General features: G+C 55.0%; 2 protein-coding genes, 3 long non-coding RNA genes and 1 pseudogene across 6 annotated transcripts; 4 read left to right on the forward strand and 2 right to left on the reverse strand.

Annotated features, from left to right (window-relative positions):
• The first annotated feature begins 10,946 nt into the window (after positions 1–10,946).
• On the forward strand, positions 10,947–14,778 carry LOC128915000 (uncharacterized). Of its 2 annotated transcripts, XR_008468484.1 has the most exons (4): positions 10,947–11,077; positions 11,556–11,677; positions 12,061–12,497; positions 12,674–14,778. It is a non-coding gene; the product is annotated as an uncharacterized LOC128915000 (long non-coding RNA). The 2 variants fall into 2 exon arrangements; XR_008468483.1 differs by lacking the exon at positions 12,674–14,778 and having other exon boundaries at positions 12,061–12,614.
• Positions 14,779–16,446: 1,668 nt separating this feature from the next.
• On the forward strand, positions 16,447–22,172 carry LOC128915204 (uncharacterized). Its single transcript, XR_008468559.1, has 4 exons — positions 16,447–17,156; positions 17,319–17,492; positions 20,216–20,333; positions 22,014–22,172. It is a non-coding gene; the product is annotated as an uncharacterized LOC128915204 (long non-coding RNA).
• Positions 22,173–27,183: 5,011 nt separating this feature from the next.
• On the forward strand, positions 27,184–37,727 carry LOXL1 (lysyl oxidase like 1). Its single transcript, XM_054215383.1, has 7 exons — positions 27,184–28,327; positions 34,758–34,866; positions 35,885–36,022; positions 36,351–36,507; positions 36,598–36,693; positions 36,891–37,006; positions 37,389–37,727. Exons 1-7 carry the CDS (start codon positions 27,274–27,276, stop codon positions 37,393–37,395), a joined length of 1,677 nt encoding a protein of 558 aa, XP_054071358.1. The 5' UTR covers positions 27,184–27,273; the 3' UTR covers positions 37,396–37,727.
• A 1,306-nt stretch (positions 37,728–39,033) lies between these two features.
• On the forward strand, positions 39,034–40,182 carry LOC128914829 (uncharacterized). Its single transcript, XR_008468445.1, has 3 exons — positions 39,034–39,511; positions 39,687–39,898; positions 40,044–40,182. It is a non-coding gene; the product is annotated as an uncharacterized LOC128914829 (long non-coding RNA).
• A 4,382-nt stretch (positions 40,183–44,564) lies between these two features.
• On the reverse strand, positions 44,565–47,148 carry LOC128914878 (zona pellucida sperm-binding protein 3-like). Its single transcript, XM_054214558.1, has 9 exons — positions 46,798–47,148; positions 46,184–46,302; positions 45,991–46,094; positions 45,603–45,780; positions 45,397–45,517; positions 45,218–45,309; positions 44,930–45,066; positions 44,764–44,853; positions 44,565–44,689 (listed from the first exon to the last, which is right to left on the reverse strand). Exons 1-9 carry the CDS (start codon positions 47,146–47,148, stop codon positions 44,565–44,567), a joined length of 1,317 nt encoding a protein of 438 aa, XP_054070533.1.
• A 4,106-nt stretch (positions 47,149–51,254) lies between these two features.
• On the reverse strand, positions 51,255–54,627 carry LOC128914963 (zona pellucida sperm-binding protein 3-like; annotated as a pseudogene).
• Between the last annotated feature and the right edge of the window lie 13,989 nt (positions 54,628–68,616).

Below are 68,616 nucleotides of genomic sequence, written 5' to 3' on the forward strand. Positions count from 1 at the left end.
AATTTATTGGAGCTATAAAAGGAAGTAATATTGTGAACGAATGGAATGATACCAAAAATGACATCCTTTGTGTCCTCGCAAAAACCCATGTTCCGCAAAGCAGCATCTGTAAATCTTGGTGGGAATTCCCAGCAGCTGCTTAATTTGGCCCCACCAGGTAATCAATATGTGAGGCTGTTACATTAGATGGATTTGTGGGTGTTTGGGGAATGCCTTTTTCTACTGCTGATGGCCTTTCCCACCTGGCTGTGGGTGAAGAATGAGGCTTGGCATTGCTGTCTATTTAGATAGCCTCTCTACGGACCTAGAAATGGGTTTAAGCACCACCTTGGGCACCGTCTGCCTTCAGCAGAGCTCTTGCCTGCCGATAGAAGCAGCTCTTTTGCTGCCAGGAGAGGTGTGTGACTCCATCTCCTGAGATGGAGGTGCTCAGTGCCAGCAGTGGTGCAAGGCTGAGTAAGGATAAAAGCAAAAAATCCTGGTCCCTGCTGCCTCACCACTCCTAAACATCTGCCAGCTGCTTGGGAGGTGGGCATGGGGGCATATGGACCATCTCGTGAATGGTCATGGATGATGCAGGAACTCAGAGCCTGCAGAAAGTGGGGGTGACGGAGGTGTTGGGATGAAATTTTTTTTGATGACGCTGAGCTCAGCGTGGTGTTGTGGTCAGGTGTGGAGGGACCGGCAGCTCCCCACTGACCCTCTCCAGCATTGCTTATCTCCATTGGTCTCAGCCAGGCAGAATGTGCTCAGAGGGCTTGGAAAGGAGCTGGATTGCAATTTCGAGCTTCACAGTCCCAGGATTTTCCATCCTGCATCCCAGAGAAGGTCTTCTCATGCTTAATATACCACTTTTAAAGTCTCTTGTTTCAAGGCTTTTATTGGTTTGTCCTCTTGTCAAACCAAACACGAGCTGCGCGGCCAGAGGTATTTATCAGAGGAGCAGGGCTTTTCTTCCAGGCGGAAAACCCCAAGGTTGGAAACCTTAAGTCAGAAAAAGCACAATTACCTTGGATCGGCCACATTTGTTATGTCATCGTCTGGCTGGAAACGCCGCACTTGTTTACACGTGCATTGGGAAGAGGAAAGAGCGATGCCCTTATTGTCCATTCATCTCGGCTCCGCTCCTCGCCTGGTTTGACGAGCTTTGCGGGTGTTCGTTCACTGATAAATCTTTGATTTCAAGGATCCAAGGTCATGGTCTGCTTCTCGGCTAAGAGTAAAACATCACCCAGGGCACACATACATGAATGCCATCGCTTACATTTCTCAGCTGATATGGCTTAGGAAGGACATTTTTATTTCATTTCTTTATTTTCACAGTTTGAATGAAACCAGTGTTGGAGAAAGTGGTTTTCCCTGGGCAGCAAGTGCTCAGGAAGGGGTGGAAGGACCCTCTCTAGGTTTGTGGAGCTGCCAGAGTGAGGGCATTTCCTTGTGGCTAGCTCAGCAGGCGACCCCGAGAGGAGGCACGGATCACAAGTTATTCTTCTTCCTGCCATGCAATAGCAGCAACATGACTGGGCACCCCGACCTTGGGGTGCAGGGTGCCCCAGGGCAGGGGGAGTCTTGGGCTCTACCTGCCCCCAACCCCTCTTTTTCCACCCAGAGCATCCATACATGGCCCTCTCTTTGTCTTCTGGGACTTTTGCAGAGAGGGTTAAAAGACTCCAAGTTGTCAGCATGCCTTGGAGATGGTTTCACCTTGCTCCATCTTAAACTTGTGTCTTCCTTTGATCCTCAGGAGATGTGACTCTGCCGTGTCCACCTCATTGTGGTGGGGGCCGTTCTCACTCCTTGCAGACTGCAGCATTGTGGTCCATGCTGGAGGTGCAGCTCCTCAACAAGAGCCATCCACTGCAGGCATCTCCTAGAGGATGCTCCTTCATGCTATTGCAACCGGAGACCCGGCACGCTGGGGCAGGTTGTGCATCCAGCTTCACCCTCTTGGTGAGGTGGGCGTCTTGTCCCTTTCTGCCAGATCTTCGGACCTACCTGCTCCTGCTGGTGGGGAATAAGTGAGTCCCGAGCACTGAAGTGGGGAGAAGATGGGATGAGGAGCGAGACCGTGCTGTTTTGCCAAGCTGGGGGACATTAAACGATAATGGAGTCGTGTTTGTGTAGCGGCTGCATATGGGCTTGCTCCCTTCAGCGGTTTCCCATTAATAAGTCTTTGTGAACATTCCCAGGCATATAAACTTTAAATAGATAGCTTGTCAGCTGGGAACGGAGCCTTTCATAGATCTCTTTGATGGAACAGTTTTTAAGAAGAAAACTGGGGACAGGGAGGGAGAGTTTGCGGCCCTCCGTCCATAAAAGATGAATGGGTCACTGAAAGATGCTGTCAGAGAAGCTAAACAGCTATTTGGACAATGGTGGTTTTGATGCCCAAAGGGGCTCCTCCATCCCAACACCCTTTCCGGCCTCACAAGGTATTCCTGCCTTCAATTTATTTTAAGCAAGATCTTGGCTGTGTCAAAGAACTCACCTCCTTTTTTCTCTGCTTTTCTGTGGGTCCAACTTTGGCCCACTCAAGCAGGAGACAAAAGCTCCTTGGAAATCCCTTAGAAATTCTTATTTATGGGTGGGTTTGGGTTTTGGTTTTTTTTTTTCCCCTTAATATTTCATGGTCTCTGTGAACCAGAAGGCAGGAGAGCACAACAGCTGAGCTGAACTCGCCAGGCAGAATAGTCAAGAGTTGCCCAGCGATTGCAGACAAAATTTTAGGACATCAGGCTTCCAGATCATGGGTCTGGATGCTGCCCGAAAGTAGTCTTGGGTGGATGTGAGATGGTTAAAGGTGGAAATAATCACATTTTCACTTTCAGAGGTTTCAGCCAGATGTAGCACGTGGCTCCTAGCTGCTGTGCTGAGAATCAGTGCTCTCTGGGCGACAATTTAGAGAGGTGTTGAGGGAGATGAGAGGGGTGGGAACAGCTTGTGTACGAGGAAAGCTTAAATAACGTGTCTCTCATCAGCATAGGGAAGGGATGATAGATGGGGTTGGTGACAAAGATCTATAAACACCTGAGCGGCAGGGAAGGGCGAGGAGGGAACGATTGCTCTTCTGGAGGCAAGAACCAGAAGACATCAGCTGAAAGAAGTTTGAAAACAAAGACAGGGCTTGTTTGCACAACCCATCATTCAGCTCTGTTGTGTTAGAGGTGCGACATCCCAGGCGGAACCTGGTGGGGATGGGTCTGGCTATTTTGAAGTCGCGTGGGTTGATTCCCTCTCATCTTGAAGCTGGAGTTTTAGAATTTCTCTCCATCTTTTTGAACCAATCGTGGCCGTTTTGCTCCCTGTATCTACGCTCAGTTTTTGCTTTACCTTCCGGGGCGAGCAAAGTTTTTCACAGCATATGGGTCATGAGGGATTACCTCCTCCTCTGGCTCCAGACAGACTGCTCAGAGGGCTTGGAAAGGAGCTGGATTGCAATGCTGAGACCCCATCTGCAGTACCCGGTTGTCCTCTGGGTGAAGGAACGGTTCAGAGAGGGTGGTTAGACCATGAGGGCATGTTGCAGGGAAGTAGAACCCATGTTTTATGATGCCCGTCTCCATGTTGTGCCAGGAGATGACATGGGTGCGGAGGTGAAGTCCACCCTGAGGGTTCCCCCGGATGACGGAGCTGTTTTTTGGGGGTACTAGCTGCTCTTGATTGTGGCACCATCTGCCTTCCTGCAGTCCTGTGCTAGGCAAGGCTTTCTCATTGCTTTCAGAGCCCTGGAGAACAGAGGCTCATCCTTGTGTTAAACAGAAAACTCTACCTCAGCCTCCAACTGGGGCCTCCGTAGCAAGTCTCCTCCGAGGGGTGTCACCACCACTTGATCCTTACGAGCTCCTATCTCCTGCCTTCACTTTAAAGAGCATTTTCTCAGTCCATGTGAGACTGAATTAATTTCTCGTCCCGCCTCCCAAGGTCAGGACCTGTCTGGAAAAGGCTCTAGTTTACCTCTCCGTGTAGTCTTGAGATGCCCAGACACACTAGATATTGGGGGATGGTCTGGCAATCTCCAGAGCTTTTCCTTTCCATGTTAAATAACTGGAAAAGAACATTATTTTTTTCATTAAAAATTCATTTGGAAGTGGTGAGGTTTCTGAGGATGTAATTAGCTGAGTTCTCCTCCTCCGTCAGCTCTCTCCAAAGCTTCTTGGGATCACTCTTTTTCTCTTTTCCTCCTCATTTCACTCTTTCTTAGCCTGTTTGCAACTTGCTTAGGTTTGCCTGGACACTGAGTGGGGCAGATCCTTGCCAGTCTCAGACAGAAGTGAAGACAAAGTAGTTAATGCAGGAGGTGAGGTCTGGCCTAGTTACTCCTCAACAAGACAGTTCTGAAAGAGCATTTCTTTGTATCTAGACCTTTCTTCTTTCATGTGCTGCATCATCTAATGCCATTTCAGCTCTCCAAGTGCAAACCCTGCTCTCTGGGTGGCTTTTCTCCAGTGGTAATGGGGCTAGTGGGGCAACTCATCTGGTCCTAGACAGGAGTGTGCAGGAGGGAGATGAGGACTGTGGGCAGACCTTCCCTTGAGTGGTACTTGTCTGAGCATCTCTCTCATGCCCTCGTGGGTGTGAGCAGCTGTGTATCTCAGATGACCAGCGGTTGGTTTGCAATAATGAGGGCTGACATTGATTTACAGCTTCCTGCAGCCAAACCAGCCAGGCTTTGTAGGTTCCCACCACATACTCAGGCTCCACACTGGGGAAGTGAGACATACTCTTCCTAACTACATCTATCTGCCTTTTTTGTTCTTTATCTTTTCTGTTTTTACCCCACTTACCCTAGTTCCTGTTTGTTTTCTCCACACTTTTTTCATTCAGCCACCCCAGCCATCGTCTGGATGTCTGACCCATCACTTCAGCAGGTACGAGGCCAAGGCACAGGCTTTATTTCCAGGAACAGGATCTCCACGTGGGGCAGCTCATATTCAGTAGGCATCTGCAAAGTCCTTGGGGCAACTTCCTCTCCTTCACAGTGTCCTTAAGTCCTGCCTTAGCTCCTAGCTTCCCCTTCAGCAGTTCTTTCCAGATCCCTACATTGGAAAACACTTCTCTTGGAAAGCCCTTTCTCCTCCTCCTCGGATTCCCTGGGTACCGTCAGCTTGGTGGCCAGATCCTGCCAAAGCTTTATTATCTCTGCCCCACCACTAACACGGCTTCTTGCTTTCCAGGCGGGAGCTGCTTTGCATCCCACTACCTAGTCCCATGGGTCAGGGCATTTCTGCAACCAAAAGGGCTGTGAGTGGGTGGGCGAAAGGAGAACTGGAGATCTCAAAGTCCTGCTGCAAACTTTTGCTGAGAAAAATGAGATGTGGCATTACTCCCTTTGGTTCGAGGACAAGAGAAGGCTGGTCAGCTCCTACCTTCCAGCAGTTGGAGGACAGCAAGCAGCCCTACCTTGTTTTCTGCCTCTGTAAAATGCAGGTAAGAGGATGCCTGGCTGCTTGGAAATGCTCTGTAGTGGGCAGGTGGATGGCTTTGCTCTGCCAAATGATCAGCTTCTGAAGAGTTAAAGTACTGTTTAAAAGAGACCTCAGTTAGACCCCTAATGATGGGGCATGTCACCTCTGAGACCCTTTGCCGGGCTGATTTCCCTACATGTGTTCATGTTCTCTGTACGCCCCAAAGTTTGGCTGTGTGCTGAGGGACCCTCCCCCTGCACCCCCCCAGCTCCGAAATTACAGTTGAGATTGATTAAGGTTTATTCATTTTAATTAAGATTGAGAAGCTGGAACCCCAGGGTGCACCAGCCTCAGGAAGAAGGACGATTATGCAGCAATTACACAGCCTTGTAATCACATTATACATGAGATATAGACTGAGATCTACCAAAGCCATTGTAAATGGGTCATCAGCAAACCCAAGAGATGGTAAATCACTTGGGTACCTTTAGCTCCTTGCCAAGGGGCTCGGATTGGGGTTGGAGAGGAGATGCTGGCTGAGAGCACCGCATGACCTCATATCTCAGTGAACTCCTGTCCCCGGGACCTCACAGCATCCATCAGCACATCTCTGCCCCGCAGGCATGTGATTCTCTCCCTTCTTCTCCTCTTACGAGTGGGTGAAGCATTAGCATCACTGCAGAGCTGGGAGATGGTGAGTACCTCCTCCCAAACCAACATCTCTCAGCTCATCCCTCCTTCTCCTCCCTGTTGGTACCTGGGGCTCCCCAGGTCCGGGCAGCCCTCCTGGTCCCTGCCTTTTTATTATTGGAGAGGAGCAAAAACTGGGCAATACCTCTTCATAACACTCCCCCAAATGCTATTTCCGACCCAGGGGATTTCTTTGGGAGATGAAAGCCCAACTGTATGTACACAGGGTGATTGGAACAAGCCATAAAGGTGTTTTGGAGACACGATCTGAAAGGTCAGACGCCTCTGACTTGTTCCTCAACAAATGGCCACGCTGGCATCGCTCAGGGTCTTGGGCATGTTCTAGTTTAGGGCTCCTGGATTGGGAATACACCTTGACCTGGCTCACCCAGAGCCAGCCCGGGTTTCCTGCACCATGTTTCTCCAGTCTTATAGCCCCAAGGTGGCAGAACTAACACATGGGTGCCAGCAATGGGGACATGGCCTGTTTGCTCCCAGGATGGCCAAACTTCTGTTGAAGCCCACCCCTTTGAGAAGAAGCACAAATTAACTCTTGTTTCCCTTTGGTTTGGTGATGGGTTTTAAAAAAAAAAAAAAGTGATTTGCCTCGCTCACCCTCCCTTCAAAGAGCCAGGCAGCAACATCGGTGGTGTTCCCGTGCCCTGTTGCCTGCACAGCCCTTCAGGAGTTGCGTTACCCTTCAGGTGTTCCTTCTGCTGGATGCAGAAATTTCATATTCTGATACCGTTTCCTCTCCTGGTTTTCATCCCCTTAATTCTTCTTCTCCAGTCATTTCTAATTAGCAATGCTAACCCATGCTGCACTTGCCTTTTATCCCCTGCTAAAAGCAGGCTTGGGCTGGAATTAGATGGAGTGATGTAGGCTCGATGCTGCTTTTTTCCACTGAGGGAGTGGGGGTACGGGGTCAATAGGAGCTGTGTCGAAGCCAAGTAGGTTGCTGATGTGGTTTATGAGCCTTGGGATGGTGTTAACCCAGGGGAGCTTTGGCTATCCTTGCCTGTCCGACCCCGCTCTCCCCTTGCTTGTAGAGAGCCAAGAAAATGCCCTTCAACAGGTGAGGAGGCTCAGCGGCACAGAAGGTGGCTCCAGTGGGTCCCTAGCCTCAGGGGAGGTCCACCTGGGTGGCAAGTGAAGAGGAAACCACCTTCAGAAAGTTTACTTTTTCCTCTCCGTTTTTCTAGAATAGATAAGTCCTTGAGGAACTAGCATCCCTTTGCCTAGTGATGCTCTGTGCTTATCCTCGTCTGGCATTTCTCGCTCGCTCGCTTCTTTTTATTCTTTTCTCGCAGTTTACAAATTAGTCAGCTTTGCCCAGTGAGGGAGAATTGATTCTTATGGCAAAACACTTTTTTTTTTTTATTCCATCCTTTTTATAAGCCTCTAAAAACAGCTTTTCATTTCCCTGAAAGCAGCCAGGAGAGCTCTGAGACGAAGCCAGACACCTTGTCACACTTGCAGAGAGCTGCAAAAACAGTCTGCTTCCCCCTTGCCGGGCTGGTAGTGAGAAATTTTCCTTTCTGGGCTTAAAGGCAGCGTCTGGAAAGCATCTGGGGAGGTCAGGGCTGGCTTGCTAGTGGCATGGAGGCTGGGGACGGTGCTTTTTGGCAGGGTGACTTCTTTGACGCTGGCCAGCTGGTGTACAGAGCCACAGCCCTGGGACCCAGGGGATGGGGAGATGGGGGAGAGGATGCTCCTGCCCCCTTGGAAAAGAAGTTGTGTTGTCCAAGAGGGGCCACAACATGGGGTTGATCTTGCGGAAGTGCTGAGCATCCCCTGCCCCATGAAAGGGGGTGCAGCTGCCGTCCATGCCCCCGCAGCATCCTGGAGCCCCCTCCCTTCTCCTGACATTGGGGACCCCCAGTGCATCTGGGAATGGGAAAATCCAGGCTGAAAAATCCTCTGCTGGGCTGTTTCAGTTTAAACAAACTTATAAATTGGGGCTGCTTTAGCAGGAAACCCTGAAAGCGCTTGTCCAAGTAGTATGGTTTGGGACATTGGCACTTTCATGAGAGTTTGTTGGGCCACAAGAGCAGATGACGGCCCCAAAGCTATCCCTGGGGGCATGGATGGGGTGCCCGAGGTTGTCATCCCCAGGGCATGGCATCCTGCGTGCAGCTGCAGGCTTCCTCATTGAGCTGCTCCCAAGATGAGATGCTCATGGTCAACAGCACTTGGAGGTATGTCTGTCTGCCAGCCCGTCCCCCGCTCCATCCTGCACACCCCTCCGGGTCTGAAGCAGGGGAAAAAAAAAATCAATAAGAATTCCTATTTTGGTCCAAGGCGTGGAGTAGTTTTTCAGCCACGCAGGCAGAATTAGGCTGGGCTGTGCAAGATGTACAACAACGTCCAGCTGCTGATGGAGACACAGCACAGGGGTTTCTCCTATAACTGCAGCGTCACCAGTAAGTGCCAATGGCAGTGAGGAGGGGTTCCCGGTGGGGTTACAGTGACTTGAGTTTCAGTGTCCAGCCGCCTGCAGGGTAACTGACCCTGTAGATGTGCACCGACCTACCTGCAAGCCTGATCTGCTCCCTAATCTGGCTGGCAACTGGTCCTTGCAGGAAGGATGGGGTCATGATGCCACCAAAGACCATACGAAGGTCCTGCATCACCTTAAGCTGCTTTTGAAATGGTGTGCTGGGACTGGGAAGGGTGGCTGCAATGAAATCCTCCCTCCTCTCCATCAGCTGCAGCAGGACTGGGGCTATCAGTGCTGAATTTTTACCCAGTTGAGATACTGGAAGGGGTGTCTTTGCCCCATGGCGGCGGCAGGGTGAGGGATGGCAAGCCACCGGCAGCCACCCTGTCTGGCCCAGCCCCAGCACGTGTCATTATATTTTTGAACACCTTAAAATCCCCACAGCCGCTCCGACTTATGGCATTTTTCTACCTCTTTTTTTCTCACCGCGAGCCGCAGCGTTTGACTGCCAGATCTGGCACCTGCTACAGCATCGCCTGGAGCCATCGGCTTTGCAGCGATGGGTCAAGTGACCCAGAGAGGGGGAATTATATATAGAAAGACAGGAGATAGAGATGTCATTAGAGAGAAGCTGGGAGCCAGGAGAGAACCTCTGGGCCCATTTTTTTTTGTGGATGAAAGGAGCTTACATCAGTGAAGAGGGTTATTATATTCAGATTCCCATTTAGGCTTCTCCGAGTTGTACAACAAAAAGAATATTAAATGATCTTGCAAAATTTATGTTACAAATCAATGTAACCTGCATAAATCAACCCAGACGAAGCAAGAAGGTAAGGTTTGGGTTTTTTTTTTATCAAGTGCCTTGCTGTGACAAAGTCGCTGTTTTAGAAATGAAAGATGCAGCATCCAGCAGGAGAAGACCTTAGAAAAATGTCATGCCTTTAGCCAGATAAATCTCCTTGCTCCCTTTTTTTCCCCTGACTGGGTGAAGAAGGAATCACTCTCCGACTGTCTGCATGAAGTGAACTGCTTAGAGAGCTGGGGGGGTTACACACATTGGTCAGAGCTAAAACTTCTTGTAGACGTAGGTAAGAGCGCAGGCAAAACTTGGGGCAGCAGGGATGGTGGGACTCTTGGGGGAAATCTGTGGTCAAAATTAGAGTAGAAGAGCTGCCTTGGAGCCCCTTTGAGTCCTCCAGGTAAGGAAATCAGCTTGGCCCCATCTCAAACTTGTTTTGCCCATGACGTTTTTTTCCCAAAGCTATTTATGTGTGTAGGATGTGATGGTGCGAAGCAGCCTGGTATTCCAAGCGTCCAATGTGGGTGGATGACTCTCCCTCCAGGCTTGGACCTGCAGAGACAGCACATGAGATGAGACCGAAGAGTGGTGAACAAGAAGAATCTGGAGAAGATCCTTCTGCTGAGCTAGGTGTGCAACGCAGAGGCTGGAGAGCGGGCAGGGGGGCAGCAGGTCCTGCATGGCCCTGAGGGACTTCTCCAGGGAGGGCTTTTCCCATTGGCATCCAGCACTGCTGATCTCATCTCTGCCCTCCGGTATAACAAACAGGTCTGGATGGGTTCTCTCTCTTGGCAGACTACCAGCAAGGCTTTCGTGAGATGCTCTTCCATCTCCTGGTCAAGAGAGAGCATAAGGTCTATTGGCTCTTCCAGTTCTTCCTCCAGAAAACAGTAAGTTTCTGAGTGCTTCTTCCTTGGGTCAAACAGTCCAGGTGGTTAAAGTCCATAATTGTTCCTGGTCTGATGTCCTCCCACCCTGAGGAAAACAGTCACCTGCAGTCTTTGGCTGCCCACTGCCCCACACCAGGCATGGTCCCTTCTCCTGGCCACCTGGGCATGAGCATCAGTTTGGGTGGCCCTCATCCAACTTGCCCAGGCAATGCTGATCCCTGCAGGGGATGGAGTTGTAGTAAAGGGGTTGAATCCTCTATTATCAGGGCTTTGGGCTTTGTGGCTATGGACAAGCTGGGCCATGGGATCTTTCTTGGCCCTGGGTTCCTGCTTTCCTTGTCCCCCAGGAGCGCAGCTGTGTGATGAACATAGGCATGGGGAAAAGCTTCATCATGCTGAAGACCTCAGTTGCATTTATGGATCCCACCTTTGCAAAACACCTGGGTGAGTCCCAAGCCTCCTCAGCACCTCCACAGATCCAGCACAAAGCACCCCCATAGATCCAGCAGCATCATTTTGAGAGGATGCCAGCAAAGGAGAGTAAATATTTGCACAGCGATTGACGTCATCTAAATGTTCTAAATATGTTGAGAACCTGGTCAGGGCCACTGAGCAGAGGTTATGCAACTTGGGTCTCCTGAGGTGGCTCTGTGCCGAGACTCTAGAAGACCTTAGTACTTTGCACTTGCTCTTCTGAATTTATCCCCTTTAGGCTGTGAGTTGCACGAAGAAGGAGCTGAAGCTGCAGCCATTAAGCTCTCCCGAGCTGTCCTTCCATTCTCATGTCCTGCTGATGCTGTTTGGGCAGAAAATATTCCCTCTCCTCCAGATTTAACAGCCTGATTTTCTCTGGGTAGGTTGGCTTTTACCTCCCTTCCCCATGGCTTGCAACTGCTCCTGTTTGCCTTTAAACTACAGCAACTTCTGTGACCTGGGGTTTGCTTTCTTCATCTTTCAGAAGGAAAAGGCCTGCAAGTTATTCACTCACTGGTCCCCCAGTTTTGCTTCTCCTTCCAGATAGTGTTCAAGTCCTTTGACAATGTCTGAAGGCTGTGGGAGGTGAATGCGTGTTAATGTCCCATCCTTCATTGCCCCTACCTATCCTGCATCCCTCTGCCCAGGCACCCCAAGCACCCTGCATCCCTCTGGCCGGGTGCCCCGCTCATCCTGCATCCCTCTGCCCAGCTACCCTAAGCATCCTACATCCCTCCAGCCAGCCCCATCCATCCCAGCTCCTGGTCCACAGGAAGGAGAGACGTCCTCCTCCTTGCAGCTCATCCCTCAACCCTGCTCCCTGATGGCTCTGATTATCTCAATTAATATTTACACAGACTCTCCCCGGCATTCGCCGGTTGCAATGAAGCCCGTGTCGCAAGTGTTTGTTCTCATTATCCTCCAGCTGATGGACGATCACCTCTTCAGAGGCATCTATGACTCAGGAGGTCCCTGAAAGGTAAATTGCCTTTTTTTTGGAAGAAAAGCATCAAAAACAAAATGTGGGGACCCCAAACCTCCATGGTAAAAAAGCTGGGGGTGGGGGGAGGAAGGAAAAGGAAAAACAAAGGAAAAAGCCCTTCTCCATTGAATTGCAAATGGAAGCGAGGACTGAGCTGGAGTCAGAACAGAGGGGAATGGGTTGTCTTTGATTCCTCGCTTTCTTTTTCTCTTCTCCTTTTCCTGTTCCAGCCAGGTCTGCGGGAATCTGGTTGACCTGGATGCGTAGGAGCTGATCTCTGCAGCCTGCGCTGCCCACCAGCTCCCGGCAGACAAAGTGAGCTCTTGGGGGGGGTCAGCGGGAAAGTCCATCCCGTCACCCTTTCTTCTGCTCTCCTCCAGGTGCTGGCCATGCTGATGGATGACTTCACCGTGGCAAAAGCACTAGAAGGCAGCTTGGTGTCTTGCGGTAAAGATACCCACTTGATTTGCCACACTCAGCTGTTGAAGTCTTTTGGTTGGGAGACTGGATCCGACCTCATGGCATGGAGGGATTGGTGCGGACAAGGATGAAATGGGGAGCCCTGATGGACCAACTTTGATCCTGCTCTCCTGGTCCAGCCTCCACCGACCAGAGCATCACATAGTGGGGTGGAGGAAGAGGGTACCGGTTGTCCCCATGGGGAGCAAATGATGGGACTTCATCCAATCTCCAGTCATGGGTGCATTTTGCTTCCATCATCCCAATGCCCCATCTTCCATGGGGCCCATCTCCATGCCACCCCAACATCAGATGTCTCACTGTTCAATGTGAAGGACTCCATGGCCCCTCGTTGGAGGTACCAGCTGTGATGGAGGAGGCACTAAGAGGCACTAATACTAGCCACAGTAGTAGGTTGTGGGTATGGAAATCCCCACCCGGGGGGCTCCTTTGAGCACAGGAGCAGCACCAAGGGTGTGGGGAAGGATAAATAGATCCCGAACTGCTAAGAATTATCACCCTTTTTTTTTTCAGGGCAAGCAGCCACCATGCACCTTTCTGTGGAGCAAGGAAGGGTTGGACTTTGTCATCTTCTCAGAAAGGCACAAGCCATCAAAGGGCCGTAAATCTCCATGAGGGCTGAAGAAGGGGAAGCAAAAGACTCCAGCTAGCAGGAGGAATTCATTCATCCTCAGCCAGGCTGGCAGGTGTAGCAGAAAATCTGCCGATATAGTCAAGGTCCTAATAAGTTTGGGAGCGTCCAGTGGCTGGTCATAAGAAGCCGCCGCCGCTGAACGGCTTTTATCACTCCAGACACTTCTGCTGACACGGAGCGATTTGTTTTGCAAGGGATGCTCCCTGAGCAGGGATCAGGGGAAGGCTGAGCTAATGCTGCCTGACGTACTTCGTTTAGGAGATAAGATGAGGCGGGGAGGAAAAGAGGAACGTTGGGAAAACCTCCAGGGAAGAAAGCCCTCCTGTGCTGGGAAGGGCAGCGCGAAGGCATTGGGATGCTGGTGGTACCCAAAGCCGGTCCAGGGCCGACCAGGATGCTAAAAGTAGCAGTTCCCAGGCTCTGTCAAGGAAAAGCTGGCAGAGCTGAGGGTGTTCCATTATTATTTTGTTGGTCTGGGACATCTTAAAAGGCAGAGCATGATGACAAAGTATAGGCATCCCTCTCCATCCTCATGAGACATGGAAGCAACATTTATCCCTACGCATTTTAAGCCAAGCATTGTTCTCCAACTGAAACAGGAGAGGTTTCTAATGCTTCCTATTTTAGGTGGACGGGACATTCGTTAGCACAAAAAGTGTCTTGTAGAGGGGATTTGTTGCTTGTGGTGAGGGTGAGGGGAGATGGGGAAGGCTGAGCAATGCTGTCACATCAGCGCTGGCTTAGCCTGCAATGGCGCTTCTGCAAAATGAGGGCCAAAAGGCGATCCCTGCAAAAATTCAGAGCAAATCGACCCATATTTACTTACTCAAGGCACGTCACCCTGTTGCTAAAATCTGGGAAGAACTCAGCCTTGTTTTCCTAAAGATCATTGTGGAGGAGGAAGGCTGGCCGTGCCCATCTGAGCATCCCCATCCCGCTCCCCGTCTCAGCTTGGGGGGGAAGTTGGGTACCCAGGAGCCTGTGGGGTCCCAGTCCCCTTTGTCACCTGGCAAAGCCCCTTCTACTTTGCAAGCAGCCGCCTTTTCGGTGGCCACAGCAGCCCCAGCAGCAGCAGAAAGGGGAGGATTCTTCCTGCTTCACTTGCCGTGAGGTACCTGGAGGTACCTGCTAAATCCTCGTGACGATGCCATGAGCACCAGCTCCTGATTTATCCTGAACTGATGGAGGGATTGTTCCGCGATGAATTACTTAGGATTAATTACACTGCGTCCCTGCTGAGATTTTTAACAAGATTATGCTTCCCAAGCCTTGCTGCTTTGCTTTTTCCTCCTCCTCTTTCCTTTCCGTTTCAAAGTATGTGGCGTGCAGCAGGACTTGTTTTGGGGGTTGTTTTTTTTTTTCCCCCTCCTGGGGTGCTGGTGAGAAGGAGCGAGCCGCGGCAGCACCTCCATCATGGGGGAAGTCATCCCAAGCCGGGGCTTGGGGAACGAGTCCCCGGGCGATGCTTCACCTCCTGCACTGGGTTCAAGAGGTTGATTTTCCATGGGCAGCGCTGCCTCTGGTTTCTCTGGGACAGTGGGAAGGTGGAACCCACTGGAGATGGTGGTGGGACCCGGTGCATGGAGGTGGGGCTGGTGTTTGGTGACTCCTTTTCTGCTGCAGAAGCAAATTCCCTCTGTGCTGGGCAGGAGGGGAGGATGCTGCTGGTCCTCTCCCATCTGATCCCTGAGATGGATGCTGATCCTCTCCCCATGGCCCTGGCCCTGAGATGAGACTCTCCAGGGTGGCCCTGGGTTGTTTCTGGTTGCCCCTGTGTCTGTGCTTGCTGTCCCCATCCCCGTGTGGCCTCTCGGCGTTGGCAGACGCAAGGGGAGACATCGTCATGCCTGGAGAGGAGGCAGCAAAGCCTGAGCTGGAGCTGGGGATTCGGGGCAGGGTGGAAGATCAAAAACATCTCAGCAGCAGGTTTTTCTCCAGCCCTGAGAGGCATTTAAGTGTTCATGCGCTGCAAGTGATTGACTGCGTTCGTGCAGCGATGGAGAAATAACTGCCCTGATTTCCCTGGGGACCGCAGCAACGAGGAGGCCACGTGCCATGGCAGTGGTGGGGGGGGGTACCCGGAGCTGGGGCGGGATGGAAGGGAAGGAGAGGGATGGCATGGATGGGCTTCGGGGTTGGAGAAGGTCGTGACGGTGTTTTCCTCCAGCACAAAAAGGGGCAGAAGAGGCTGCTCCAGGAAAGACGGATGACCCGGTGGACCCAGCAGCACGGGTAATGAGACACTAGCCACATTTTGGGGTGATTTGCCATCGTTGAGGGCAGTTCAGCGTCTGTACAAAGCACCAAAGCAGGAGTTTTCAGCTGGTTGAAGCATTATCCCAGGTCTGGGATGCTCACAACCCCTCTCCTTGCCAGACGTTTGCTGCTGAAACACCAGGCTCCGTACCTGAAACCTTATTTTCTTCCTCTGGTTTATATATTTTTCCCCCGTTGTATCAGTTATCCAGCTCTCCCTGCCCCTCTCCCTGCAAAGCTTGCCTTTCTTAACCTGAACAAAGTGCTTTCCGCATCCATCTGGTCCGTGATGGACCCATACTGTCCTGGCTGCCCACAGCATCCCACCCGGCAAACCCTGGTTCATCTTTCCAGCTGTTTCAAACCTCTTTCCGCCAGCCCCATCCTGTGCTTCTTGGGTATTTAGCCCAGTATAAATTGCTTTTATCAAAATGAAGCCGGCTTTGGGCTTGCAGCAGAAATTCCCTGACCTCCTAGGTTGTGGTTTGTTGTTGGGTTTTGGGGTTTTTTTTGGTTGTTTGTTTTTTTGGTTTTTTTTTCCCCTCTCCATAGGATTAACATGGTTAGTCAATGAGCGTGAGCCGATTTGGGGTTGATGCTATTCCGGGCTGGGTTTAGATGCGGCGGCACGGGCGGACGTGTGGCTTCGCAGCGTCAGGCGGCTTTTGCAGGATAAATGAGAGCATATTGATAATCAGCCTTGTACCAGCTGGGGGCTAACCCTGCTCAACGGTTTAAAGGGGACGAGCGTTTTGCTTGCAAAAGGCCTCCTCGTGGGGTGCCGTTGTTTTGAGGGAGGAGGTGGCTTTTTCTCTTCACCTTCCCCCCCCCTCCACCAGGGAACAGGAGCCACAAATTCACGTCTCTCTGCACCTGAGCCTTACCCTTTGCAGTGGTGCCAAAACACCTCGGTCCAGCACTCGCTCGTGCCTGACCTCTGCACCTTCAGGGCTGTGAGGGACGCTGCTGGGGACCAGTTTGCTCCACGCAGCGCTTTGCAGAGCAATGCATCCGCTTAGAAGCCGCCTTCCTCTTGCCATAGGAGATGGGGACAAGCCACCGCTCTTGCAGAAGGACACTGCAATGGGCTGAAACCATCCTTCCTGGCTCCTCATCACCCAAGGTTTTATTTTCCCCTCCTTAATGAGGGGCAGGGCTGTCTTGGAGGGAGCTTAGGGGGCATGGTTCCTTCTCTCCAGGGATGACATCATGTCTATGGTCAGGGCTCAGCCCATCCCCACGCCCAGAATAGGGTCCCTGAGGTGGGATGGGATGGGATAGGATGGGTTAGGAGTGGCTGAGGGTTCTTAGCATCCAGAAAAGGGGATGTGGTCAAAGGGACTTGATGGATGTTACAACCCATTCTCACTGGGCCAGCTCAAGGTGTCCACAAGTCCCCTTTCCCCCCTCCCCGCCTCTTTTCCGCAGAGAGGGAAACTGAGGCACAGCTGGGCCAAGTGCCCTCCAGCTTTCCAGTTCCTTCCTCCAAGACCAATGAGGTAAGCTGGAAAGGCTGGGAGCTGCTGGGCCTGTTTCAAAGGACAACAGGGGATGTCTGGAAGAACTGGGTTTTACTTCTGCTCCCCAGGGATGAACGGCTGAAGGAAAGGTCTTCTCCACAGGGCAAAAACGCGGCAGCTCCCAAGAGGTGCGGGGAGAAGGATTTAGGGTTGCTGCAGAAAAAAAGGTGCTTTTTTTATGGGTGCAAAACCCCATAACTGTTGCGATTTGGGCTTTTCTAGCTCCTGTTTCCCAACTCCTTCTCCACACACACCAGGATCCGGAGCTGCTGCTTCCATTTCCTCGCCAGCAAAAAAGCAAATAAGCAGATTTATATGAAATTTCCACCTCTCCCCAACCCCAAAGCCAATTTCTCTTTTTTTTTTCTTTTTTTTTTTTTTCTTTTCTTTTTTCCCTTTTCCCAGACAGCTCCTGTCGCTTTTTCAATTGCTCCTAATGGAGATGTCCATCACGGAGCGCGTCGGCGAGGACATTAACCCAGATATGATTCCAAGCAGGAAGGGATGCGTTAATGACCATTTAAACCTGTGTACATAGCCGGTCCAGCCGAAGATGATGGGCTGATTTCTCTTGCTTTCTTGACAGGTGAATTTTTTTCCTTCTCTCTTTTAAACCCAGCCGTGTGCAGGGCTGAGGTTTTTCGGGCTGCCCGGGCCAGCTCCAGCCTTGTTTGGGCTGGGGGAGAGGATGAGCATCACGGTGAGATGCACCCAGACCCATAGCGAGACCTCTCACCCCTTCCTCCAGGAGAGATTTCATCCTGCGGATCTTCTGCAGCAAATATTAAGGAAAGAAAAGGGGTTCTTCCCAGACGGGAATGGCAAAAAGGACCTGGATCTGGGGTTTTGCTGGTAAAACCAGGGCTAACCCACACCAAGCATCGCTCCAGCCTTGACCAGAGCAGAAAACCTTCTTTTAAGAGTAAGTGCTGAGGTCCTAATGTTGCATTATATAGCATACAGCAGAGTAATACTCAACCAATTACTCTAATGCTGCTTATTTGCTCTTGTTACAGAGAGTAATTGCTCACCCAGAAGCTATTAAATTAGATAAGAGCAGAACAAACAAAACTATTCATTTTATTCACTGTATATTTATACACCTACCACTCCAGAGCGTAAGCAGCCACTGCTCTCTGGGTGTTAGCGATTCCACTTGTGAGCCAGACAAAGACATTTGTCACGGCTGTGGGTGGTGTTTCTCCTTTTAAAGCGGCTGTGGGAAAGACAGGGGACGTGTTGGGGTTTATTTATCCTCCCTGCCATCAGCTCAGCTTCCCGCTGCTGGTTTCGGAGCCTCTCCCAGGCAAGGTGTGGGGGGGGGGAAACTGAGGCACTGGCGGGGGGGGGAGCATGGCTACAACCCCGCCGTTGACAATGTCTGGTGAACTAAATGAGGGGGTTGGGGGGGGCGCAGTGAAGGCATGTGCCATCTTGGCAAGGCTTGGGGACAATCCTCTGCTGGTGGCAACTGCCACCGCTGTCCCAGCCCACCCAGGAGAGGCAGGAGGGCAGAGATGGGTTAAACCTGGGGTAAATATTAATTACCTGAGACCCAGAGGGAATAAAGGAGGAGGAGGAAAAAGAAGGAGAGAGTGGTGGGAGGAGGTTCATTGCTCCAGGTGTGGGGAGGTGGCTGTAGCATCCCTGCCAGCTGATGCGAGGCTCCCTTGGGGTGAGCAGGGGCTGGGGGGTCTGAGACACGTCCCCCTCCCAGTTCCCAACTGGGCTGGGGCTGGGACAGCTGGGGCCGAGAGACAGCTTTGCCCTGTCTCTACCCTGCTCAGGATACAGCCCTGGCTCCTGCTGCCCGTTTGCAGCAGCCCAGGGCTGGGATGAAGCCGTGAGGAAGCATCTGGTCCAGCTCGCAGTGAGCATCACGTCCTCCTCGGGGTCCCACCGGAGGGATCAGGCATGGAGTGGGGGGGCTGCAGTACCCTAACGAGGGTCTGCTCATTAAACCAGCTCCTTTAACCAGGGTTACTGCTGAGAACGAGATGCTCGGGTTCCTCAAGTTGGTGACTTGCTTCTAACGGCTGCTATGCCCACGGAGGGGCTGGGGTTGCCTGGGGAGCATCAGTGGGGGGGGGGGGGTGGGTGTCTGCACCCCTCCGCGACCCGACCAGCATCACCTCCCCAGAGCAACACGGCAAAATTCGGCTGCTTTATTTGGGTTATAGACACATCCTATAAATAACCCACTCCAGAGAAGTCTGCTGCAAACAACCCGCTTTAAAAAACATGTTATTATCCACTCTGCTTCCCTAATTAATTCCATCTCCTGCCATCCATGAGCGAAGCCCACAGGGCACTCGGCGTGTGTGATGGGCTGGGACCCCCCGGGGGGCACTGGGACCCCTGGGCGGCGGTGGCTGAGCCTCCCAGGAGGTTGCTGAGACCCACGGGGGGATGCTGAGACCACCTGCCGACTCTGCAGGGATGGGTGAGACAGCGGTGGGCGGTTTTTAGGCTGCCGAGGCTGCCATCTACCGATGCTGGGACAGCTGAGCCACCTCGGGTCACCCCTTCCGGGCAGGGAAACCCTTGATGCTTGCATTGATTTAAAAAAAACTATGAATTTGCCCCAGGGAATAGTGGGTTTGTGTTATTTTAGGGTGTTATTTGGTGGTTGGGGGTAATGGGTAGAGCCCAGGAGGGCTGGCGTTCGGGTTGTTCCGTCCCTGGGTGCTGCCACGTTGGATGCAATTGATAATTGCGGTGCCTTGGTGGAGGGGAATGGGTGGGAGGCGGGGGAAATCATAGAATCACAGAACGGTTTGGGTTGGAAGGGACGTCAAAGATCATCCAGTGCCACCCCCCTGCCCTGGGCAGGGACACCTCCCACCAGACCAGGTTGCTCCAAGCCCCATCCAACCTGGCCTTGAACCCCCTCCACAGCTTCTCTGGGCAACCTGGGCCAGGGGCTCACCACCCTCACTGCAAAGAATTTCTTCTTAATATCTCATCTAAATCTCCCCTCTTCCAGTTTAAAATGGTTCCCCCTTGTCCCATGGCGCCCCTCCCTGCTCCAGAGTCCCTCCCCAGCTTTCCTGGAGCCCCTTCAGGGACTGGAAGGGGCTGGAAGGTCTCCCTGGAGCCTTCCCTTCTCCAGGCTGAACCCCCCCAGCTCTCTCCTCGCAGCAGAGGGGCTCCAGCCCTCCCAGCATCTACGGGGCCTCCTCTGGCCCTGCTCCAACAGCTCCGTGTCCTTCTGCTGTTGGTGCCCCAGAGCTGGAGGCAGCACTGCAGGGGGGTCTCCCCCGAGCAGAGCAGAGAGGCAGAATCCCCCCCACCCTGCTCTGCTGCCCAGGCTGCTGGGGATGCAGCCCGGGGTGCGGGGGGCTTTCTGGGCTGTGAGTGCACATTGCCAGGGTTTGGCAATGGGGTGGTTTGTTTTTACCTTGTGGAAATCAACAGAGAGGTGTTGTGGAGGTAGAAAACCCCACCTGGGGCTCAGCTGGGGTTCCCCTGGGCTCCTAGGGCTGTCGTTGGGGTGCTTCCCCTCCACGGCTGGGTGCAGGCAGCCCGGCCAGACCCAGTGGTGCACCCATAGCTGCGTCGGTGCCTCTAGGTGGGAAGGTGCTGGAGAAAAACTCTCCCCTGACTTCCTAACGGAAGCTTTAATGCCTTTTTTTTTTTCAGCAGCAGAGGGATGGTGCTGAGCCTCTGCCCACCTTGTGTAGGGCACGTCTCTCCCTGGGGCTGCTGGTGAAGATGTCCTCTGCCCATGAATCCAACCATGGAAGCATAGGAAGGCTGGAAGGTGAGGAGTCCGGAGCTGCTGAGAGCGACATCCCTTGTGATGTCCACCCCACCTTCCCTGTCTGGGCTAAGCGTTGTCCCCCAGCAAGGGCTGGCTTGCACTTGGGGACCATGATGGTGGCCAGGCTCAGGAGATCAGAGGACGATGCCCTTTGGGAAGGCTTGCATAGGCGAGAAGCTTCATGGGCTTTACTCTCACCTCGAGGAACATGACGGATTTTCCCATCTTAGCTGAGAGCCAGGTTGGGTTGCAAAGCACTAAAGCAATCCAAAGAGGCTGGTGACCCGAGGCAGGAGTTTGGGGGAGATAAGGGAGGGAACATTCCTTATGCAGAACCGCTGAGATTAGGGTGACAACAACTTTATTCAACTTACAAGAGCTAAGAGAAACCTCCAGGGGAACGCAGGCACTCCTGCACATGCGCTGGGAGCAGCCAGACACGCAGCTTAAAAGGATGCTTCTCCTGGTCACCTCTAATGTCCCTGATGGCTGGTCCTACATTGAAGGCTAATTTGAGCTACCAAGGCAGGTCTCAGAGGCTGTATTTCATAGAATCATAGAATGGTTCAGGTTGGAAGGGACCTTAAAGCTCATCTAGTTCCAAGCCCCCTGCCCTGGGCAGGGACACCTCCCACCAGACCAGGTTGCTCCAAGCCCCATCCAACCTGGCCTTGAACACCTCCAGGGATGGGGCAGCCACAGCTTCCCTGGGCAACCCGTCCCAGTGCCTCACCACCCTCACGGTAAAGAATTCTTCCTAATATCCAATCTAAATCTCCCCTCTTTCAGTTTGAAGCCATTACCCTGCGTCCTATTGTTACGCTCCCCGATCAAGAGTCCCTCCCCATCCTTCCTGTAGGCCCCCTTTAGGAACTGGAAGGCAACTATAAGGTCTCCTCAGAGCCTCCTCTTCTCCAGGCTGGTGCTCTCCTCCTCTGCCGGCTTTGGCTAAAACCCTGCTGCTCTGGATGGGATGCTCGGCATGGGCTGGGACCAAGAGTCAGGAATTTGGGTGAAGCTGTGGGTCCTGCCAGCATCATCTGCCTGTGGATGTCCCTGGGGGCTGGGTGCCGAGGGGCAGCGTCTCCTGGGGACACTGGGGTTCTCATCCTTTGGGAAAAGAAACGCCCTGGCTCCACATCCCAAGCTGTGCCTGGCTATAAAAAACCCGGAGGTGACGTTATTGAGGAGCTTTGCTGACGTCGCTGATGCGGCCAGCACGCAAACAGGGATGCGAATCAGAAGCCAGTTAATTATAAGCTCCATTAAGAACACGGGGAGGGGGGGAAAGAAAATCACCTTTAATTGCTAAATGTGATAGGGGAACGTCAGCGTAGAAAGTAAGGAGAGCTGCGAGGGTTCAGAAATACTGGGAAGCCATGAAGCGAGCGAGGGGAGCACGTGTTTGGAGAAGGACCCCCATCCCTTGCAGACCCTCCCGAGCCATCTCTGGGTCAAGCGTGGGGTGGGGAAGGAGCTGATGTCAGAGCTGGGACCTCCCCGCTCCGTCCCATAGGTTTCTCCACGTATTTGCTCTTGAATTTTCCATTATTTGTGGTGTTGCCCAGGTTGGGGAGAAAGGAGGAGGAGGAGCCACCTCACCCCAAACCTGATTTTTAGTTTTGTTACCCCAGATCATATTTATTTTTCCCCCCTTTTTTCTTGCCTTCCTGCCTCAAGACCGGTGCTAGGATGGAAAGAACTTGCACAACCCTCGTTTGACTTCGGAGCTCCTTCCCACGGGATGACAAATTCACAGAGGAAAAAGACTTTTAGGGACAAAATGATCAGAAAAAGTCCCTCTGCCACTAACTTCTGGAGGATATCTAGCATCCCTTCACTCTCCCTTCTCCTATTCCTGCCCTGGGAAACCAGGAATGTAAAGCTTGGGCGGGGGGCGGGTATTTTTGTGGGGCAGCAGGCTTTGGCGGGTTTCGGTGGCTGGGATGACAAATCCGCCTTTCCCTGGCTTAGAAATTACCCCGCGCTTCAAATCGAGAAGCGGATGGTTGAACAGGGGATTCCGAAGGCGTCAATTTGTACCTGCTGAACGCCCCCCCCGCCGCCGTCGGCAGCTGGCAGAGAAGTAGTTCAGGGCTTGTTTACACCCAGCCGGTGAGTATTTCAACGGAGACACGGAGATAAAAGTAATAAAGTGTCTTCCATTTAGGTTAAATGAAGTTTTCAAACACGTTCCCCTGCTGGAAGCACTTACCGGCTCCGGCTGGACAGTAGGGATGAGTTAGGTGGAGGAGGATGCTCAGCAGGTTTCCTTGACCTCCAGCTCCTCCACCTGCTGGATGCCAAAAACGCCGGGTGGGATTTGCTCAGGGATCAGTGGGAACTTTCCCCGCGCCAGCCAGGGGAAAGTCCCCTGTGCCCCAGTTTCCCTTCCCAGCAGCCCAGCGCAGGAGGGAGGTAAATGCGGGGCCAACCCCCACCCCCAGGCACAGGTGGGATGGGACCGAGCAGGGGGACACCCCATCTCCCCTGCACTCTATTCCAAAGGACAGCGGAGACCTGGCACGCTCATAGCACCTAAGCAGGGTCTCTCAGCTGCAGCTTTCCCAACGATCAGACGGAGGCAGAGGACGTTCATTTTGATTATTTCCTTTAAATCTTGATTTTTTTTTTTTTTTTTTTTATTTCTTCGCTGTGTTTTTTTTTTTTTTTGTCTGGGGAGAGCAGAGCCGTTGGATCACGAGGGAAAGAGGTGATTCCTCTTGCAGTGGCGGGGCGAGCACGTTTCCTTGCCTGGTGAGGCCACAGCTTCTCTATGCTTAGCTGATTTTGGGGGGAGAATTAACGGCAAGAGACTGGCTCCGGCAGGGAAATGTGGCTGTCCTTGTCCTCTGTCACTGCGTTGACTGGGAGGCCTTGGTCCCATCCACTCCTCCCCGCAGCACAGCGGTTGAGGCGATGGGGGATGCTGACCTCGCTCCTGGGGCTCGGTACGGTGGGAACTGGAGAAAAGGCGGGGGGGGGCATTTCTGCCATAAACTGTTCAAAATTGCTTGTGGGAAAAGCCTGCCCGTTCCCTGAAACAGCCCGTTTTGGGGCAGGAAAGCGGAGATTCAAGTTCATTTCAATTCCCCCTTTCCTCCCCCGTGTTTTCCCTCAGCTGGCTGACTTAAAAAAATCAAGTCGATCCCGGTAGATCCGTGTTAAAAATGATTGGAAAGGAGGTAGGAAAATCCTGGGAGCGCATTTTTGGGTGAGTTCATTGTGGATGGAGACAGAGGAGCCTTCATGCCACCGTGCCCCATGGTGACCATGTGTCCCCATTGGTTCAGTAGGGTGACATCCAATTACTCACATGGCTGGTTATCCCAAAATGCCTAAAAGTAACAATAATAGAAAACCAGTTTTTAGGTAATTAAGTTGCTAAGTAATTTAATCACTCGGGAATAAACCAAATTCACTGTACTGGTAATTATTTCTGCAAAGGGAAAGCAGAACGGCCAGGTTGAGGGGTTAACCCCAACTTGAAATTTGGGGGTTGAGCCCAAATGGAGGCACCGAATCCAGGGGACCTGCCCCTGGCCAGCGCTGCCTCAGTTTCCCCAGCTTCCCCTCACCCACTTTTTAGGGAGCCGCCCCACGATGTCCCCAGCTCCGGTGCTTGGTATGGGCACCCACATCCACCCCCCCCTTCTAAAAACAGGGGGTAAGAAAATGGGGGGGGGGGGGGGTCCAGCCCCTCTGCCCCCTTGTCCCACCCCACCTGGGGAAGGGATTTCTGTGGGGCTGGGGTGAGAGAAGCCACGGCAGGGGTGGCTGTCCCCGCCGCTGTCACTCCAGGTGCGGTGGCACCGCAAGCGTGGGCTGCTGGCACCATCTAGTGGGGGTGGGACCCCCCCTACAGCGAGACATGCCCCCTCCCCTCCCCTCCCCCCCCCCCCCCCGTGTCACATCTTGGCGGCCCAGGGTCCCGCTTTGGGACAGATGCCACCCCCTTCCTGCGTCCTCCCTGGGGATGCTGAACACGCCTGGGGACCGTGGGGATGTGGGGTGGGACCCTGCGCGTCCTTAACCAACACCCCCCCCCCCCCCCGCCGTTAAGGGTTATGGGGCCGGTAGCCTGTCCCCTCGGCCACCACATCCTGGTGACATCTCATGGCCTGGGGAGCGGCACGGGGTGTGGAGCCACCTGGGACCCCCCCACCCTTGAACCAAACCTATAGGGAGCTCCCCCCCCCCGCCCTCCCCCATCATCATCCCTCCACCCCACAGCGGGGTGGGGGGAACCCCGTCCCTATTGTGTGTGTGCGTCCCCACGTCACGCCAAGCCCTGTGTCGTGTCCCCCCCCCCCAAAAAAAAAATCGTGGCCGGGCGCAGGGCTTGAGGGGGGGCATGCGGAGGGGAGAGACCCACAGCCAGCCCCCCCCTCCGGTGTCCCCGTCCCCACTGCGGACGGGCGGCCGTGGGGCCGTGGGGGGAGGAGGTTAGGCCAGGCTTTCCTTCCCGGCCAACGCCGCGCTGCCTATTACATCAACTCTGGTATTTCCAGTCCCTGCGGGGAGAAGGGAGGAGCGCGGGCAGGAGCAAGGAAAAGCCAAGAAATATTGGGGGATGCAAGGATTTGGGGGGGGGGGGGCGTGTGTCCCACAGAGGGGATTCAGGCCCTCCGGGAAGGTGCGGTGTCAGGATCCCCGCCGTGGTCAGGCTGGCTTTGGGCCCTGGCCTCCATCCTGGCTCCATCCCCCACCCCCCCACCCCCGGCTTCGGGGCTGGGAAGGAAAGCGGCAGGAGTTGGGGGGGGGGGGGGCGGGAAGGGGAAAAAGGAAAAATCTACACGTGGAAAACACACGTCCCTACGGCCAGGACTTAAAGCAACAGGAAAGCGTCGGGGCAGCAAAAGGCAGCTCCAGGGAAAGGGGGGTGGCAGGGATTTGGGGGGAGGTGGGGGGGGTGAGGGGGCGGCACTCCGCCTTTTGGGGTGCTGCCTCAGTTTCCCCAGGGTGGAAGAGGGAGGGAAGGATGCTGCAATTCTTTTTCGCAGACTCATTTCTGCCCCGAATTTTCCCCCTGGGGATGCCAGGCTGGGGTCGTGGGGCTGTAAAAAGGCTGAGGGGGTAGGGGGGGGGTTCAGGGGGTCCCCGGGGAGGACGAGGTGACAAGGCCCAGATGCTCTGTTTGCACAGGTGATGCGAGGAGGAGCAAGCTGGGGCGATGGCTCCGGTGATGGATTTGGGGTTGACAGGGGCCGGCTCCGGCTGGCAGTGGGATTGGGGACCCCCCACAAATTCGCTCCTCAAATCTCCCCTTTTTGTTTAATACTTCCAGCCTTGAGTTAGGAACTGGTCTCTGGTTTTATTCCTCCCTGGAGCTTGTTAAAAACATTTTGTGCAGGGTCTGTCCTCATATGGGAAACAATATCAAGGGAAAGAAACCCACATTGTCACAGAGACATAAATTTGGGGGGGGAAAGCCCCATTTTTTGGCAGTTTCCTCTTTGAGACCTATGAAAAGCTTTTATGAGGGAGTGAAGGAGCTTGTCCAGGCCCTCACCCTGGTGTCAGGCCTCTGCGTGGGGCAGTGACTGGTGTGAATTTGGGTCCCTTTGGGGGAAAAAGGGGTCCTTCCAGCAGTGGCGCGAGGCAGGATTGCAGCGTGTTGCCCCGCCAATGCTTTCCACAAGCCCAGCTCCTATTTTGAGGCCATCGTATAACACCAAAACCCGCAGAATTTGACCCAAATATTGAAGGCGTGCTTCGTGCCAGGGTTAAAAAAAAAAATGTAAAAAGCCAAAATTTCAGGGTTTTTTATCCTGAGTGGATGCACTGTGCGTGCAGCCAGCACCCTGCAGCCCGAGTCCTGACAGGCAGGATGCGTGCCGGAGGTGGTTCCTGGGATCAAAACCTGCAGAATTTGACCCAAATCTTGAAGGTGTGTGTTGTGCCAGGGTTAAAAAAAAATGTAAAAAATCCGAAATTTCAGGGTTTTTTTTATTCTGAGAGCACTCTGAAGCCCTTTCTCCCAGCTCCCGGTGGGCAGGATCTGTGCTGAGGTGGTTCCTAGGACCAAAACCCACAGAATTCCCCCCAAATTTTGAAGGCGTCAATCATTTCAGTGTTAAAAACAAAGTGTAAAAAGCTGATTTTTTTATATTATTTTATTTTTATTTTATTGTGCATGCAGACAGCACCCTGCAGCCCTTCCGCCCTGTTCCCGGTGGGCAGGATCTGTGCTGGAGGCTGCTCCTGGGACCAAAACCCGCAGAATTCCCCCAAATGTTGAAGGTGTGCATTGTGCCAGGGTTAAAAAGTGTAAAAAGGCAAAATTTCAGGTTCTTTTATCCCGAGCGGATGCACTGTGCATGCAGCCAGTACCCTGCAGCCCGAGTCCTGGCAGGCAGGATGCGTGCCGGAGGCCGTTCCTGGGACCCAAACCCGCAGAATTCGACCCAAATATTGAAAGTGTGTGTTGTGCCAGGGTTATAAAAAAGTGTGAAAAAGCCGAAATTTCGGGTTCTTTTAGCCCGAGAGCACCCCGAAGCCCTTCCTCCCGGCTCCCGGTGGGCAGGCTGCGTGCCGGAGGCTGTTCCTGGGACCAAAACCCGCAGAATTCGACCCAAATTTCGAATGCGTGCGTTGCGCCAGGGTTATAAAAAAGTGTAAAAAAGCCGAAAATTCAGGGTTGGGTTTTTTTTTTGTTGTTTCGTTTTGTTTTGTCCCAAGCGGATGCATCGTGCGTGCAGCCAGCACCCTGCAAGCCCTTCCTCCCTGTTCCCGGTGGGCAGGATCCGTGCTGGAGGCGGCTCCTAGGACCCGGCAGCGCTGTTCCCCCCCCCACCCCCCGTCCCCCCCCGCCCCCCCCCGTCCCCCCCTCCCCGGCTCCGCTTCCCTCCCCGCCGCCGCCGCCGCCGCTGCCGCCGGGGGAGCGCGGCCGCTCCGCCCGCCCCGGGAGCCGCTCCGCCGGGGCTGGCGGCTTAGCGGGATGGAGCGGCGGGGAACCTGGGGGCTGTGGGCAGCGCTGGGCTGCGGGCTCTGCCTGCTGGCCGGCGGGCAGGAGCAGGCAGGCGGCGGGCAGCCCTGGAGGCAGCTGATCCAGTGGGAGAACAACGGCCGCGTTTACAGCTTGCTTAATACCGGCGCCGAGTACGTCCCGGCGGGGCAAGAGAGACCCGGAGGCAACCGGTTGTTGTTGGCGGGAGCGGTGACCGGAGGAACGGGCAGCGTCCGGCGACAGGCACCGGCCCTCCCGCCGCGGCCGGGTTCCGAGACGGTGCGGGGACAAACGCGGCATCCCTTCGGTTTCGGGCAGGTGCCCGAAAATTGGCGTGAAGGACCAGTGGGCGATAGTACGGCGTCGCAACGGGTACGGCCCGCCGGCCGCTCCCGCCAACCTTCCTCCTCCGCCTCATCCTCATCCTTCGCCTACGCCTCCGTCGGGCAGCCGGCGTACCCCCAGTTCCCTTTCGCCCCCCAATACGAGCCCTACGAGGCACCCCGGGCGTACGACGAGGCGTTCACCTATTACCGTAGCACCGGCACCGGTGGGGCAGCCGTGGCTTCGGCAGCAGCGGGTGCCAGCGTGGTGTACCCCTTCCAACCCCGGGCACGCTACGAGGACTACGGGGAGGAGCAGAACCCCTATAGAGCCCAGGGTTACTACCCGGCGGCTGAACGCCCCTACGTGCCCGCCGCCCCTCAACCGGTTGATGGGCTGGACCGCCGGTATTCCCATAGCTTGTATCACGATGCCGGGGGTTCACCGGAGCAAGGCGGCCTGGACTCCTACCCCAACCAGCAACCCGCCGGCCACGGTATCGCATCAGCCGATAACCTTCAAGCTCCTGCCGGGACAGGGTATGGGGGCCAGTACCCACCCTATGAGCCGCAGCCACCTTTTCGGGCGCTGGAGCCTTACGGGGTTCCTCGCTCCGAGTCCTACCTGCCCGCCAGGAGCCCCGAAATGCCGCAAGCCGTCCCTGATAACCAAGCCCGGGTCAGCGTGGGCAGTGTCTACAGGCCCAGCCACGGCGGACGGGGTAAGTTTTGGGGGCACCTTGGGACGGGTGGCAGCTCCCTCGGGTGGGATGGTGCCCTGGGTGCTTCATCACCCGGTGAGAAGGCATCCCCGAGGGCGGAGCCCCTCTGGAGAACCAGTCGCTCTCCAAGGATGCTGCCCTGGTGATATGGGGGCAAATGTCTGAGGGACTGGGGCTGCTGGAGACCCTACATGTTTTGGGAATGATTGAAGCAGTGAAAAACGGGGAGGGAAAGGGAAAGGGTGCGCAGGAGCAACTCCCAGCAGGGTCTGGGCTTGGGGTGGGCCCATGGCATGTCCCAGGTCATCCCACGCTCATGGGGTGGGTCTGCGCTGCATCCCTGTCGTCCCATGCTCATGAGGTGGGTCTGTACTGCATCCCAGGTCATCCCACGCTTGTGGGGTGGATCTGTGCCATGTCCCAGGTCATTCCACGCTTGTGGCTTGGGTCTGTGCTGTGAGATGGGGGGGACACTGTGCCGGATGGGGGGTTACGTGCCATAGCCCAGGTCATCTTGCACTCATGGCATGGGTCTGTGCCATGTCCCAGGTCATCCCATGCTTGTGAGGTGGGTCTGTGCTGTAGGATGGGGGCACACAGGCGTGGAGGGGGGTTACGCCCCATGTCCTAGGTCATCCCACATTGGTGGGATGGGTCTGTGCCATGTCCCAGGCTGTCCTGCCTGTGCGGGATGGCTGGATGCCATGTCCCAGGCTGTCCTGCCTGTGCGGGATGGCTGGATGCCACATCCCAGGCCATCCTGCCTGCGTGGGGTGGCTGCGTGCTGTGGGTTGGGGACACACCGTGCTTCTGGGGTAGGACCGTGCTGTGTCCCGGGCCATCCTGGCCATGTGCCCTGTGCCAGGGCAGACTCGATTCACGGGGGGTGAGGGGGCGGGGGGGATCGGTGCTGCCTCACTTGGGCTGATCACCCCCATCGGGGCTGCAGCAGGGGACCAAGGTCACAGCGGAGATGCCATCACTTCACGTCCTACTGACCCCAATCCTGATGAAATCCTGTGGCTTTTGGCTGAGGCTGGCCCAGAGTGTTTTTTGCTCCGTGGTGAAATTGGAAGCAAGGCTGGAGGGCGTGAGGAGGAGCAGCAGCCTGGGGGATGGTGTTCCCTGCCTGTCCCTTGGGAAACCCATCTCAGCTGGAGCCTCTGACCCATCTGACCCCAGAACCCATCCAGCCCCATCCCTGGTTTTCTGAGAAAAGCCCGTCCCAGAGGGTTTGTACTGGGGGAAGCGGTCATCCCAGCCCTGCCCCGTTGCGTGCGAGCGAGTAAACACAGTGCGAGCAGCCGGGCCGGGTCAGCCCGCGGTCCAGCCGGCCCCGCCGACGATGTGTGGGAAAGAGCTTGGGGACAGGGTTTTTTGCGGAGAGGATCTTCCTCCGGATCTCTGCCCGCCTCGCCAGGAGCAGCCGCTCCTGCCGTGTGAGGGATGGGAGGGGTGAGGGATGCAGGGATGAGAGATGCAGGGGCAAGGGATTTAGGGATGAAGGGTGCAGGGATGAGGGATGGAGGGGCAAAGGATGCAGGGATGAAGGATGCTGGTGGTCCCGTGTCTCTGGGGAGGGACGCCTGGGGACGGCTGCCCTGCAGATGACCCAAGGAGGCAGAGGGAAATGGGAAGATGCCTGCCAAGATTATCTCCTCCCTGTTGGCAAAGGCTGTGTCCTTCAAGGATCCCTGGAAGCTGGGCCAGCACGTGGTGGTCCCGCAGTGCTGTGGCTCTGATGGAGGGAACGGGATATTCATTGCGGGGTTGACAATCCCCATTGGCCAACAAGCCCATCAATGAGACACCCACCTCCTGGTGCAGGAGCCCCCAGCCTCTTTCTTCACATTTTTCCTTAATAAATCTAAAGAAGGGAATACAGATCGTCTGACCAGCCCCAGCTCTCTGGGGTCACCACACTGCCTGGCTTTTCCTCTGGGTCACCTCCTGCTCTCTTCAGCCAAGCTTTGTTTGGGCAAAGCTGTCACCTCTTTGGCGGTCACCAAAAAAAAAAAAACCCCAAGCCTGTCACCTGCAGGGCCACCCTCCAGGCAGGTTTCTTAATTGATCAAAACATTTTATAAAGCCGAATCAGACGTTAATTATGTGGCTAAGCTCTTTAAGAGCCTCCTAATCCCACCCGGCTCCGCCAGGAATGTGCGGCATTCCTGGCCCCTCGCTGGGGCACCTGGGGGGTTAATTAAGCAATTAGATCCCACCGTCTTTTACGAGGGGGTTTACTGGGGCTTGCGTGAGCATCCTGGGTTGTCCACCTCCCTCCATCCAAACCAGATGATGTAGATACTTTGGAAGATGAGAGTTGAAATGCTTCCAGCCCTAAATCTATAGGGGGCCAGGCCGTTGGAGAGGAGCATCATGTGTGGCTTGGTCAGGAGAGGGGGATAAATGCAGGAGACCAGGCTTTGGCAAGGACATGGGGAGGAGACACCAAAAGTCTTCAGATCTCCTGCTCGTAACCACTGCAGAGGGCTCAAGTGTCACCCAAGTCTTGCCCAGGGGCCAAATCATCTCGTGCAAAGGAGGCCTTGGCTGGTGAAAGCCAAGCCCACATGGCATCTAAGCCCACCCCTCCTCATGGGGTTTAACCAAGGTACAGGTTCTTACCAGTGCTCCCCACTCTTGGCCGATCCCCAGGAGGCATCTCCAGGGTTTTCCTCACCCTGACCTCTCCCCAGACCCCTCCCCTCAGTTTTCCTCCATCTCCAGCGGGATTTTTCACCTTGCCCTTGTGAGAACGGGTTGTCCGGGGTTGGTTTTTGAATGGGAATGGGTTTTGGAAATCCCATGGGGTGATGAGGGTGTTGATACCCACTAAGCTTGAGTTATGGTGGCTGTGGTGACAGCTGACGATGCTGTCACCCATGGATGGGGCACCTGGGCCAGGAGATGACAATCTTGTTGGGAAAGTCTTCCTTTTGCGGGCTCAGGGGTGGGTTTGGGTTGATGTTGTTGCTGTCTTCAGGTATTTAACAACCAACTGGGGATCCCGAGAAGATTCAGTGGGGCTCGCCTGGGCTGGGCTGGGCTGGGCTGGGATGGGCTGGGATGGGATGGGAGGGTGCACCAGGAGGTGCTGGAGGAGGGATGCTGCAGGGATGGGATGAGATGGGACGGGATGGAGGGGTGCACCAGGAGGTGCTGGAGGAGGGATGCTGCAGGGATGGGATGGGATGGGATGGGATGGGATGGGATGGAGGGGTACACCAGGAGGTGCTGGAGGAGGGATGCTGCAGGGATGGGATGGGATGGGATGGGATGGGATGGGATGGGATGGAGGGGTACACCAGGAGGTGCTGGAGGAGGGACGCTGCAGGGGTGGGATGGGATGGGATGGGATGGGATGGGATGGGATGGGATGGGATGGAGGGGTACACCAGGAGGTGCTGGAGGAGGGACGCTTCAGGGATGGGATGGGGGGATGAAGGGGTCTGTCTCAGTTGCTCGGGGTTGTCCCCACATCCCCATCCCCGCTGCTCACAGCCACCCTCTTCGGTGGTCCCTGCAGGACTGGGCACAGGGAGGCAAAGCAGCCGCCCCCTCGGAAAACTGCTGGAGCCAGGATTTTTCAGCTAAGTCCTGCACACCTGCACAAACAGCGCGGCGGGGAGCGGGCCTGCCTTTTTTTATTATTCTAATTTTCACGGTGAATAAGAAGGAAATCTTCTCTGGCAGCTCCCCGGGGCAGGCCAAGGGGCGGAGGAGGAAAACCAAACATTTTCTTGCTGTGCTTGTCCCTTTTTGGAGGCGATAGAGGGGCAGGGGGGGGACGGGATGGGATGGGGACTGCCAGGCCCCTTGACTCGCAGGAGGTGGAAAAGTGCTGGCTCAGCAAAAAAAAAAAAGAGGGGAAAAAAAAAAAAAAAAAAAAAAAAGAAAAAAAGAGCTGGATTTGGCCAGCCCCGGATGAGGACAGTTCGGTGCCCTGCTGTGATAAGGGGACATTTGGAGCTGGATCCTACCATCCCATTAACCCCAGCGGTGCCGGCGCTTGGTTGCGGTTTGACCCTTCTCTGCTGGGCCGGAGCCGAAAAACCAAGTGCGAGATCCTACAATAACAAAGGGGACCGTCCAGGGTGAGCCTCATCGTGGGGGGAAAATAAAACTCCCCGTTGGTTAAAGGAGTCGGGTTTCTCTCCGGAGCTTCCAAGAATTTATTATAAACAACAGCGGGGAGGAAAAGCTGTTTTCTAAATGATGACAAATGTTCCTCGCGCAAGCGGGACGGGGCCCAGGGGTCCCTCTCCATCGGTATTTTTATTATTAATTTTTTTAAGGGGGGGGGGGGCGGCGGGGAAGTCCTTCCAAGCTTTCCTGATTTTCCCCCTGGCGTGTGCGGCCCCCCCCCTCCCGCCTTCCCCCGGGTATTACATCAGCAGCGATGACCAAGCAAGCGGGGCAGGAAACGAACTCCAATGGAGTGACGTGATCCCTCGAGGGAAGGCAGGCCAAGAAACAAGAAGGCATTGTTCTATTTGCCCGCGGAAAAAAAAAAAAGGGGGGGGGGGAGGAGAAAAAAAAAAATAAATCCGCCAATCAAAACCCCAAAGGAAACGTGCTGGAAACTGTCGGGGTGCAAAGGGAGGAGCTGGCGGCGCCGCCGTGGGGAGGGTCTCGCTGGCTGCCCCTGCGAAAGGATGAGGCTGGAGCCTCCCGGTCCCTCGAAAGGGGATGGGGACCGGGACAGGGACGGGGATGGGGACGGGGATGAAAGTGGGGATGGGGACAGGGACGGGGATGGGGACGGGGATGGGGATGAAAGTGGGGATGGGGACAGGGACGGGGATGTAGATGGGGATGAAGGTGGGGTTGGGGCTGGGGTTGGGGATGAGGATGAGGATGGGGATGAGGATGAGGGGTGAGAATGAGGGGTGAGGGTGAGGATGATGATGGGGATGGGAATGAGGATGAGAATGGGGATGAGGATGAGGATGAGGATGGGGATGGGGATGGGGATAAGGATGAGGATGAGGATGGGGATGAGGGGTGAGGATGAAGATGATGATGGGAATAAGGATGAGAATGGGGATGAGGATGAGGACAGGGATAAGGGTGGGGATGAGGACAGGGAGGGGGATGAGGATGGACATAAGGATGGGGATGAAGGTAGGAATGAACATGGGGATGGGGATGGGGAGGGGAATGGGGACAAGGATCGGGACAGCGTTGCAGATGAAGATGGGATGGGGATGAGGAAGGTGATGGGGATGGGAATGAGGACGAGGATGGGGATGAGGATGAGGACAGGGATAAGGATGGGGATGAGGACAGGGACAGGGATGGGGATGAGAAGAGGGAAGGCGATGGGGACAGGGGTGAGGATGAGGACAGGGATGGGGATGAGGATGGACATAAGGATGGGGATGAAGGTAGGAATGAACATGGGGATGGGGATGGAGAGGGCAATGGGGACAAGGATTGGGACAGCGTTGCAGATGAAGACAGGATGGGGATAAGGATGATGATGGGGATGGGGACAAGTGTGGGGATGAGGATGGGAATGAGGATGGGAATAAGTATGGGGACGAGGATGAGGATGGGGATGACGATGGGGACGGGCTGATGAGCTCACAGGAAGGAGAGACGCTAAGCAGAGGTTGTTGCAGAGCAGGGTTTGGCTTTGCAGAGGGCTATGAAAAGGGAAACTGAGGCACGGAGCACCTGGGGAGCGTCCCCCCCTCCATCCTGATCCTTCTTGAGGGGCAGATGTAAGGATGCTTTCCAGGGTGGTGATCCTGGAGGAGCCTTTTGGAAAGGGAGGTGTGAAAGGGCGTTGCTTCGGAGCGGGGGGGGGAGCGGCAGCTCCAGCTGAGCTCCGTAATGCTGTTGGAAAGCGAGGCAGCCCCCACCCGTCCCTGAGGCTGTCTGTCTGTCCGTCCGTCCGTCGGTCCGTCTGCAGCTCGCTTCGGCTCAGCCCCAAGCATGGGGCAACAGCAGGAATTAAAGGGGAGAATGGATAACGGCATGGGGGGCCTAGGGTTAGCAGAGCCCCCACTTCCACCCTGGTTTTGGGGTGAAAATCAGGAAACAGGGCAGGAGATAGGGACTCCCCTTTTTGGGGGTCGTGTTCCCCGCCCCCTGCCCCATCCCTGCAGGGGGCGGGGAGCTGGGGGGCTCAGGGGGACACCAATAACCCCTCAGAGGGCTGGGTGTAATTGCTTCCAGGAGGACGGGTTGAGTGATCCCGCTGTAGGAAAATGGAGGATTGGGATTTGCCAGCAGGAGCCCGGGGGGAGGAAGGGGAGGGGAAAGGGAGGATTTTTTCCGTCTGCAGCTTAAAATTAAAACAACGTGGTGGTCCCTGAAGTGAACCTTCCCCACGAGGTCGGGGCTGGCTGCGTCCTCAAGCCAAGCCCTGTCCCCAGGCCCTGTCCCCAAGCCCTGAGGGCTGTCCCCATCCTCCTGGCAGGTCTCCCCGACTTGGTGCCAGACCCCAACTATGTGCAAGCGTCCACCTACGTGCAGCGAGCTCACCTGTACTCGCTGCGCTGCGCCGCCGAGGAGAAGTGTCTGGCCAGGTAGGAGCAGCCGTGGGCTGTGGGCTCTGGGCTGTGTCCTGGGGAGAGGGGACAGGGGGACGCGGGGGGACAGAAGGGGGTCTTGGGGCGAGGGGAGATGGGGACGCTGGGGGAGAAGGGAACAGGGTGAGGGAACAGGGGGATATGGAGGAAGAGCGGGGGGTCCTGGGGCAAGGGGAGATGGGGACATGGTGGGGAGAGAGGGCGTTCTTGGGGAGAGGGGACAGGGAGACATTGGGGGAGAGAAAGGGATCCTGGGGCGAGGGGACAGGGGGACTGGAGAGGGGAGAGAGGGGGGATCGGGGGCAAGGGGAGATGGTGGGGGGGTAAAAGGGGGGGGCCTGGGGAGATGATGAGCGGGCATGGAGGGGAGCATGGGCGGGGGGAGAATGGGGATGTGCCAGTGGGGAAGGAGGTTGAGGGGAAAAGGAAGGGAAGAGTAAAGGGAAGAGGGATGGGAGAGGAGGAGAAGGATGAGGAGAAGGATGGAGGAGGGAAGGGAAGGGATAAGGGAAGGAAGGGGAAGGGGAAAAGGAAGGGAAGGGAAGGGAAGGGAAAAGGGAAGGGGAAGGGGGAAGGGAAGGGAAAAGGGAAGGGAAGGGAAGGGAAGGGAAGGGAAGGGAAGGGAAGGGAAGGGAAAAGGGAAGGGAAAAGGGAAGGGAAGGGAAGGGAAGGGAAGGGAAGGGAAGGGAAGGGAAGGGAAGGGAAAAGGGGAAGGGAAGAGGGAAGGGAAGGGAAAGGGAAGGGAAAGGGAAGGGAAAGGGAAGGGAAAACGGCAAAGCAAAGAGCTAAGCAAAGCACCGAGGGAGGTGTCTGGTGGGCGCTGCAGGGCAGGGGACCTTCTCTCCCTCCTTCGTCTTTTTCCATTGTCTCCTTTTCTGCGGAGGAACCTCTCCCAGCAGAGGCACTCGCTGGGGATTTTCCTCCTGGGGGGGTGCCAGGGCTGAGCCGAGGGGAGGCACGGGCCGAGGGCAGGGAAGGGGGGGACATTGACATTGACCCTCCCCGATGTCCCCAGCACTGCCTACACCCCCGAAACCACCGACTACGACGTGCGGGTGCTGCTGCGGTTTCCCCAGCGGGTGAAGAACCAGGGCACAGCCGACTTTCTGCCCAGCCGGCCCCGGCACAGCTGGGAGTGGCACAGCTGCCACCAGTGAGTGTCGTGTGTCGTCCCCTCACCTCCCCTCCATCACCCTTCCTTTTCATGGCGGTTTTAAGGCTTTTTTTAATGGTGCTTCTCCTCTTTGGGGGGGCTTTGCTTTGAGATCTTTGGGGGTGGGCGGGGGTGTCACCTTGCTTCACACCTATGTCCCTAAAGCCACCAAGCAATAAATGTCCCCAAGGAGGGAGCAGGCAAGCTGGTGTGGACCCAGGGTTGATGGGGAGCCCCCCAAATACCACATCTGGGGAGGGGATGACGCCGTTTTGGGGGGGGTGATCATCATGACTGTGTGTGTCATCCCGCCCCTCCCTGTCCCCAGGCACTACCACAGCATGGACGAGTTCAGCCACTACGACCTGCTGGATGCCACCACGGGGAGGAAGGTGGCCGAGGGCCACAAGGCCAGCTTCTGCCTGGAGGACACCACCTGCGATTTCGGCAACCTGAAGCGTTACGCCTGCACGGCCCATACCCAGGTTGGCGGCGGGGGCGGGAGATGCTCAAAGGGCTCCTTGGGGTTCACCACCCACCCCAAGCGCACCCTGACCCCCCTTTTCTCCCTGCAGGGCTTGAGCCCAGGCTGCTACGACACCTACAACGCCGACATCGACTGCCAGTGGATCGATATCACAGACGTGCAGCCGGGGAATTACGTCTTAAAGGTGGCCAGGGTCCTCAGGAGAGATTTTTTAGGGGCAAACATCACCAATTTGGGGGCGGCTTGGGATCTTCTCAACCTTTGGGTTTAGGACCACGCACCTTTTTTTCAGTGTGATCCCATTAACAGCTTTAGGCACTGCTCGTCCCCCCACTTAGTAGTTTTTAAGGGTGTTTTTCCTTCCCTTTCCTCCATTTTTAGGTTCAAGTGAACCCCAAATACATCGTCCTGGAGTCGGACTTCACCAACAACGTGGTGAGGTGCAACATCCATTACACCGGGCGCTACGTGTCCACGACAAACTGCAAGATTTCCCAGTAAGGAGTTGTCCCTCTGTCCTTCCCTTGGCAAAACAAACAAACAAACAAACAAACAAAAAAAACAGAGATGGGGGTCAGACCTGAGCGGTTCAATCCCTTTTCTCCTCCCTTTCATCTGGGTTTTCTGCCCGAGCATCCAAAAACCAGCTGGATTTAGCCAGTGGTGGGGCTGGGGGGTTGACGTCTCGCTCCCTTTGGGGTGTTTATATTGAATTTCTCTGTTATTCTGGGGAAGAACAAAGCAGTTTCAAAAGAAACCCCCACACCACCCCACCCCCATCACACACACACCCCCCCCCGCACCCTCGGCCTTTGAAATAACATTTTTAAATGTCTTCTTAAGCGCATTCCCCAAATCTTTGTGGTTTTTGTCTTGCAGATCTTGATGGGAGCAGGGCCAGAGGGACGTCACCTGCCCCAGCCTCTGTCCCCCTCTTGACAAAGTGCCTGAGCTGGCTTCTCTGTCCCACCAGAGACCCTGGAGCCATCAGCAGCTCCTCAAGAAACATTAACCCCCCCAAAAAAAAAAAACAAACCCAACCAAAACCACCCTCATTTCTTCACGTTAAAAGGAGGGGAAGCGAGAATGACTCTTTGAAATATTTTTTATACTTAACTTTTCTTTTAACCTTTGTTTTGTTGTTTGTTTTTTTTTCCCCAATTTCCTAAAGGAAACCGATGCCAAGTTTTAGCTGGAATAAAGGCAGGGGCTGGTAAATGCTGTATAAATTGCTGTAAATCACATATTAGCAATATGTAGTTTTTAACCCCCTTTTTTTTGGGGGGGGGGGTGGAGGGGTGGGGGTGGAGGGAGGGATTGGATCTCCGGTGATGCCGCCTCCATAGAGGAGGGGGGGAAGAAGCCAGCCCGGATTTGGGGGTGCTTGCCCCGGCAGGGATGCTGGACCCCCTTTTCTCAAGGTGGCTGCCATGCCGAGATGCTCTGGTTCTTTTTAAGACCAAAGGCGCTGCAAAACCCATCACCTTAACGGGGACCTTGATCCCTCCTTTTGGCTTTTAAAAATAGGAAGGGAACCTTGAGATGACTGGAAGTCTTGTATTATTATTATTATTATTATTATTAATATTATTGTTATTATTATTATTTTCACGAGATTTAAAACCAGAAATCATTAAAACACGTTGCTTTTGAGGGTTCGGTGTTTAACTGAGGCCACGAAGGGCATCGTGCCACCGCCACCACCGAGGGATGTCCCAGGATGTCCCCAAGCCCAGAAGGAGATGGGGAGTAACCGAGAGGTGACCTAAGGGAAAGCCGATGGCTTTTTCACCTTGTCCTTTCGTCCTGAATGCCAGGGAGCAAAGGGCACAACACATGGGGGTGGCGGGGGGAAGGATGCACGCCCCCAGGACAAGCCCAAGTGCCCCAGGCTGGGGAGGGGGTGTGGGACACGGCCACCCCTTTGGGGACATCCTTTGTGCTGTGAGAGCCACAGCCCTGCCATCAGCTCCTGGCACCCCCTGCCAAGTCCTCTGCCATCCCCCCCCCACCCGCCATCTCCTGTCCCCACCCCTGTGCCCTCCCTTCTCCTGTCCCCCATTGCCAGCTCCTGTCCCCCCCACACCCCTGTCCCTCCCTTCTTCTGCACCCCCAAACCCTTTCCCCCTCTTCTCCTGTCCCCTCCTCCCATGTCCTGTCCCCCCCTTCTCCTGTCCCCCATTGCCAGCTCCTGTCCCCCCCACCCCTGTGCCCCCCTTCTCCTGCCTCCCATTGCCAGCTCCTGTGTGCCCCCCAACTCCCCTGTCCACCCTTTCTCCTGTCCCCCATTCCCAGCTCCTGTCCCCCCCACCCCCCAGATCCCCCTTCTCCTGTCCCCCCCACCCGTCCCCCCCTTCTCCTGTCCCCCATTACCAGCTCCTGTCCCCCCCACACCCCGTCCCCCCCTTCTCTTGTCCCCCATTGCCAGCTCCTGTGTCTCCCCCAACTCCCCTGTCCCCCCCTTCTCCTGTCCCCCATTCCCAGCTCCTGTCCCCCCCGCCACTCCTGTCCCCCCCTTCTCCTGTTCCTGGCGCTGCCCCCGCTCCCTCCTGCCCAGTCCTTCCCCAGTTGGCTGCAGGCCGCTGCCGGGACAAGGAGGGGGCTCAGTGGCCCCGGTCCTGGCCTGGAGGACCTCGGCGGTGCCGGTGAGAGGAAGGGGGTGTCCTGGTAGCCCTGTCCCTCCCTTCCTCCCTCCCTCCCAGGCACACACTGGCCCATGGACACCCGGGCTCGTTTCAGCCCCAGCTCCCTGACACCGGGGAGGAGATTCTCCAGCTTGTTTCAGCTCTGGCTAGTTGCAGCAAGTTGGCTTTTTGTCCAGCTCCTGGCTCTCTCAGCTCTGCTGATGGACGGTCCAGCCCTGCAGCATTGCAGGGACAGCCAAGACGCCGGACACTCCACGACAGAGATGCTCCGGCTTCTTACAGCTCCTCTTGTTCCCCCTCTGGCTGACAGATGCTCTGGCTCGGCATCACCTCGGGTCCCAACTCCGCACTCTCCAGGTCAGGGATGCTCCAGCTGATGGATGATCTCGCTCGCTCCTTCTCTTTCTGGTGTAAAGATCCGTTCTTCCCCAGCCGGGGTGGGAGCCAAGGCTGCTCAGCATGGCATTACCAAGGGGATTTATTGTTGTATTTTGTTTGTATTTATTTATTTATTTTCATTTCTTTATTTTAGCGGTGCCCCAGCCTGATGCCCGATACAGCACGTTTATGGATGTGAAACACAGTTGTGCAGACCGATGCAATCACCCACGTTAAGCGCTGGGCTCATCAGTCACTTGCTCACATCACCGTGCCTGTCCCCTGCGGGTGGTGTCCATCCTCACCGCTCTCAACCTGGGTTATGCCGGGTTCTGGCTGTGGTTTTGTGCCCGGTGTCACGGAAAGGTAAATCTCCAGTGGTGTTAGTGGCGTGGGGTGTTCTCAGCCCCCAAGAGCTGCCTTGGGTTGGATTTGTGGGTCACATCGTCCCCGAGGGAAAAACTCCTGAGTCTCAGGCGGCGTTCGTTCTGCTGAGGAAGTTGTGTTGCAGGTACCAGCTTCCCTTTCACATGTGCTTGGAGTTGCATCTCCAACTGTAGGACACTCATTTTGGGGACAGCTGAGACACTGGACACTCCAGGACAGAGATGCTCCTGCTTCTTGCAGCTCCAGGTGATGGACGTCCCACCTCTACATCTCAACACCAGCTCCTGCACTCCAGCTCCTTACAGCTTGGCGTCATTTTGGTGGCAGCTGAGACACCGGACACTCCTGCTTCGCCCAGCTCCAGATGAGGGACACTCACCTTGTTCCCTCTCCTGCCGACGGACACCCCGGCTCTGCATCACCTCCACTTGGCTCCTGCTGCTTCTTCCCTCTCCTGCTAATGGCCTCTCGGGCTCATTAAGCTCTGACTCAGAGGTGCTTTAGCTCACAAGACGCTCCTGCTTGTTCCCGTGGCCATAAATCCATGCCCGCCGTCACTCCAGGATCACTAGGAGCTGCCATCGCTGTCCCACTGTCACCTTGAGCGGCGCGTCCCAGCACTGAATGCAGTGTTGCCCACCCCGAGCCCATCTCAGACGTTGAGTCCGGCCTGCTCCATGCCGGCATCTCATCCTTGGGGACAAACGCGACCAGACCCCACCTCCGGGGAGGGTCGCACGGCCCCGCTCTCACCACCCACAGCCCCCCCCCCGAGCAGCGCTCGGGGGCTGGGAATGGCTCCTCGGTCCCCGGTTCCCTGTCCCAAAGGAGACCCAGCGCCCCCCGGCCCTGCTCGGCCCCGCCCCGCTCCCGGGGCTGGTTCGGGGGTGCCGAACCCGGCAGGAGCCGCGTCCGTCGGCCCCAGCCCAGCTCCGAGACCCGCCCCCCGGGGCTGGGCACCCCCCCGCAGCCCCGGGCGGGAGCGCTGGCAACGGGGGGACCATCCGGCGGGGGGAACCGGCCTCGGGGAGGCGTTACTGCTTTAATAAAATAATAATATTTTTTATTATCTTTAGTTAAATTACTATTGCTTTTATTATTTCTTTAATTATATTACTACATTACTATTCCAGGCCCTCAGCGCTGCCGCCATTCCCGCGGGAGCCGGGACCGACCCCTCCCCGGCTCCCACCCCGTTCGGGACACCACCCCCCCGGGCAGCGGCCGGTGCCTTCCGCGCCCCTGCGGGCCCCGGGCCCCGCTCGGCGCCGCACGAACCTCCGGGGGCCGCCGCTGCCCCGACACCGCCGGGAAGCAGCCGACGGGACGCGGCCCCTTCCCCCGGTAGCTCCAGCCCGGCCAGAGGCAGGGACCCGAGACCGCCGACGCTTCCCGGCCCCGCTCCCAAAACCCCCCGGCCCGCGGGGCGGCATTACCGGCAGCACCCTCCGCTCCAGCGGCGGCCGGAACTCACCGCGCATGCGCCGTACAGGCCCCGCCCAGCCCGGCCCCGCCCAGCCAATCCCGACCCGAGGCAGCGCACAGCCCTGCCAATCCCGACCCACCCGTTCCCGCCCCGCCCATCTCCGCTCCCCCCAATCCTGGCCCGTCCCTTCAACCCGCCCCCCTCGGCCCTGCTCCACCCAATCCCGGTCCGCCCCTTCATCCCGACCCCGCCCCACCCGTTCCGCCCAATCCCGACCCGCCCCTTCATCCCGACCCCGCCCCCGTCATCTTTCCGCCCAATCCCGGACCGGCTCTTCATCCCGACCTCGCGCCACCCGTTCCACCCAATCCCGTCCCGCTCCTTCAACCGGGACCCGCCCCCTGCCCCTGCTCCGCCCAATCACGGCCCGTCCCTTCAATCCGACACTGCCCTCCCCACTGCCCCGCCGATACCCCGATCCCGCCGCCGCTCCAGGAGACTCGAGGGGTCCCGGCCCCGCTGCCGCGGCTTCGGTAGGCGCTGTTGGACCCCGGGGATGGGGGCCGGGCGCTGCGCAGCGAGGCCGCTCCCGGCCCCCGCTCAGGGCCTCCAGAAGGGGCGGAGCGGAGAAGAGCGGGGCGGGGCCGGATTGAAGGAGCGGGCCGTGATTGGCCGGGCCGTGCACTGCCTCGGGCCGGGATTGGCTGGGCTGGGCGGGGCCTGTACGGCGCATGTGCGGTGTGTTCCGGCGGCCGCTGGAGCGGAGGGTGCTGCTGGTGATGCCGCCCCGCGGGCCGCGGGGTGCCGGGAGCGGGGCCGGGTAGCGCCGGCGGCCGCGTGTCTCTGCCTCTGGCGGGGCTGGAGCGTACCGGGGGAGGGGGCCGCGTCCCGTCGGCTGCTTCCCGGCGGTGTCGGGGCAGCGGTGGCCCCCGGAGGTTCGTGCGGCGCCGAGCGGGGCCCGGGGCCCGGGGCCCGCAGGGGCGCGGAAGGCACCGGCCGCTGCCCGGGGGGGTGGTGTCCCGAACGGGGCGGGAGCCGGGGAGGGGTCGGTCCCGGCTCCCGCGGGAATGGCGGCAGCGCTGAGGGCCTGGAATAGTAATGTAGTAATATAATTAAAGAAATAATAAAAGCAATAGTAATTTAACTAAAGATAATACAAATATTATTATTTTATTAAAGCAGTAACGCCTCCCCGAGGCCGGTTCCCCCCGCCGGATAGTCCCCCCGTTGCCAGCGCTCCCGCCCGGGGCTGCGGGGGGGTGCCCGGCCCCGGGGGGCGGGTCTCGGAGCTGGGCTGGGGCCGACGGACGCGGCTCCTGCCGGGTTCGGCACCCCCCAACCGGCAGCGGAGAGGTACGGGAAGATGCTGAGCTGGGGCTGAAACGATGGAGAGCTGGAGCCATAAAAAAGGCTGGAGGGCTGGGGCTGAAACACAGGCTGTGGGGCGGGAGGGGAAACGACGCAGAGCCGGAGCTGAAATAAATAATGTAGGGCTAGGTCTGAAATACATAGCGCGGGGCTAGAGCTGAAATAAAGACCCTGCGGCTGAAATAAAGACTCTGGAGGCAGGCTGAAATATACACTGTGTGTTCGGAGGTGAAATAAATACCCGGGGACAGGGGCGAGAATACCAACCGTGGGGCTGGAGCTGAAATAATGACTGTAGGGCTGAGGCTGGAGCTGAAATCTCACAGAGCTGGAGCTGAAATAAAAGATTTTAGGGCTGGAGCTAAAACAGTACAGAGCTGGAGCCCAAATAAAAGTTGTGGGGCTGAAATAAAGGTTGTGGGGCTAGAGGTAAAACAAACACAGCTGGGCTGAGATACAGATTGTGGGGTAGAGCTGGAGCTGAAATACAGCACACGCTGGGGCTGAAATAAAGACCCCGGGGCAGAGGCTGGGGCTGAAACAAGTAATCATGGAATCTTTTAGGCTGGAGAAGACCTTTAAGATCATGGAAACATTGATGCCTACGTGTCTTTTAAATACCCCCAGAGATGGTGACTCCACCACGTCCCCGGGCAGCCTGTTCCAATGCCGGGCAACCTTTTAAGTGAAGAAATATTTCCTAAAATACAGGAAATATATTTTTTTCCTAAAAATATCTCCCCCGGCGCAACTTGAGGCTGTTTTCCTCTCATCCTATCGCTTGTTCGTAACGTAGGGCTGGAGCTGAAATAGAGATCCTGGGGCTGACGCGACCCAGAGCTGGAGCTGAAATCGATGGCGGAGGGAAAATACAGACCCTGGGGCCGGGGCTGACCCACCGGCGACGGGGCCGGGGCGAGGCGACGCCGGGCTGGAGCGTGCATCGGCGGGGCTCGGACGGCGGGAGCTGCGCTAGCCCGTGGGCGAGCCGGAGCTGTGCCCGGGGCGGGGGCCGTAGGACCAGCACCGCCGGTCTGGGGAGCCTCCCTCGGGTCGGGACCCCCCACTCGGGTCCCGGCTCCGTGCCCGGTAGGGGGGCAGGGGCAGGGCTACCGGGACCCTTCCGCTCACCGTCGCCGCCGAGATCCTCCAGGCCGGTTTCCCCCCGCTCCATCGCCCGGCCCCCTTCGCCGGGACCCTCCGCCGCAGGTGCCGGGCCACCTCGGGGGCGGGGACGGAGTTGGGGGTGGTGGCCCCGAGGGGAGCGGGGACACTGAGGGGACCGCGTCCACCGCCCCGGGGCGGGGCGTAGAGACGGGCCCGCAGCCGACCGGGAGAAGGACCGGACCGAAGGCAGCCGGGGCAGCGCCGAGAAGCGCCACGACAGCAGGAAGGGGGTGGCGGGGCCGCAGGGGGCTGCGGGGCTGTCACTTGTCTCCTTCCAGCAGGGTCCCCCCCCCCCCCACGAACGCGCTCTCCCGAAGGAGTTGGGGGCCTTCCCTGGCTGAGCCAGAGCCCCCCCCGCACCCTGCTCTGCCCTCCCCCCCGCCCCAGGAGCGGTGGCCGGGAGGACACAGCCGGGATTCCTCTGGGGGACTGTCCCCGGTGTCGCCGATGAGCAGGGCAGCTCCCAAAACTGAGCCCCAGGGGAGGGCTGACATCCGGGTGGAGATGTGGGGGGACCCCCCCCCCCGGGAACTGGGTGGTTCCAGCACCCCTACGGCCACATACCGGGGATGGGTGCTCCCTCCCTGGCAGGCCACCCAGCCCAGGTATGGATGTCCCCAAGGTGCCATCGCAGCACGGACACGGTTTGTCCTTCCCAGGCTTTATTGGTTTCTCACCCCACGCTCACGCCGAGGCACGGGTGCACCTCCTGTACCCCACGCCGATGGCCAGCATAGCCCCGGCCAGCCCCACACCGACCGCCACGTACATCAGCCCCATCCCCACGCTGTCCACCGCCGTCGCCCCACCTGCAAAAACAAGGGGGGCTGTTAGACCTTGTCACCAGGGCCATGTCACATGGCTGCAGCCGGTGGGGACTCACCCTGACCTCCCTCCTGCTGCTCTTCCACAGTGCCTGCATCCCTCGAGAGGAGCACGGGGCCGATGACTACGTCGGCTTCAGCCTCTTTCCCTGGGGAGGAAGAAGTGATGAAGTAGGCTCTTCCCACCACCCCAGAGTGTTCCCTGTGTCCCCATGGGGACCTTACCGTTGGCATCATGGCGGCGGAAGCGGCGGCTGGGCCATCGGTCCAGGGGGTTGAGCCTCCGGGAGAATGCGGAGGACTCGCAGTTGCCCATCTCGCAGCAGCTGCAGATGTCCCGGGTGCCTTCCACGGGTGCCCAGCTGTAGCAGGGTGGGAGCATCATCACCCCACAGAGCATTCATCCCACCACCACCACCCCCAAAATCTGGGTCCATGACGCATCCCTGTGCCACGCTGGGGATGCAGGATGGTGGTGGGTACCAGCCCCACCCCACCATGGTGGCTACTCACGTGTTTCTGGCTTTGTTGAAGGAACAAGCCTTGTTCAGGGGGTCCGGGGCTTGGTCCGCTGGGGTCACCTTTAGGTGGCAGGTGATGTAGATCTGCGGGGAGGGCAGGGGAGAGAGGTGGGAACACGCTCATGGGGGACACCGGCTTGGTTTGGGGCGGGGGGGACACCACAGCCTTACCAGGTTCCTAGTGTCCCCCGCAAACCTGAAGACGTCGATCCTGAAGCGCAGCATGTCCTCCCGGGGCCGGGGGGTGATGAAGGCAGAGCTGGTGTCATCTGACCTCCCATCAACCAGGCACCTGGGGTGGGAAAGGGACGATGGAGGGATCAGCATCCCGGTGGGCGCCCCCCCAGTGCTGCCACCGGCAGATCCCCAGGGCTCACCCGTTGAAGTCAATGATGGCGTAGTGGGGTGAGGAGTCAGTGCTGGGGCTCAGGGCGGCCACACAACTGTCCACAAACAACCGCAGCGGCACGTGGCTCTCAGTGGCCACCTCTGCTTGGATGTTGAGGACGTCACCCAGTTGGAAACCGGTGAAAGGTCTCTCGGCAGTCCAGTCCTCTGCAAGACAGTGCCGAGGTGACAAAGGGGGGTGGCTCTGGCTGTCTCCAAGCTCCCGTAGGACCAGAGCCAAAGCTCAGCCCAAAAGCAGGAGCGCTGGTGTTTGCCATGGGGTAGGTTGGCTTCCCCAGTCCTGAGTCCTCGAGCTCCTCCACACTGGGAAGAGGGCGGAAAAGCCCTGTTTGCAGGTCAGGATGGCTTCCCACCTACCGTTCATGAGGCGCAAGGAGAACACCAGCCTCTCCTCCGCTGAGAGCGTGGAGCTGAAGGGAGCCCAGGTGGGTCGGATGGCGCTGCTGCTTACGTTCTCCCTCCTGGGCAAGGACCACCCTGCATCAGGATCTGGCCCCGTGCTGGTCCCTGGGGACCGGGGTGGGGAGTACTGAGGATGGAGAGACCTTACCTGGGGTAGTGGCACTCGATGGGGATAACAGCAGGGTTGCTGCGGATGATGACGGGGTTGCTGGCGGGGCTGGGGTCGTAGTTGAGGAGCGTGCGGTAAATGAGGGAGTCCGGTGTGATCTGGGCAGAAAACCATCAAAAAGCCAGGTTTATATATTTTGAATAGCTGTGAAATCATAACCGTGTCAAATATTTTCATCTGCAACAAGAGGCTGCCCCACCTCCCGCAACCACTGAGCTGCGTATCTGACCTTTCCCAGCTGGGAAATGCTGGGGAAATCCAAAGAAAGGGGGGAAAAGCCAGGGAAAAGGGGATGGAGAAGGAGCCCTGCTCCGTTTTCAGCAAGTTAAACTTCCTAATGGGCTGAAACACGAGCAAAATGGGTCCGACGTGGGGGCTTTGCGCCATTGGCGTGTCTCCAGCCGAAAGGGCAAAGCAGCTTTGGGGAAAAATGCTCTGGTTTGGGGGAAATACATGCTCATCCTTCCCCTGGGGTGTTCCCAGAGGGATGCCCGGCGCTTGGTCCCGCAGCCTGGAGCTGCTCCGGGAGGTGAAGGGATGCTAGGTGGGATCCCGGGGCTGGGGAAAGGACTGAGGCAGGGAGAAGGTCTTACCTGCACGATGCTGCCGCACTCGTGGAGCCCGGCGGTGAAGGTGACGGTGTTGTGGGCAGGGTTCATCGAGGAATGTTTGCACGCCGCTGGCCCCAGCGTCAGGTCAGCTACGTTGACCAAGCGGCCGGTGCCGAAGAGGTCCCTATGCACCGTCACCACGAGCTGAGCCTCCTGGCACTGCACCACCACTGGCCGCTGGCCGGAGATGGCTCGAGACTGGGGGTCCTCCACCCAGGACCAGGCGTGGGGTTCTGCCCGTGCCCCCCAGGAGAAATCCCAGGGTGGGTAGGCAGCCACCTCGCCCACCGCCCAACAGAGAAGAGCGAGGATAAAGCCGCTTTCCGGTCCCATCCCTCCTTCTTCCAGCAAACCCCGGCACGGAGCGCCAGGGCTGCTCCTCCAGCCTTTATATCCCCCCAGCAGCAGGAGCCATCCGCCCCTGGGCTCCCGTTTGGGGACCAATGGCACCCAAAGGCCAGCCCTCGTGGGTGCGGGGTGAGGGGAGGCACAACTGAGTCGTTTCCGGGGTGCCGGAACCCCCTGTTCCCGGGCTGCCCAAGGCGAGGGAAAACATCCTCGTCAGCCTCTTTGGGCAAGATGTTTATAAAACTCAGCAGAAGCTGGAGACGGGGAGACTGGTACAAAGTGGCTTGTTTAGGTTATAAGGTGATAAGGGGCTTTTCAAGGCTGCTTGGGGGGGTGACAGGAGCGGAGTCCAGGATCCCAATCCGGGTGCTTCCCGTCCCCTCGGCGGGGACCATCCCTGCCCGGCGCCACGGGGTCCCCTGGGATTTTGGTTTTCCGCTCAGATGCTGATGCGTTTTGGGGGCCGGGAACCCACGTGCTCCCGGCCGCAGCCCCAACAGGGGCTTTCAGCGTCTCCCCGCTCCCCAGCGGGGCCAGGATCCAGATATTCACTCAGCGCTGACCCCGCCACGGCTAACGGAGCACCCTCACCGCTGACACGAGTGTGGCCGTTCTCAGCCAGGGGCCAAACACCCCCCCTGCTTCCAGCCTCAGCAGTGAGGTCACTGGCTGCAGAGCCGCAACCTTCCTTTGTTCTCTCTGCTGCCCTTCCCTAGCTCTTTGGCTTGGGTTTGTGTTGTTGTCTTCGAGGGAACAGGGCAGAAGAAGCCAGCGGCGAGCCTCGCTGCACCCATCGCTCCCTTCCCCGTGCTGCAGCACCCCGCTTTGTATCCCATCCCCCCGCAAGCAGGGCTGGGCATTGCCCAGCTCCTCACAGCTGGGAAACGGGGAAAGCTGCTTAAAAAACAAACCCTATAATTTTTCCAAGCCTCATTATTGGAGTTTCTGTCCCTTCTTTTGAGCGCCTTTAACTCTTTTCCCCTGCCAGGGCTCTGCAAGCATCCTGTTGGTTCTGTACGAAGGATGCTGCCTTTCATACCCCAAATCCTGCTCCATCTTTTGGGATGCCCTTGGAAAGCCTTAGGGACAGCCTCTGGTTTGGACGTTTAATCTGGAGCGGCTGAGCTATTTCTGGGAAAATGAAAAGAAACAGAAAGTTTTAGGGACAGATATCACCCAGCCTGCTCCTAGAGGAAATCCCACCGTGTTTGGAGCTGGGACTGGCTTGTGCCTGACTCAACGTCCCCCAAATCCACCCGCGTGAAGCTTTAGGGACCAGTGTAAAACCTCCCACCCATCCCCGCCCCGGGAGCTGATGCCCCATCTCTGCTGCTGCCGGCGGATCCAGGACTTTTCCTTCGTGTTTAAAATACCTTGAGACTGGCACTGGCGTAGAAATGCCAGGGATTCCAGCAGGCTGAGCCCCATGCGTCAGGGAGATAACTGCAGCGGACGATGCTGAATCAGTAAATAAGCGGCTGCCCCCCTTCCTGGGGGAGAGCATCGACGCTCGGCCGGGTCCTTGGCTGCAAGGACCACGGGAGATGCTTGGTCTCACCCCATCGCATCCCGGAGAGCCACAACTCAGGGGCCAGCCCCAGAGTTAATTTGTAGGTCTTCGGGTACCAGGGCTGGATCCCAGTGGGAGAATAAATCCCTCTGATGGGTCACCTCGTGCTTACGCGGCTCAAATGAGCAGAGGTGGATCCCAGGTGGAGAAACATGCCCAGACTCACGGGTTTCTCTATGAAAAAGGGGATTTCTGCTCCCAGGTTAGCCCTGGCCAGGACGAGCATCTTAACTCCAAGCACAATACAACATTGGCCATGGGCCAGCACAGTTGGGAAAGAGCAAGAGCTTATTTTCTTGAAGGAGGTAGAGACCAGAAAGTCCCAGGGCGCTGGACAAGCACAAACCCAGTGGTTTTCCCCCAGTGCATAAAGGACACTTTTAAGCACATCTCGTATTTCCTTATAACATAAAGTTTTAAGTAAAAAACCAAACCTTTCATCGCACACCAAGGTCAGTGCTGCTGTTGAGCATCACCAGAGCCGGGGATGCTGCCCAGGAAGGGGCAGGAGCTGGAGGGGGACAGCTGTTCTGGAAAGCTAGAGAGCTTTTCCCCATCCCCAATTTCTTTGTAGACCAGATTTATCTGATATTTGTCTTCCTTCCTGGAAACAGTATTTTGGTTGAATGGCCAAAGGGCAGCATGCTGAGTGATGCAGAATGAGGGTTTCATTTAAAACTCTCCTCTGCACGTCTCAGCAAACCAGAGAGATAGTCCCTGCTCAGAGTATCTGTGCCAAGGGACAGTTGGGGCATTGGACTCCTGGAGAAGATGCTGACCAAGAAGGAAACAGTTGCGTGAAGATTTAACACGTCAGCAGCCACAACCTGTGGTCTGGGAGGTTCAGGTGAGGAAATATTTCTTCTCCGGGAGGGTTGTGCACCCCTGGGCTGGGCACGCAGAGGGGAGGGATCTCCATCCATGGATGTTGCCAGCCTCAGTCAGGCCAACACAAGGCTGATACATCTGGTGGTGTACTGGAGACCTTCCGAGATCCCTTCCACCCATGTTCCCATGCCCACCTGCCCTCCTTTCTGCCCCAAAAGCTGCCAGCTCACACGGCATGGTGAAGACTTCTCCCAGTATCCCCCCTAAAAGCTTCTAACTCCCACTTTGCTGCAAGACAAGGATCAAAGCCCTCCAGGGAGGGTCAAATTATATGGATGAGGAAAGAGGTCATACTGACAACACCAACCCAAAGCCAGTACAGCTCCCTGATCCAACCCGCAATTAATCTTGTAATTTTGGGAGAGGGCTAATTTGCTTTTTGACCCATGAGCAGTGGAGGGAAGGGGTGGGACTGCGGTTTAAGTGACCCAAACTCCAGCTAGGCACCTTGTGCCAATGAGAGCCCAGGACGAGGTGACATCTATCAATGGGCACCCAGTTGGGGGTCTCCAGGGTGCTGAATGACACCCAATGACACAGCAGGCTGTGCAAGACACCACTGTCTTCTGTCCCTCATGGCCAAGAGAGGTCCCCAAGCTCCTCTGGAGCAGGCTAAGAAGCTGCAGAACTCCTCTAGGCCCCTGAAAAACCAGCTCAAGAAGCAGCCGTGCTGCGAGCAAGCCCCAGCTCCTCACAGGTCTCGGTTTTCCCCCTGAACCTAGCCACCTGAATTTGCTCTGACAACAAACACCGCATCCCAAGACGTTCAGCTGGTCCAGTTCCCACCACCTGCTGAAGTGTGAACCTCTCCCAGCTGGTGGGGAGCAGCAGGTCTCAGATTTGGGGCAGGAACCTCTTGCCATTATGGCTGCTCTGCTGAGCAGAAGAGCCCAAGTTTCATAGCAATGGGATGAAAAAAAAAATAAAAAAAAGCAAGTGTGACTCAGGCATGTCAGAAAGACCCATTTCAGGGCAGGGGGAAGTTGGGGCAGAAATTCCAGTCCCTGCCCCAAGGACTGTTTATACGTTTCAGCCAAGGCTTCCTACACGTAACTATGCATAAACAGTCCTTGAGGCAGGGACTGGAATTCCTGCCTCCGTCTGTCCCAGGAAGAGCCCAACCCACCGACCCTCGAGTTGCGCTCCCTTCCTCATCCAGCATAGCTCGATTTCTCTCCCAGAAACAGCTTCAGGCAGGATGAAAGCGGTCCAAGTTTTATTAAACCCTTGACTTATTGAGTAAGGAGTTAGTGTTACAGAGCTGACCCGAGTAGCTCAGCAGAAATGTAAAGTGCTTCGAGGCTAAACACAACTCCATGCTTCTACAGACAAGATGGACAAGGTCTCCATCTGGCTGGAGATTCTTTTTTGCATTAGTTCTCAACTGGGTGCTCTGGGAGAAGCTCGTGGGGGTGTAAGGCTGTACAAAGCTCTGCCGAGGACAGGGCTTCCAGGAGACCGAGATACTTGGATTTGGTTTAGGGAGGCAAAAAAGCAAAGTTAAAATTAGCATGAAGGTTTAATTAGCTGAGGCTCCAGGAAGATTTCTCCACTCTCCCCACCAAGCCTCTCAGTCCTTAAGTTTATTATATTTTTTCTAATCAGACAGACTATAAAAGTTGAAACTAGTGACTTAAATGGTGTTGCTGGGTTTCCAGCAAACAGTCAGAGCTCCTAGAGCAGCAAGGATTAGGAGGACCAAACCAGCAACTACAGCCAGCCCCAATACCATCCACAAGAGACCTGCATCTAGGAAGGTACCAGTAAGGAGGTGGTTATGGCCAGAGCCACACAAACCATCCCCCTTCCCTGGGTTTGCATCCTCCTGACTTGGTGATCCTGCCAGCTGTGGGTAGGAGAGGTCCAACCACATCATCTGCTTCTCTCACCAAGAGATCTGGAAGGAAGGACCTTTGAGCACTCACAAACTTGTTTGAACACCTAACTCTCCCAAGCCTTGGATCAGCACTGAGGAGCCAACAGGTAGCAAGGCAGCTCCAGCCACCCAGCTCTGAGCAAGTTGCCACGATGGTGACAAAGCCCAAGAGGCATGCTGAGACCTTATCATGCTGAGAGGCCACTTCTCTCCAGACATGTCCTCCTTGCCATTGGTAAGGGAGCGTGGAGCCTCCTGGAGTGCCTGGCCAAGCCACAGCTCCTCATCTCATAGCAGGAGCAGACATCCCAGGTGGCTACCACAGGAACCCATCTAGAAGAGAGCCTGGTGAGCAGCCCACCCTATGGTAGGAGTCCCTCACATGCTTTGGTGTCTCCTAGGAGAGGCCAAACCCTCCTGGCCAGGTGGCCAACCCCACTTTCCAGGAAGGTGACACACCAGATGAGAAACCCAAGTTCTTCACCTTTGGGCAAGCTGCTGTTCCAGCTACTTGCAGGTTGCTGGCTTTGTTGAAGGAGCAAGCCTTGTTCAGAGGGTGAGGAGCTTGGTCAGCCGGGGAGACCTTCAGGTGGCAGGCGATGTAGATCTGGGGACACCAGACAGAGAAGAGGGGTTAAGCTGTCATTTGCCTTTACAGCTTTCCCATGCACCATGAAGTTGGTCGTCAATGGGACCACCATCTCCCCAGGGCAGCTCAACCCCACCCTCCTTCCTTCAAGCCACTTAAGGGTTCAGCTATTGAAGCCCATCAGAAGAGCTTTTCTTGACCAGTATCAGAACTGGTCTCCAAGGAAGATCCTTGGCTCAGAGGGCCGTGATCCAGATTACAGGGTGATGTCAGTCATATGTTGCTATGAGGCAGTTGCCTTGGGAATGTAATTCTAGACAAACCACATTAACTTTCTTAATGGACCGAGGTTGTACCCCACTCAAGACAAGGGAGTTCACTTGCTTTAGGGAGGATTTACCAGACTGCTGGAGCCTCCTGCAAAACTTGAATACATCTACTTGCAAACTGAAACACATCTGGCTTCATCCAGTTGCCCATCCGCCGGGCACCTCAGCACAAAAGCAAAGGCCAGCACGATTCCACCATCAGACATCCATAACCTGCAGAAAGGCACCTCTAAATAAGGGCACAGCCAGCTCTTACCCGCTGAAGTCAATGAAAGCATACTGGGGAGAAGAGCTCAAACTGGGGTTTGGGTGGCCACGTAGTTGTCCTCAGAGGTGCATGGTTCTCTGTGTTGACACCAGCTTGGAAGTGGAGGGCCTCTCCCAGTTGAAGTATGGTGGAGACTCTCTCAGAACTCTAGTCATCTGGAAGGAGAGGTCACCAGGCGTCATGAACGGGAAGCCAGCTTGTGGCTCACTGCTTCCACCCAAGGAAACCCCAATGGGCACAAGGCCTTGGGTACTCACCAAAACTGCGCCAGACCCCAGGAGCACTGGGGTGATACCAGTACCAGCTGTGCCATCTAGTGGAAGCATGGCCGTCTCAGGGTGCCCAGCACCAGAGGAGACCCTCACCCAAAACCTCCCTGTGCCTCATGGACAGTAGGAGGGCAGCTCCTCCTCAAAGGACAGGGTGGAACGGAAAGCCACCCATATAGGCTTGACTCACGTTGTCCCTCCTGGGGAAGGGATGCTCATGGTTAAAGGCTCTGTGGCAGCACAAGGGCTTGCTCGGTGCTCACCTTGGGTAGTGGCACTCCATAGGAACCACAGCAGGGCTGGTGCAGACCACGACAGCATTGCCAGTAAGAACTGGGTTGTAATTTAAGCTCGTGTTGTGGACTTGAGCATCAGGGGTCACCTGGGGAAAAGACAAAACACATTGTCGAGTCATTAAGAGCCCTGTTCATTGGCCACATGCACAGAGCAACACATTTAAGCCTGGAGACTCAGTGCCGAGATATTTCCCTTGGTCAGCCGCCAGTAGCATTTGTGCTGGAGGCAGATAAGTGGCACTCATCCTGCTGCGGGGATGCTCTGGGCTGGGAAGCTGCTCCAGCCTGTCCCAGGAAAGCCGCTGCTCATCAGCGGAGCTGAATGCAGAGGTGCTCAAACTGATTCTTAACTTTTTTTTTTTCCCCCTAGTTTCCACGCCCCAGAACAACAGTAAGGAAGGTCTGTCCCCTAGGATAGTGGAGGACGACTTCTGCTCAGGGCAGATTTAATGAAGGTGTCTGCTAGGTGGAGTACGGGTGGGGGGGGGAGGGGTACCTGCCCACCCTGGTGGCCCCAAGGCTCTCCCAGGGGAGTGAGACCACTTCAAATTTAAGTTTTCTGTAAAGTAGCTTCAAGCTACTGATGATGCCTCCTGAGGTAAGCATCCACTGCTGGCTTGCTGCAGTGGCTCCCAGCACCAGGTTATCTGGGCTCCACCCTGGAGATGGCAGCAATAGCCTAAATAGCCCTGGGAGATGTAGATACCTCTGTCTTCATCAGGAAAACTCTAGTTTCTCTGCCTCTTGCACGCCCTTCCCTACTCACACAACCCAGCCCAAGCCACCAAGGTGCAAGCCAAGAGGTAGACGCCCCACCCCAGGCCTCCAGCCCCTCCACAGCCTTACCCTGAGGGTGCTGCCACGCTCATGCAGTCCAGCCATGAAGGTCACCATGGTCTCAGCAGCAATCCAGATTGCAGGCAAGCAGGCAGCCAGGCCCAGGGTCAGGGCCACAAGCTTGACCAGGTGTCCTGTACCAAAGAGGTCCCTGTGCACCATGATCACCACCTGCGCCTCCTGGCGCTGCATGGCCACAGAGCGCAGAGGGGCAGCAGCCTGGAGCTGGGAGACATCCACCCATGCCCAGGGAGAGGGCCGGGAGAAGGCACACGGCTTCCCCAAGGAAGGATCCCCTTCATAGCTCTGCCTCCCCTCTAAGGAAGCCCCAGTGATTGTAAGTAACCACCTCCCCAAAAACCCAGCCAAAAAGAGCCAACCCCAGGCTGCTTCCAGGCCCCCTCTTGTCTACCAGGGTCCAGTACAAGGAACAACTGCTGCCCAGGGACCTTTTATAGCTCACATCTCCCACAGCCACCCCCACCCCAGGTGATGCTGACCACTCACATAGCTGAGAGCACCCAGTTTCCTGGGGAACCCATTGTGGTCAGCTCTAATGAGTTAATGAGGTGCTGGATTAGGTCCCTTGCCCACAGGAGAGATGTTGAGTTTGCTGTGCAGCCAACTGCAGGTTTTGCCCCCCTTTTTTTGGTAAGAACCAGCTCTGTAAGATCCAGAGAGATGTGTCCCGCTTCCAAACCAGGAGTCCTACCTCCAAACCCTATGTCCCACCTCCAGATCACAGGGCCCTTCTGCAGCGGGTTCGCTGGCGGATGGCGTGGGGTGTGACACTTTCCCAAAGCAAACCCCCTCTTCACATGTCCACACTTGTCCCTGTCCCCAGCTCCTTCAAGGCTGTGACGATCCTCATGGAGCAGCTGCTCATGTCATGGGCAATTGGGGATTTCCAAGACATGAGTGACTCATGGCTGGCTCTTCACTACCGAGCAAAGGTTGATTTTTTGGAGGAAGAAGGGGAAATTTGAACTTGAATCAAGTGGAAGAATAAAAGGAAAAGGCCGGGGGGTGGGGTAGTGGAGGAGATCCCCATCGGTTGCCCTGAACCGCATCCCTGCTCCTGTGGGACCAGGCTCCACACGGTGGCGTCCACACCAACGCAGCCACCAGTATTTCCTTGTGTTTCCTTGTGCCTCTCCGGATTTTAGCAAAAGGGAGGAAAACGCTGGTGCACACGTGGCTGTTTAACTGTTTCCTGAACAGACTTGTCCCCTGGAGCCACCAGCTTCCTGGGCAGGACGGGCATTGAAATGAGTGGTACTAAAATAATGAATAGAATAATCCTTATCAGGAATAATATTAGAGCTGTTCGGTATTAGAAACAATAATTATTGCTAATAATTATTAGAATTATTAGACCTGGGGCAAAACAGTCCCCGCGGTGTCTGGGCAGTCCATCCCTGGGCAGAATCACCGGGCAAGCTTCCTCGTGCCTGCTTAGAGGCTATAAATCAGGACGAAAAGCACTTTGTGTATTGAAATGACACCAGCGAGGAGCACGGCATTGAACAGGAGCCCTTGTACGGGTTTTTGGGGACAGCACAAGGATGTTCGCTTTGCCCCTGCCTCTGGGTGAACACTGGGGTTGGGGCAGCTCATTGCTTTGCTGGCACAGGCAGGTGAGGACCAGGTGAGATGGCCACGAGTTTCAGGAGATAGTCGTGGCTGAATCGGGCTCTTTTGGCACAATCCAAACTGGTTAGCTGCACCATCTGAAGGGAAATGACTGTGGACAGTGTTGAGGTGGCACAGCAGATCACAGAATGGTAGGGGTGGGAAGGGACCTCGGGAGATCATCCAGTCCAACCCCCTGCCAGAGCAGGGTCACCCAGAGCAGGTGGCACAGGAACAGGTCCAGGTGGGTTTGGAATGTCTCCAGAGACAGAGACTCCACCACCTCTCTGTGAGGAGAAATAACTGGACTCCAGACGATCCAATGTGAATCAACAGAAGCCGTTTATTAAGCACAGATCACCATGTTTTATACCCTGTGTTGTAGCCGTACATGCCACTTGCTTATTTCTGATTAGCTAGTTACACTGTCCACGCGCTGTCCATGCAGTTCATTCACACATCAGATTGGTTACAAGAATTCTCATAGTAAATTGCTTAGTCATTAGCACAACATGTTTTCTACCTTCTCAGTTCCCGTTTTGCCCGTGTACTAATTCCATCTTCTACCACCTGTTTTGCCCTTAATCTAATCTCTCACAGTAGGGAGGCTGGCTCACATGGCCTTTTTCTCTCAGATACATTCCTACAATACCCCCTTTTTCTTCTTGAGCCAGCCAGACCTTATGCATGGCATTTTCTATCATGTCAGTCACTTTGCGGAGAACACATGAGGCTACCATAATCAATAATAATATAACCAACGATAGCATGAGCCCTTGTTTTAGCAAGTCTGATAACCATCCCCTTATACCCCATGAGCTTAACCAATCATCGAAACCATTTTTGACCACTTTTAATTTGGACATGTTATCCTTCAGATCCCGTAACTGCTTATGAATGGATGATGAGTGGTCAGAAAAGTTCATACAACACATACCTTCAAAATCTTCACATCCATGACCCTGAGCCAACAGCAAAAATCAGTCATCACCCCTGCGGTGTCTCCACAAAAGTTCACTAGCGTTGTGTTAAATGTTGGGTAAACTGAATTGAATCCTGCTGTATTAAAAGAAGCCGAAATACCAAGGGTTCTCAATTTTGTGCTCAGCTGCAACTTCCAATCACAAGGATAAGCCCGACACTAATTCCCAGTGGCATCTTCAAATATCAGTACCCTTGCCCTTCTTTCTGTGCTGTAGATGACCGAACCTGTTGCTACAGTGACGTACTACCTGTTCCCACTAGTCCTCCAGAACCGACCAAACCTCTGGCAGTAGCACTGTGTAACAGCACTGTATGCCACACCCTGACCAATCCTTGTGAATGGTAGACTTCCCTAATCTCCTGTCGCTCAGCCAGCTCGTGTTGAGGTGAACCTGACTCTGTACTCTGTTGCAATAGCTAAATGAATTAAACCCGTCACCTTACTTAATTCCTTATTAAAACACATAGCACACCGGAATTAAAATACTAGAATTAAAACACACAGCACACCGGATTTAAAACACACAGCACACACTGTCACCTTACTTAACTCCTTATTAAAACACACAGCACACCGGAATTAAAATACACAGCACACCGGATTAAAAACACACAGCACACCGGATTAAAAACACACAGCACACCGGATTTAAAACAGACAGCATACCCCGTCACTTTACCTAATTCCTTATTAAAATACACAGCACACTAGAATTAAAATACACAGCACACCGGATTTAAAACACACAGCACACCGGGCCGCAGCACGTGGTCTTTCAAACCACCACCGGCCTCAACAATCCTCACAAGGCACAAGGATCTATGGGTCACAGTTCCACACCTAGGGCACTGCACTTCTTCAGCCCTCATCGTCGTTGTTGGTACTGTGGGGTAACTCATTCGAATCCGTCTGCTCAAACCAGGGCTTTATCCACTTGGCTGGTACCCATCTGGTTCCAGCATCTGTAACGACACAGCCATATCCTCGATCCCAGGTTAATAGTCTACACGGTCCTTCCCACTTCCCCGTCACATTGTTTTTAACTGCTACCATGCCATTTTCCTGCCTAAAATCTCCCAGGTCTCTCTGCAGGCCTGCGCCATGCCGCACGATTGGAGGTACAAGGCAGTCAGTCTTTATCACACGCGGTACACCTAAGGCCGCAAACGCGGATCGCAAATGTTTTGTACATGTTTACTAGATTCACCAGTCTGCGCAGTTGCCCAAATTGCAGTTGAATAACAGTCAGGTGTATAAATTTCAGTTTTCCAAATTCTGACACATGGGTTACATAGAATCATAGAATTGTTGAGGTTGGAAGGGACCTTTAAGATCATCGAGTCCAACCTTTAGCCTACCCTGACAAGAGCCACCTCTAAACCATGTCCCTAAGTGCCCCATCTACCCTTTTTTTAAACACCTCCAGGGATGGTGAATCCACCACCTCCCTGGGCAGCCTATTCCAATGTTTAATAACCCTTTCAGTGAAGAAATGTTTCCTAATATCTAATCTAAACCTCCCCTGATGTAACTTGAACCCGTTTCCCCTCGTCCTATCACTTGTCACCAGGGAGAAGAGGTCAGCCCCCATCCCTCTACAACCTCCTTTCAGGTAGAGGGTGATAAGGTCTCCCCTCAGCCTCCTCTTCTCCAGGCTGAACAACCCCAGCTCCATCAGTCATTCTTCATAAGGTTTGTCCTCCAGAGCCCTCACCAGCTTTGTAGCCCTTCTCTGGGCACACTCCAACACCTCAATGTCCCTCTTGTAGCGAGGGGCCCAAAACTGAACGCAGTACTCGAGGTGGGGCCTCACCAGTGCCGAGTACAGGGGGATGATCACTTCCCTAGTCCGGCTCACCACACTATTCCTGATACAGGCTAGGATGCTGTTGGCCTTCTTGGCCACCTGGGCACACTGCTGGCTCATATTCAGCCGGCTGTCAACCAACACTCCCAAGTCCTTTTCTGCCGGGCTGCTTTCGAGCCACTCTGCCCCAATCCTGTAGCGCTGCATGGGGTTGTTGTGACCCAAGTGCAGGACCCGGCATTTGGCCTTGTTGAACCTCATACCATTGGTCTCAGCCCATCGGTCCAGCCTGTCCAGATCCCTCTGCAGAGCCAACCTACCCTCAATCAACACGCCCGCCCAGTTTAGTGTCATCTGCGAACTTACTGAGGGTGCATTCGATCCCTTCATCCAGATCATTGATAAAGATATTAAAGAGAGCCGGCCCCAGCACCGAGCCCTGGGGGACACCACTTGTGACTGGACACCAACTGGATTTAACTCCGTTTACCACCGCTCTCCGGGCATGGCCATCCAGCCAGTTTTTTACCCAGCGAAGAGTACACCTGTCCAGGCCATGAGCAGCCAGTTTCTCCAGGAGAATGCTGTGGGAAACAGTGTCAAAAGCTTTGCAAAAATCCAAGTAGATAACATCCACAGCTTTTCCCTCATCCACTAAGTGGGTCACCTTATCATAGAAGGATATTAGGTTTGATAGGCATGACCTGCCCTTCACAAACCCATGCTGACTGGGCCTGATCACCCTGTTCTCCTGCATGTGCCATGTAATGGCACTGAGGAGGATCTGTTCCATGACCTTCCCAGGCACCGAGGTCAGACTGACTGGCCTGTAGTTCCCCGGATCCTCCTTCCGGCCCTTCTTGTGGATGGGTGTCACATTTGCTAACCTCCAGTCAGCTGGGACCTCCCCGGTTGTCCAGGACTGCTCATAAATGATACCAAGTGGCCTGGCGAGCACCTCCGCCAGCTCTTTCAATACCCTTGGGTGGATCCCATCCGGCCCCATAGATTTGTTCACCTCCAGGTGCTGAAGCAGGTCCCTCACCGTTTCCCTTTGGATTACGGGGGCTTCATTCTGCTCCCCATCCCTGTCTTCCAGTTCAGGGGTCTGGGTGCTCAGGGAACAACTGGTCCTACTGCTGAAGACTGAGGCAAAGACTTCATTAAGTACCTCAGCCTTTTCCTCATCCTTGGTCACTATGTTGCCGGCCCTATCTACTAGAGGACAGAGATAATCCTTAGTCCTCTTCTTATTGCTAATATATTTATAGAAACTTCTTTTGTTGTCCTTGACAACAGAAGCCAGGTTTAGCTCTAGCTGGGCTTTGGCCCTCCTGATTTTTTCCCTACATAGCTTAACTACCTCTTTGTAGTCGTCTTGAGTGGCCTGCCCTTCCTTCCAGAGGCCATAGATCCTCTTTTTTTCCCTAAGTTGCAACACTAGCTCCCTGTTTAGCCAGGCTGGCCATTTTCCCCGACGGCTTGTCTTCTGGCACATGGGGACAGCCTGCTCCTGTGCCTTTAAGACTTCCTTCTTGAAAATCATCCAGGCTTCCTGGGCTCCTTTGCCCTGGAGGACTGCCTCCCGGGGGACTTTGTCAACCAGGCTCCTGAAAAGCCCAAAGTCCGCCCTCCGGAAGTCCAAGGTAGCAGTTCTGCTGACCCCTCTCCTTGCTTCTCGCAGAATCGAAGACTCTATCATTTCATGGTCACTGTTCCCAAGACAGCCTCCAACCTTCACATCCCCCACAAGACCTTCCCTATTTACAAACAACAGATCCAGCAGGGCACCTTCCCTAGTTGGCTCTCTCACTAGCTGCGTCAGGAAGTTATCCCCTGCACATTCCAGGAACCTTCTAGACTGTTCCCTCCCTGCTGTATTGTATTCCCAGCAGATGTCCGGCAAATTGAAGTCCCCCACGAGGACAAGGGCTCGCGATCTTGAGACTTCTCCCAGCCGTTTATAGAATATTTCATCTGCCTCCTCATCCTGGTTGGGCGGTCTATAACGGACTCCTACTACGATATCTGCCTTGTTAGCCCTGCCCCTGATTCTTACCCATAAACACTCAGTCTCATTATCACCATCATTAAGTTCAAAGCATTCATAACACTCCTTAACATACAGGGCCACACCCCCGCCTCTCCTTGCTTGCCTATCCTTCCTGAAGAGCCTATAGGCATCCATGGCAGCACTATAGCTATGTGAGTCATCCCACCACGTTTCTGTGATGGCGACTACATCATAATTATCCTGCTGCACAATAGCTTCCAGCTCCTCCTGTTTGTTGCCCATGCTACGTGCATTAGTGTATAAGCACTTCAGCTGGACTATAGGTCCTTTCTCCTTTTTACTGGCGGGAGCCGAAATTCTGCCACCCCCAGACTTATTCCTAAGGAGCCTGGTTACGCCCCCTATCTTTTCCAAGTCTAGTGCCAGCATGCCACCTTCAGGCTTTTTGCTAGCAAGCTTGGATCTATCCCCATCCCCCTTCGAATCTAGTTTAAAGCCCTGTCAATGAGCCCCGCCAACTCTTGCCCTAAAACCCTTTTCCCCCTCTGAGACAGGCTTTTGCCGTCTGTTGCCAGCAGGCCTGGCGTCCTGAAAAGCAGCCCATAATCAAAGAACCCCAAGTCCTGCCGATGACACCAGTCTCTGAGCCAGGCATTGAACAGCTGGCATTTCCTATTAATCTTCTCATCAATCCTTACAACTGTTGGGATAGAAGCAAACACTATTTGTGCTCCTGATCCCCTAACCATCCGTCCCAGGGCCCTGAAGCCTTTCTTCATTGCCCTCAGGCTTCTTCCTGAAATTTCATCATTGCCTAACTGAAAAATCAATAAAGGGTAGTAGTCAGCAGGCTTAACTAGGGTAGGGAGTTTCTTCTGGACATCCTTAACTTTGGCCCCAGGGAGACAGCAGACCTCCCTACACAGTGGGTCTGGTCTACATATGGGACCTTCTACTCCCTTCAGAATCGAGTCCCCTACTACAAGGACCCGTCTTTCTTTCCTAACCGAAGATGCTGTTATACGAGGCTTAATCCATCTCGGCCTCAGTGACAACTCCAAGTTCAGTAAGCTGTTGTCCTTCTCATCCTCCGGTTCCCTTTGCAGAACATCATATCCGTTCTGCAAGGGCACCTCGGATGGTGTGGGGGTCACCTGGGTGGCACGCCTGACACGCCGGACAGGGACTTGTTGCCACTGGCCCCTGTCCTCTGAATCTCCACATTCAGCTGTGCTGCTAGAGGGTGGGGAGTGCTCTATATGTGGAGCTCTGTCTGCCTGAGGTGCTTCTTTCAGGGAAGGCAGGATGCGACTCCAGTTATCTATCTCCTGTTCACAATCCCTTATACTTCTCAGACGACTTACCTCCTCACGGAGCTCCATCACTAGGTGAAGGAGTTCCTCTACCTGGGCACACCTCCCACAGGTCTGCTCACCACTGCCATTCAACACAGGCGCAAGAGCAGGGCACACCCTGCAGCCTGACACCTGGGTGGCAGCATGTTCCCATGCAAGCTCCGTCTGAGTGGCCACATCGGAGCTGCTCGGTGCAGAGCTCAGGGATGCCATGGCCTTCTGCTGAGTTCTTACCATGACGTCCTGGTCAGGTCGAGAGGCTTCCAGTAACTTACTGTTCAAGGAGCTTCGTCCTATACGACTGCTCTCGTCGGGGTGACACCGCCCAGCTGCCTGCGTGCCGCTGCGCTCCGGGACAGTCCGTTTAGAGCTGCCGCGTGAGTCGTTGTCTCCGCCCCCGCCGCGTCAGCAGCCCACCCCCAAGCTGCCGGTTCCACCACGAGGCAGCCGCTTTTCCCAGCCACGAAAGCCCTCAAAAGAGCCTTTTTGCCGGCCTTACCCGCCGTGATCCCCTTCCCCAGTGAGGCCTTACCTGCACTGGAGCTGGTCTCCTCGGCGACTCCTCTCGACATCCGTCTGCCGGAACTCCAAAGGTCCATGCCCTCGGGGACTGATGCCTGGGTTGAAGTCAGGTATAAATGGTTGACAATCAGCACACGTTTGCACTATACCTTGGGCATCAGACTCCGAGATCCCGAACTGTCTGCGCAGCATTTGTGCAGATTGATGGAAGAACGTATGAGATGCCCGTGCCTGTGCAAACTTATCTGGAGGTGGTGCGGCCCATGCAGGAGCCACAAGTTTATCGGCTCGTCTATTGCCCTCAGCTAAACCTTCTGGGAGCCCCGAATGGCTGCGAATATGGGTGATGAAATGAGGATCGTGCCGTTCATTGAGTAGGAGCAACAATTCATGGAGCAGGGTGAACAGCTGCTCATCTCTGACCTCCTTCAGCAAAGCACGCTCCGTTCGTTGAACGATTCCAACCACATATAAGGAGTCATACGATATTAATACCTCCCTTTGTCCACCTGCGAAATGCTTCTAGTACAGCACGTAATTCTAGCTTTTGTGTGGACCCTTTACAGTCCGTGATCACAATATCATGCCATTTATTGTCCATGTACCATGTTATTGCTGCTTTCTGTGTCTTCCCCCCGGCATCTGTAAAGATTGTCGGCCCTCGGACAGGTCGTTGAGACAACGCAGGAATTTCCTCAATGTGTCCTACTTGTAACACACTAAAAAACTTGTGCGGAGGCAAATGTACCTTAACTGTCCCAGCATAGTTCAAAAGCGCAATCTGCAACGCCATAGAGTGTCGTAAGGCCCACGGCAAGTATTCAGCTACTAAAGGAATTACCACATATTCAGGTTCCTGACCGGATATCTCAACGATCCTCTGACGCCCCTTAATCACAAGTTGCGCCATCGCCTCTATCCTCGGGATAACCGTACGCTTTGGTTGGAGAGATAAAAAATCCACTCCAGAATTCGTAGCGGGTCCCTTTCCTGTACCCATTGCATTACTAAAGCGAAAGGATGTTCGTCATGATTTATAATTAATAAACCTATCAAATGATCAGGGTCCCATCGATGCGCGTAGGCGTTGATGACCTTATCACCGACCATCTGCATCGCCTTCTGCGTGTCCAAAGATAACTGTCTAGGGGCATCAACACCACCGCCTCCTCGCAACAAGCGCATGAGAGGTGCTGTCTTCATTCGTAAGGCCACACAATGTACGAACCCAGTTTAGATCTCCTAAGAGTTTTTGAACATCATTCAGCGTCGAAATGTGTGTTCTAATCTCTAACTTCTGTGGCCTAACTGTAGTTTTAGATATTTCCCATCCTAAATATTTCCAGGGTCGTTCTTTTTGAACCTTTTCTGGTGCAATTTGTAACCCTGCTTTCCCTAATACCTGCTGCAGCTCCTCAATAGCCTTGTCACACTCTAATTGTTGTCCAGCTATCAAGATGTCATCCATATAATGATAAATTATCCACTCAGGGTGTTTTTTCCACACTGGTGCCAAAGCCCATGCTACGTACATCTGGCACAAGGCGGGTGAATTTTTCATTCCTTGTGGCAACACTACCCAACGATACCTGCACATAGGCCCATTCTTATTTGTTGTTGGCACGGAAAAAGCAAATTTCGGATAGTCATCGGGGTGCAAGGATATTGTAAAAAAGCAGTCCTTCAGATCTATTATCAGAATCTCCCACCCTTTAGGGATCATGATAGGGGATGGCAAACCTGTCTGTCAAGCACCCATGTCCTCCATAGCCTCATTAATTTTTCGTAAATCGTGCAGGAACCGCCATTTGCCACTCTTTTTTGGGATGGTAAAAATAAGTGTATTCCAGGGGCTGGTTGTTGGTTCTATATGTCCCTTCTCTAACTGTTCCTGTACTAATTGCTTAATGTGGGCTATTTTTTCCAAATTGAGCGGCCATTGGTCCACCCACACCGGGTCATTTGTTTTCCACTTCAATTTCAAAATAGGTCGCCCTTCCCCAATGGCCGCCCCGGAAAATCCGTCCCCCCAGTCGTTAAATGAGTGCCCAGTTGACTTAAAGCATCCCGGCCGAGCAGGCATACCGGTGCTACTGTCACATACGGTCGAATTGAGCAAACTCCACCATCAGGCATTTGGCATTGAATCACCTCTTTGCTTATTTTTGTCGTCTGAGTTCCTCCGACATCCATTATGGATATAGCTGGGTGTTCTAGGGGCCAAGAGGGTGGCCAACACCCTTGACTGATAATAGTCACATCAGCGCTGGTGTCTACAAGCATATCAAGCACACATTTTTGGCCCCCTGGTGCTCTTAGGGCAACTCGCTGCAAGGGCTTTGTTTTACTGATTTCAAGGGCTAAATACATATCTGCATTACCTGTTGAGCCAAAACCTTCATTCCCCGTTATCTGATTTCCAGCCATCGGAACGGCAGCCTTACATGGCACTAGTTGTCCAATGCGAGTACCCGCCGGGATATGCACAGGTGGAGTGGGTGTCCATACCATCATTTTAATTGGACCCATATGATCAGCATTTATTACCCCAGGTAACACAAACAAACCCCGTCTGGTAATGGAAGATCGTCCTAATAATAGTGCACACGGTCCATACGCCAGTGGCCCTTTCATATCAGTAGGAATGCACTGCACTTGGGAGTCTGTAAGGGTAACCTCCTTTATTGTTGCCACGTCCACTCCGGCGCTTCCTGTGGTGGCAGAGGCTGCACTACCCAAGCACCCTGACCCTGAGGCCTGTTTTGTGTCATCGTGCTCGGGCCACCCCGCGCTCATTGGCCCGTTTCCCAATGGTATGCCATTCTTACGAAATTTTGAGCGGCATTCAGATGCTCTATGTCCAAATTTCTGACACCGATTACATGTGCCCGTAAATCCTCCTGTTCCTCTGCTCCTAACAGGCGTCATATCTGTCTCTCCTCTCTGCTTTCCTGCTCTACACTGTATCTTCAGATGACCAACCTTCCCACACTTAAAGCATTTCGGTCCCAAATTACGATTATTAATCAAGGGCTTGACAGCCGCGGCAAAAGCGGAGGCCAAAAATCCTGCCTGTTCTTCAGGTGTTCCTACCCTAGAGCATGCCTCTATCATGTCGGTAATGGTGGCGTGTCAAGGCAAAGCTTGCAAGATACGCTTACAGGCTGAATTAGCATTCTCTACGGCCAATGATTGAAAAACCGCCTCTTTGGCTGCCACTGGCAGTTCTCCCCGGTCTAACACATTCCTTAATCTATCAAGAAACTGCATATATCCCTCGCTGGGGCCCTGTTTTATCATCGTGTATGGGGGAGTGACCTTGCCATCCTCTGGCAAGGTCCTCAGTGCTTCGCGCGCCAACTCTGCAGACTGTTGTAAGATAGCGACATCTAGCCGCACTTGTAGCTGAGCATCAGCGAAAGGACCTGTTCCTGACAACATCTCCATAGTCGCCAACCCTAACGGATCCCCCTCTGCTCTACTCAAATTCGCTACAACCGCATGTTGTACACCATCCTCCCACCTTGATCTCCACATTAGTTCTTGCATCGGTGTGAGGATAATGGACATCAGTGTCCGGCTATCAAAAGGAGTCATAATATTAGTAGTGAAAATATTGTTAAGAAACCACTGAGTGTAGGGAGAATTAAGACCAAAGTCATGCACCAATTTTCTTGCTTCCTTTATGATCGGCCAAGGAAGACCCTCCCATCTACTGGGATTCTTTCGACCTCCGGTAGTTCCCCCCAGTATCACCGGAAATGCTGTTGGTAACATTATACCCTCTATCAAGGCATTTTGAATAATCCCTTTCCAATGCAATTGCGGATCTGGCGGCTCCCCTGAGCCCGCGGTCACATCCCCCAACTCTCCTCCCGCGTTCCCGTTACCGCCACCCCAATGCACTCGTGTATCCAGCGGCTCCCCTGAGCCCGCGGTTGCACCCCCCAACTCTCCTCCCACGTTCCCGTTACCGCCACCCCAAGCCCCCCCGCTTTCACCCCTCAGTTGCCTCTCCATATTTCGTATCGCTTGCTCCTCCTCTAGTTTCCATCGATCCTGTTGTTCTCTCTCTAGCTGTTCCAATTTCTGTTGCAGCATTTTTGCCTCCATGCACGCGCCTTGCGGCAGTTCTTGTTTAGCAGGAGAGGGAGGTGACGGTGGAAGCGGTGGGTACAATGATGGATCAAAAGGTTGTCTGGGGTGCACGTCAACATGTTGCCGTCGAGACTTAGGTGGACCTTCGTAAAGCCCAGTTCTAGGGTTGTACCATTCTGGTGGAGGTGCCGTTGGTCTCGCTTCCGAGGGTGGTGGTACTGGCCAGGGAACGTCCTCCTCCATCGGTTCTTCTTTCTCTGGAACTTCCTCAGGTGGAGCAGAGGGGATCGGCAGGGGATCGTCCCAAACCTTCGGACCTGGTCTGTTCGATCCTCCCCCTGTGGGTTGTAATGCTGCAAAAGCCCCGGCCGTTGCAGCTCGCTCTGCTTTTGTATCTTGTAAGGTTGAATACACCAACCGCCATGTCGTCGCTAACGGTGATGCCTCTTTATCTCCGTTACTTATCACTTCCCACAGTTTTTCCCCAACAGCCTCCCATATTTCTGGTTTAAAAGCTGTCTGGGGCTCTGGTGCGAATCCGTTCTCCCTGCACCAGGTTAACAGCCTTCGGAGCATACGCCCATCGTATTTCACCCCTCTCTTAGAGAGGATATGCAGGGGAAGTTTTAACATAGCCCCTTCTTCTTTTGTTACTTGCTGCCCCATCTCCTGCCCCGGCTGCTCACCTCTCTCTGGGTGTCCGTGGCCACGTCATCTGTTTATTCCGGATTGCCGCCCAAAACGCCCGGTCTCAGTCCAGCTGAGCCGTCCTCCAGCCAGTGGATCTCCTTCTGGGTCTTCCGCCCCTCGCGTTCCGCTGCTCAAGCCAAGCGCCGATCAGTATCACGTCGGGGTCACCATCTGAGGAGAAATAACTGGACTCCAGACGATCCAATGTGAATTAACAGAAGCCGTTTATTAAGCACAGATCATCATCTTTTATACCCTGTGTTGTAGCCGTACATGCCACTTGCTTATTTCTGATTAGCTAGTTACACTGTCCACGCGCTGTCCGTGCAGTTCATTCACACATCAGATTGGTTACAAGAATTCACATAGTAAATTGCTTAGTCATTAGCACAACATGTTTTCTACCTTCTCAGTTCCCGTTTTGCCCATGTACTAATTCCATCTTCTACCACCTGTTTTGCCCTTAATCTAATCTCTCACAGTAGGGAGGCTGGCTCACATGGCCATTTTCTCTCAGACACATTCCTACATCTCTGGGCAGCCTGTGCCAGGGCTCTGCCACCCTCAAAGGAAAGAAGCTCCTCCTCATGTTTAGGTGGAAATTCCAATGTTCAAGTTTGTGCCTGTTACCTCTTGTCCTGTCCCCGGGCACCACTGAAAAGAGCCTGGCCCCATCCTCCTGACACCCACCCTTTACGTATTTATAAGTGTTGATAAGGTCCCCCCTCAGCCGTCTTTTTCCAGACTAAAGAGACACAAATCCCTCAGCCTTTCTTCATAAAAGAGACATTCCAGTCCCCTAATAATTCCTGAGATTCCTCAGACCGATTTTGTAGACTCTATTTTTGGCCATCACGCTGGACAAATATTTCGCTGGCTGAATTGGGACTGGGAGTATTTTCTCTCCATCTACCGCTGTCATCCAGACGCTGTCATTTTCCAGAGAAGAGGGGGGAGGAAGAAAGGCAGAATTAGTCTCTTATTCAGTAGGAAAATAAAACATTGATTGAGTTGCTCAGTCTCCAACAGCTTCCACCATCGATAGCAGTGGGGGAACTGATCCATCATTTCACTTATTTCTACCATTTAGTCACACCCCCCTCAGCTTCCAAGCTTCCAACACTCCAATGTCCTTCAGGAACGTCCTTCCCATCAATACTAACCCTCTTGCAGTGGGATCATTCCTCCCACGAGGAACATGAGGGCTTTTACAGTTTTTTGAGGGTGGACTAAGGAGAAGGGCTTGAAAAGTAAAATCCACCTCACCCAAGAGACTGGCCCACGGGAAGGAGAAGCATAGGAGCCCATGCTGACACAACGGCGCAAGGACTGGTTAACTGATTGAGCAATCTCAGAGAAATCTCCCCATGGCCTTACAAGCTCCACGTTCCTCCAGATGTCCTGAAACTCAAAGGCAAGGCCTCTTGG

Source organism: Rissa tridactyla, chromosome 9, assembly GCF_028500815.1.
Source record: "Rissa tridactyla isolate bRisTri1 chromosome 9, bRisTri1.patW.cur.20221130, whole genome shotgun sequence".
NCBI lineage: Eukaryota > Metazoa > Chordata > Aves > Charadriiformes > Laridae > Rissa > Rissa tridactyla.

Coding starts and splice junctions, on each gene's coding strand:
- LOC128914878 (XM_054214558.1), bottom strand. CDS start 47,148: ATGGGACCGGAAAGCGGCTTTATCCTCGCTCTTCTCTGTTGGGCGGTG. Junction 45,781..45,990: donor CTCCTTGCGCCTCATGAACG/GTAGGTGGGAAG, acceptor ACTGTCTTGCAG/AGGACTGGACTGCCGAGAGA. Junction 44,854..44,929: donor CCGCCGCCATGATGCCAACG/GTAAGGTCCCCA, acceptor CTTCCTCCCCAG/GGAAAGAGGCTGAAGCCGAC.
- LOXL1 (XM_054215383.1), top strand. CDS start 27,274: ATGGAGCGGCGGGGAACCTGGGGGCTGTGGGCAGCGCTGGGCTGCGGG. Junction 34,867..35,884: donor GAGGAGAAGTGTCTGGCCAG/GTAGGAGCAGCC, acceptor CGATGTCCCCAG/CACTGCCTACACCCCCGAAA. Junction 36,508..36,597: donor CCTGCACGGCCCATACCCAG/GTTGGCGGCGGG, acceptor TTCTCCCTGCAG/GGCTTGAGCCCAGGCTGCTA.